The 72,089-nt window shown below is 37.9% G+C and overlaps 4 protein-coding genes and 1 long non-coding RNA gene across 5 annotated transcripts in view; 1 reads left to right on the top strand and 4 right to left on the bottom strand.

The window, feature by feature from the left end:
• LOC107832843 (putative serine/threonine-protein kinase At1g54610) overlaps positions 1–1,347 on the bottom strand; it is a 6,323-nt gene extending 4,976 nt beyond the window's left edge. The window contains exons 1-2 of the mRNA XM_016660738.2: positions 329–1,347; positions 1–222 (exon numbers count right to left, since the gene is read on the bottom strand). The exon at positions 1–222 is cut by the window's left edge and continues 63 nt beyond it. Of these exons, the coding sequence (XP_016516224.1) occupies positions 1–222; positions 329–730 (624 nt within the window). The 5' untranslated portion in view covers positions 731–1,347. The remainder of the gene's footprint in view (positions 223–328) is intronic.
• A 16,151-nt stretch (positions 1,348–17,498) lies between these two features.
• Positions 17,499–21,888, top strand: LOC107769043 (uncharacterized). The gene is made up of 9 exons (XM_016588216.2): positions 17,499–17,722; positions 19,258–19,370; positions 19,643–19,815; positions 20,386–20,479; positions 20,707–20,817; positions 20,906–20,995; positions 21,103–21,188; positions 21,288–21,352; positions 21,432–21,888. The coding sequence occupies exons 1-9, from the start codon at positions 17,521–17,523 to the stop codon at positions 21,539–21,541; spliced, it is 1,044 nt and encodes a 347-aa protein (XP_016443702.1). The 5' UTR covers positions 17,499–17,520; the 3' UTR covers positions 21,542–21,888.
• Positions 21,889–28,180: 6,292 nt separating this feature from the next.
• LOC107769042 (protein LATERAL BRANCHING OXIDOREDUCTASE 1-like) lies at positions 28,181–30,823 on the bottom strand. Its single transcript, XM_016588215.2, has 4 exons — positions 30,331–30,823; positions 29,853–30,100; positions 29,181–29,508; positions 28,181–28,645 (listed from the first exon to the last, which is right to left on the bottom strand). The coding sequence occupies exons 1-4, from the start codon at positions 30,604–30,606 to the stop codon at positions 28,394–28,396; spliced, it is 1,104 nt and encodes a 367-aa protein (XP_016443701.1). The 5' UTR covers positions 30,607–30,823; the 3' UTR covers positions 28,181–28,393.
• Positions 30,824–34,009: 3,186 nt separating this feature from the next.
• LOC142168711 (uncharacterized) lies at positions 34,010–35,523 on the bottom strand. The gene is made up of 3 exons (XR_012698605.1): positions 35,395–35,523; positions 35,211–35,298; positions 34,010–34,145 (listed from the first exon to the last, which is right to left on the bottom strand). It is a non-coding gene; the product is annotated as an uncharacterized LOC142168711 (long non-coding RNA).
• A 242-nt stretch (positions 35,524–35,765) lies between these two features.
• Positions 35,766–45,212, bottom strand: LOC107769041 (cysteine-tryptophan domain-containing zinc finger protein 3). Its single transcript, XM_016588214.2, has 11 exons — positions 44,687–45,212; positions 44,031–44,103; positions 43,798–43,931; positions 43,298–43,690; positions 41,902–43,175; positions 41,297–41,727; positions 39,391–41,204; positions 39,046–39,203; positions 38,415–38,575; positions 36,846–37,000; positions 35,766–36,525 (listed from the first exon to the last, which is right to left on the bottom strand). Exons 1-11 carry the CDS (start codon positions 44,816–44,818, stop codon positions 36,307–36,309), a joined length of 4,944 nt encoding a protein of 1,647 aa, XP_016443700.2. The 5' UTR covers positions 44,819–45,212; the 3' UTR covers positions 35,766–36,306.
• Between the last annotated feature and the right edge of the window lie 26,877 nt (positions 45,213–72,089).

Here is a 72,089-nt window from a genome sequence, read left to right as displayed (position 1 = left end):
ATCAAACACGAGGTACAAACTACAAGACATCCTTGACGTAACCAATCCTCGCAACGTCATAACATTTGGATGATCCAAGCGGCGCAAAATCAAAATCTCTCTTGCCATAAATCTCACACTCTCTGGCTCCAAATTATCAAATCTAACCTTCTTCAGTGCAACAATGTCCCCCGTTAGATTATCTCTAGCTTTATAGACATTGCTATAAGTACCTTGCCCAATCTAAATAGCACAATAAATACAACACAGAAATGACAATGAATGAGATATTAATCAATCTACAAAACAAAAACAAGTAATTCAACCAATGAGGTTAACAATTGCTTGCCTTAGCTAGCTTCTCAAATGCATCCGCCCTGCGCGGAATCCAACCATTGATAGCCTCTCCAGCTACATCAGAAAGCCATGACGGCCATCCAGCCGCCACTTGCTCGCCGTGCACATTCTTAGGTGGGTTGCTTAGCCTCGGATTAGGCTTAGACCTTCTCCTCTCACCCCTATGCCTTGCATTCTCACCCTTCTGATCCCTACCATTCACAACTTCACCAACATCACTACCTCCTCCGCCGCCGCCTACGGCATCCACTTTATTTACAGTACCAACTTTCTCTCTCCTCCCAGATGGGGCAGCCAAATCTCTATCTACCCCATTTTCTCTCCTACTTCCAACTACAACCTGCCCATTAGGTGTCTCAGAAGATGAAATCTCTTTCCCAAATACACAACCCATTTTCCTACAATCTTAACCCTCATATCTCATCACCCTGGACACCCTTTTTCCTCATTCAAACACTTACAAATCCCGCCACACAAAAAAACCCACATGCAATAAGCTCAAAAGATGTAAACTTCACAAGCAGAACAATCAAATGGAGCAAGATTGAGCTTAAAGATTTGAACTTTTGAGCAAAACAATCAAATGGAACAAGTTTGAGCTTAAAGATTTGAACTTTTGAGCAATTCAAGAAAGCAAAAATATAAATCAATCAAGCTATATCAGAAGTAATAGCTTTTCAAGAATGCAAGTCAAAAAAGAAAAAATCTTGAAGTAGAACAAATAAAAATAAGATTAAGGGAAAAGGGGTTGTTAGATAAATGTGTAAAAAGTGGGATACGCTAATTGAAGAACCCTAGCTTTAGTGCCCAAGAAAAGAGAAGCAGTAATGATTTGGAGGTAAGCCCACCATTTATGGCGGTCAAAAATGGAGTTTGTATGTAGCTATAGAGAAAAGGCAAATATGCACAGTAAACTAATGCTAGTAGAGTAGCTTTATTGCACTTCTTTTGTGGGATTGAAGATCCAACATTTATTAAAGTTTCAAAACTATACTCCCACACTTCCACCCTAAGAAACTACTATGCAATAAATATTTCCTTCTTATTATAAGCTATACATTAATTTAAGTATTACACTTTATATTAGATATTTAGTATTATAATTTACTGCAGTGTTTGGAATATACCGATATTACTCCTATTAAATACTTACCACCAAAAGTTAAAATAGATATTACCCCTTCGCTCTTAACCATAAGCCTTATTGTTCTAGGATAATTGTGATATCAGTTGGGATCATATATTCCACTAATTCACATTGTGAGTGTCTGTACATCTGAATTAGTCGGGGCCAAAGCGGGTGTTATATATTGAATACTGCATGAAAAATCAAAATAATATTATTAATCGCTGTTAATAGTTTTGATATTAGAATTTATAATTCCCTTACTGGGGAAATAACTAGAAGCAGAGGAAAAGAAGAGATGAGCTTCAGCTTTTTTTTGGTCTTTGGTGGCTGCAGGTCAAAAAAGCACCTCTCCTTTTCTTTTCCTCCTAAATTGTCTCTTAATTATTTTTCCTTTTATTTGTTGTATAATAATGGGAAAACGTGAAATTGAAAGAAAGAATCTATTTTTTCAGAAAGCGTATATTTGTCAATTGACAGAGAGTTATAACTTAAAAATAATGCTTTGAACAATATAAAGGGAGTAAAATTCATAGAATGTGACTTTCTTTCCTATTTTCCCCTTTAATCTAGAAAGATTATATTTCTTTATTTAATTAGAACTTGTTAATCAATATTTTACAAATAATTTTATTCGGGTTGGTCCGCCAGATATTATATGTATGATGAGATGAGATACTATATGTTTGATCAAACATCATTCTCCAATTTATCTTAATTAATTATTTCTCTATTTACTTATACTTTTTTTCTTTTGATTCTTTTTTTGTTTTGTATTTATTTTTATAACCGTATGTCTAAGAGCTACACTCGATGGAGAAACCTCGAAACGAATACAAATTTTCTGTGTTAAAAATTGGAAGTTGTTTCGATTGCTTTATACTTATTTTATTTATGATTTTTTAGATAACAAAAGATATACAAGAATTATATTGGTCATACTATTATTTTGTTGTAAAGTTAGTATTTTTTTTCTTGCAATGAAAAGTTAGTTTAATAGATGCTTATTAAACTACGCTAAGAAACCTAAAGACGACAAGCATATTCGAACATAATCATTACCATTTTCTTCTTTTATACTTCAATGATAATTGACAAAAATGATTGTTTAGCATGATATGTAGACTGTAATCGAAGTTCCTGTGTATAGCTCCTTAATCAATTTCAATGCCAAAATGTAACTAAGCAAATAAGTATACCTAGAGTAAAGTTTAATTGTACGCATTGATTATCGTGTAAAAAATATTTATTCAATCATATCACTTATAAAATAATTACAAGTAAATTTATATGATAAGTTTAATTTGATAAAATGATAAGCAACACGTTAGCACATATTACACTTCTATTTGATAATATATATATATATATATATATATATATATATATATATATATATATATATATATATATATATATATCATACTCTATTTTATATGACTGTCATTCTAGTTAGAAAGTCAACCGATTATTTTTCAGATGTATTTTTGAATATTTTAAGCATTTCTATTATAAAAACTATATACATTACTTTTAAGCAATTTTGACATGTATGAATTAAATGTGAAAACTAAAAAGAATTTGTCCAAATTAACACTGAAATCTCTTGCCCCTTTCATCATTTTATGGACAGATAGAGTAGAATTTTCGAAATAAACCTCAAGTGCCAGAAAAGTAAAAAGAAAGAAAGGAAAAGGACATTTGAGAAACACGAAGATTATCGTAGAATTAATATTTTGTTCAGGAATGTGTGTACTATGAGAAATAGTCATTTAATAGCCTATTGTTTATTAAAACCGTGTGCTTGATTGCTTGACAGCAATTGTTTTGAGATTTGCTCCACCAAATTTTTAATTAAAAAAAGTAAGTAGTGAATTCTAGAGATCTGATGTTTGGTGAATCTCGTAAAATACTGGTATTAATTCTGAAGATTAAATTTCGTCAAATGGCTGTTAAAATAATTATAAATGCCTTAATAATTTGATCTAATTTTCAGCTTAATGGGACAAAATAAGAAGAAATTACAGAAAATAAAACTCAACTCCACCAAAAAAAACTAAGAACAAATTAAAAGATGTACTTTACCGCCTACCCACCACTTTTTAATTTTTATTAAGAAATTTTACTTTTATCTATTTAGATTGAGCTTAAACCTTTTATATCAGGGTCGTCTCAACTGCAACACAAAGTTTTATCCCAAAAGTAAACTTTTCATTATGAAATGAATGAGCGCTACGCTCATCCCTTGCTTGGTTGTGCCAAATTATTTTTTGGAAAATAGCACCAATTTAGTGCAACTTTTGGCCAAACATGTAACAAACAAATACACGTTGCAGGTATCAACAAGATTTTGAATGTTAGATATATACTTAGATTATATTGCCATCTTTACATTTCCAAAAGTCTGTCTTAGTAAAAAACTATGCGAAAATCATTCAGTTGAATATTAATGTTGCTATTATAATATCAATAGCTTTTCAAATATACTTTTTTTTCCTGTCAATGTTTTATTATTATAAAGAGAATAATAATGTCAAGATACTTGACAACATCATTGGTTTTACGTAATGAAAGAATTTAATTTCATTTGCATAATTAATTAGCTTTAAAGGAGGAAGCATGCGAGGCCTTCCATCATGGAGCTAATTGTTACATGCATAGGTTATTGACGAAGCATGCATTAGTATGTATTATTCTAACCGATACAGTAACTAAATACAGTTAACTTAAATTTATTAAATATCATTCTAATTGTACTTTCATAATCTTTGGCCTCCAAATGGGGACCAATTTTGACTCTAAATATTCTTTTTCAACCAAAATATTGTGGCTAATGAAGAATTGAATGATATTTCAAAGTTAGAGCTATTACTTTGTGACAAAGCAATAAGGTTCACTTGTGACTCCTATGTATTTTTTGCACTTGTGTAATAGCCCAATTCACTAGTGATATTGTCCGTTTTAGCCCTGGCGTGTACGACCAGCATTTCTCTCATGTTTTGTCGACGTGGAATTCGCCTAAGGTGTCATATACATCCCTGGGATTCGCGTGTCAAATACATCCCTTTTTAGGGACTCGGTTTGCCCACCACCTTCTCAAAGATATGGGATTCGCCTAATTAATTTGGTTGATCGTTGAGGTTTACCGACTATCGTTCAAGGTTACAGAATATCTGATAGCATATATGTAATAATCCAACCCACTAGTGATATTGTTTGCTTTGGGTATATGCTTGTACTACTTTAAAACACATTATTAAAGTCTAAATTTTTTTTAATTATATATCCGATGTCTCTCCCATATTTTGTCGATATAGTTCACGTGGGGAATCACAACTTCATTGGATAGATAAATGATGGAGAACAACTTCAATCGCTCCAATTAGTGGCCAGTGATTTGATTTTCTTGTATGCAAATAGTTACTCTTTTTGACAAGTCTCAACTCCTTAGAGGTTGTTTGGTTATTGGGATTAAGATAGTAATCTCGAGATTATGAGATTATATTTATTTCATATTTAATTATGAGTATTAATTAGTGGTGGAATAAATTTGATACCAAAATAATGGGCGATTAGCTATCCACAGAGAAAGTGGAATAACTAATTTCATGAGATATTTCAGCATATGATATATTCTTTGTCTATTACACCTGGTAACCAAACGACCCCTTATATATAGTAGTAGTATAGAGAAAGTGACTTTCATTCATAGCATATTGTGAATTCGACGCTCTTATAATATAGTGATAAATTTCACGCACTCTAATTCGACCTGCACATAGTTAAGATATTAAGTTGGCTGCAAGCCTGCAGTTGCTACTTTGATTTACAATATTAGAGAGGAGTAAAACTTCTCATTAAACCACCTCAAAAAGGGACAAAAAGGAAAATTAAAAAATAAAAAGAAATAAGAAACAAAAAGGGAGGAAAGTGTTGGTTCCATGTTTGATTTGACTTAGATCCCCTATAAAAGTTTACTAGATGCATGCTATAATCGTATCATAATCATAATCATAATAATAATTATTATTATTGTCATTGTTCGTAGGAGGAAGAAGATTAAAAGGGTTGTTAAGGTGGGTAAACTACGTTGACTGCATAATGTTGTGTCTGAGATTAGGTAAAATAACAACAAAAATATTATGAAATAATGCATGATAATTAAACGACATCGAATGATAGTGATAAGTATTGTGAAACGTGTCATTCAAAGATGGTTGTATGAGTTGCTTGGCATATGTATTCTAGGATTGCTAAAATTCCTTGGCATTTAAGCAATAGATAGAAGATTGCACCCAAAAATATGGTACTTTAATTAAAATATCACGGCTTACTTAATTTGCCTTTGAAAAAAAAACATTGGAAAAGAAAAAGGAAACAACTTTCTAGTTAAGAGAACAAGAGTAGTATTTTTTTCTACTCCATCCGTTCACTTTTACTTGTCCATATTAACTTTGTACGCCCCTTAAAAAATTTGGAATGAGTAATTAATGCTAAGGGCAAAATAGAAAAAATAAATTATTTTTCTCTTGATATGCGAAAGTGGACAAGTAAAAATAAAAATCTATTTTTAGAATAGTGGACAAGTAAAAGTGAACGAAGGGAGTACCAACTAGTGTACCTTTCTTGTCCACAAATAAAATACGTCTTACAACAGCATAACAACTATTTTTTGTTCCCTAAGAGTATAATAACTAATTACTTGAAGGGGAAAATGCATAAGTACTCCGCCCTAACCTATAATCGAAATTTTAACTATACACTTTTCCTTTTTGGGGGTCCTATTATCCCCGAACTACTTTTTTTTTTGGTAACTAAATAATTTTATTACCAAGTAATATTTACACATTGATTCTCTTCATAGCTTGATCTAGACATAAGTCCCAAATTCAGCTATCTCTTCCTTTCCCGCTACTCCTATCTATTCTTAACTGACTACATATCTATATGAACAATAGGATAGTAGTACAGTTCTAGTAACCTTCTCTTCAAACGTTACTTCAAATTCCCTCTACAATGTATCTCCTGTGTTAACAGTCGAGTGATTGTTTCAGCATTCCTTTGCCTTTACAGTGTTGTTCAGCCCATTTCAATTCTTGATCGCATGTCATCGCCTGTCTATGAACCCTCTGACATTCCAACACTGCTGTTTAGATTTGTGTTGAAAATGGACATTTAAAGAATAAGTGATCAATAGTTTCTTCTTCTGTGTGACACAGTGGGCAGGTATCATCTTCCACACAGCCCCATCTCCTCAATCTGTCTCTTGTTTGTAGTCTTCTATGTGCAGCCGGGAATAAGATGAATATCCATTTAGGTAGCCCAGTATTGTTGCATATCAACCTTCTCCATGGAACCTTGCTAAACTCTCCTCGCAGCTTTAAGTACATAGCCTTGGTTGGGAATTTTTCTATTCTGAATACCTCTTCTTCTGAGTAACCAACTTCTTCAAAGTATTTCTTGGCTTTAAATATCTTCTAGATCACCCATGATGCTTGCTTTGGCTTAGTTCCCCACACTGAATTATATTTCTTATAGTATACATGAACCCATTGAACCCACATTTTATCTTTCTTCTTGCATAAATTTCATAGTAGCTTGCAGATAGCAGCTTTATTCCATATCCCTATGTCTAACAAGTTCAATCCACCTGTTGCTCTTGGCCAACACAATCCATCCCAGGCTAGAAGTGCTTTCTTTGTGACCTCCACACCTCCCATAGAAACCTTCTACACATGCTTTCAATCAAATGAATCACTTTCTTTGGTAGTAGGAATATCTGAGACCAAAACACTTGAATGGAGAATAGTACACTCTTAAATAAGCTGGACTCTTCCTGCATAAGAGAGGAACTTAGTAGTCCAAGATTGTATTCTCCCTACCATTTTCTCAATAAGAGGCAGACTTTGCACCAGTGATAGCGTTTTAGTACTCAAAGGTACCCCCAGATATCTCACTGGAAGAGTCCCCTTGGAGAATCCTAGCATTTGCAGTATTTCCTGTTGTATGTCATCCTTGACTCCTCCAAAATAGATAGAACTTTTTTTAGCATTGGCAACTAATCCATAAGCTCGTGAGAATTCTTGGAAGCACTGATATAATAGCTGCACAGATATAGTATCACCTCTACAAAATAGTAACAGATCATCAACAAAACTAAGTTGTATTATGTTCAGCTTGGCACACTTAGGTTGATAGTTAAAATTTGGATTCATCTTTACTGTCTTCAAAAGTCTGGTGAACTACTCCAAAACCAATACAAATAGGTACGGAGACAAAGGATCACCCTGCCTCAACCCCTTTTTAGCAGGGGAAGGTGTTGAATGCTGCCCATTGATGATGATGGAATACGAGACACTCCTCACACATCTCATAATCCAGTAAACAAACTTCCCTGGCATTTGCAGACTTCTTAGGACTTGCTCCATATAATCCCATTCAATAGAGTCGTAGGCTTTTTTCATATCCACTTTCAACATGCATCTTGGTGATAAGACTTTCCTACCATATTCTTTAACAAGTTCATGACTCATTATTATGTTGTCATTTATCAATCTTCCAGGCACAAATGCAGACTGACTTTTATCTATTATATCATCCATTATGCCTTGTAGTCTATTAGTTATCACCTTCGAGATGATATTGTAGATGAGAGTGCAGCAAGATATTGGTCTGAATTCAGTATTTCTGGTTGGATTTGTTACCTTAGGAACCAGGGTCACTGTTGTACAATTGATAGGCCGGTACAAGTTATCTCTTGAGAAGAACTCCATCACTGCATATGTTATCTTGTCTCCAACCACATGCCATGCTTTTTTGAAGAAAAGTACATGAACACATCACATCCAGGTGATTTACTATCACTAATACCCAATAGAGACTTGTATATTTCTTCTTTAGATACTGCTTTTACCAACTATAATTGTTGTTGTCTATTCACCAATGGACCATCCTTCATAATCACTGGATTAATAGCAAGTAATCTTCCAGCTGCTGATCCCAATAGTTGTTTGTAGAACCTAAGTACTTCCTCTTCAACCTCTTGTTTTGTTTGTATTACTTCCCCATTGCTCCTTATTAAGTTCTTGATCTTGTTCTGAGAGTATCTACTTGTCATGTTTGCAAATAAGTAGGCAGTGTTAGCATCTCCTAACTTTAACCACTGTACTCTTGACTTTTGTTTCATGATACTTTCTTCCACCCTCAGCTACTTCTCCAGTTGCATCTTTATGTCCTTTAATACTATAATCATATTCTCAAGTTGTCCAGGACTCCTCATTTGTTCCTGCAGCTCACATAATTGTTTCCTACATTGTTTAATCTTGTCTCCTATTGCATTATACTCTGTATCATTTAGCTCTTTCATAGCTTGTTTCACTCTTTTCAATCTTTTCCATACATCTTTTATGGTATTGTCTTCATTACTCCCTTGTCATGCTCCACTAACTAGAGCTAGGAAGTCTTTGTGTTCAGCTAGATGATTTAGAAACTTGAAAGGTTTGGGAAATTTATCTTCATTGTCTTCAAATGACACATTCAAGGGTGAGTGGTCAGATCATCCTGGATCCATTACCCATACCTCAAGATATGGCATTTTCAGCATCCACTCAGCATTGATCAAAGCTCTGTCTATTTTGCTTTACGTGTGCCCATTTGTCCATGTGAAATTTCTTCCATTGGTCCTCATTTCAACCAAAGCAGTATCATCTATGAAACTATTGAAATCTCTCACCTCCAATTCTTATACAGGATTCCCAATTGGCCTATCCTCCCATGACCTGATGGCATTGTAGTCTCCCATGATTAGCCATGGGCCATGTTGCCTAATATTTATATCAGCTAAGTCTCTCCACATGTATCTCCTATCTTCCAATGTATGCAAGCCATAGACTGCAGTAAAATCAAACCTCATATTCATACTTTTAATATGAATTGCAGCATGAATAAATTGAGAAGACTTTCCCAATTCCAAGCATTCTATCTCATTAGCATCCCATAACAACCAAATTCTTCCTCTGCTACTGTGTTCATAGTTGGCTAACCAATCCCACCCTGTAGTGATCTTCCTTATTATTTGAATTCTGCTCCTTTATTTTGTGTTCAAGTAATGCTATTATACTTATTTTATTGCTACTTAAAAACCTCTTAACCTCTTTCTGTCTAGGGATCTTATTCAATCCCTTAATGTTCCATGTAACCAGCTTCATACAGGAATAAATAGGGATTGTGAATACTCTTCTACTCCTGTTTGGCTACTCTGCCTACTTGAACCCTCACCCATTTGCCTTGGAACTGTTAGTTGCAATCCAGATTCTGCTAGTATGTTGAACACATTGATCATGCTAATTGCATTAGCTCATGTTTTCTCCTTGCTTCGAGCTACTGATTTCCCTATTTTTTTTCCAAATATGTTCCTCGTCTCCTCTAGTTATCTTTGTAGGTGGGTTAACAAGATTGCTATTTGCACCAACAACCATTGCTACTTCACTGTTCTTAACAGGTACGTTTGCTTGCTCTACCTTATCATTAAGGCTAGCTTTGGGTTGCCACTCGTGTTTCTGCTTTTGTTGCTTAGGCTTAATCTTCTGAGCTGGTTGTTCTTCTTTTTTGCATCTGTGCCTAACTTGCATACATGTATGACAAAATTCAGGGACCCAGTCATAAGCATTTCTTGCATGAATTCTTTTCCCTTAGGATCTGTCACCTTAATGGCCCTGGGTAGTTCTTTAGTAACATCCATCTCAATTAGCACTCTAGCATAGGTAATTCGATCCAATTGAGTAGTACAAGTGTCTGTATATAAGGGAATCCCTAATCTACTACTTATCCTGCTTAGTGACTTTACTCCCCAACAATTCAGTGGTATTAGAGAACTTTACTCGCATAGGTATGGTTTGCAATACCTCCTTATTAAAATCAAAATTTTCTGACCATACCTTCATGATTATCGGCTTATTATTCAGTATGTGAGGCCCTGAGTACAGAACTTCATCTCTGTCCTCTGTAGAGTTAAATCTTACCGCAAAATAACCATCATTGTGAAAGTAGACTTTTGGATTTGTTGTAAAATTCCACACTGAAACAATAAAACGTTCCATAGCTCCTATTGTTGGGGTTGCTCCAACAACATGCAGGATCAGAGCTTGCTTCCATTTCCTTGTATCTTCTTCCACTTCTTCCTTGCATAATTCAATAATTACTTCTCTATTTTTTATGGTTAGTGCAATAAAACTTAGATTCATTCCTTTCACTGCCAATCTGTTCCCCACAAACAAATTAGCCCACTTCTTCTGGTCTAGCTCTGTACTCGCAGCTGTTAGTTTGTCCTTGCTTTTATCATCCTCTAACCTATCCCCAATTTTCCCTAAATTACCAGTAGTTTCTTCTGAATTGCTCGCAGGCAGATCAATTTTCTCTGAGCTAGGGTTGTCGTTCTTCAACGGATTACCAATATTTGCTTCTGAATTGCTCGCATGCAGATCGATTTTTCCTGAGCTAGGGTTGACGTTTTCCCACTGATTGCCAGTAGTTACCTTTGCACTATCAATCATCGGTAGATGACTCATAGCAGGGGGTGTTTGCATACCTTCCTTTGTGGTTGATAATGGCGGCCACTGTTCCTTTGAAATTTTCTTTGCATCTGTGATCTCCGAACTTTGCGTTCCAGTGATATAAGTGTTGTTCCCAGTTCCTGTATAATCCACAAGCCGAATCGTAGTCGCATTTCTCTTCGGCCTACCCCTCCCCATTGTTGTTCAGCGTATGTTAGCAAAAGCACGCTATCATGCGCTGAGAGAGAAGAGAGAGTAGTTCAGTTTTTTCATTGTCACTTTGATTACTCAAAAAGACATCCTCGAACTACTTTAAAATGGAATAAATTTCTCCTTAAAAGATCATAACCAAGTTTGTATCAAAGTAGTGAAAAACACGCACCTGCCAATTGTAAATTTCATTTTTTTAATTTTCTTATTCTTTTATTTTATTCTTTTTCATTTTCTTTCTTTTTCACCTTCCTTTCTTCTTCATTTCATTCTTTTAGTCGTTTGTCCGACGAAATCAAATACCAGTTTCTCGCCTTTTTTATTTTTAGTTTTCCATGTTCTCCTCTGCTTTATTTTTTTCTTGTTTTATTTTATTTTCTCTTTCTTCTTTACGGGTGGTTTTGCACCGACCAAATCTACGGCGCACCAATAACGGAGCAGCAAATTCGGAGGTGGAGAAAGAGGGAAGGCCATCCGCCGCATGAATCGACCAATGGAGATCTGATTGGGGTGGACAATGAAAACTCTTTTTTTCAAAATCAACCATATATGGTTTGCATCTCAGCAAAATCAGTAAAAACTAAGGTCAAATATTAAGAGGTTTCAGTGAGTTTTTGTGATAAATTGGCCATAGTGGATTTGTGAAGGAGGTGTTGGAAGCATGAAGAGGAGAGAGGTTTTATGGAAGTTCTAGATGATGTTTGTGTTGATGGTATTTCCGGTGGCTGCCGGTAAGCTTTCGCCGGAGGATTTGTTTGTATTCCAAAGAAAGAAAGCAAAAAAATAAAAAAGAAAATTTGACTTTATTAAAAAAGAAAAAAATATTAAAAAGATATATCAGTTTAAGTTATAATGTTAATTAATTATAAGTGCTTGTCCAATCAAAATATGACACGTGACCATGTTAATCATATTTTACTCATGTTTTGCTTTTCACATACCTCAAAGAGAGTGAGCACATTCTCCATGCCACCTCAGCACCTAATGGTGTACTTATTCCATTTTAAAATAGTTCAAGGGGTAATAGGACTCCAGAAAAGTAAATGTGTATAGCTGGAACTTCGGTCATAGGTTGGGGGTACTTACGCATTTTCTCTAATTACTTTTTGTTTGATTACTGATATTGCTCATATTAATTTCGTGCTAAAATACTGAGGATCTTTACTCAAATAGCTGATCCAATTTCGTGTTTAACCACAAATTATACATACAACAATCTATATATTATATATTATCCATCAACTATTTTTAGTTTAAGCGGTTGAGTAATCTGTTAGATTTATTTTTCAATAAGAAAGTGTGAATGAGCTTTGTCATGAATGGTACTATTTGATGTTGTGAGATGTTTAATTGGTTGTATAATAAAAATAATCTCCGTATAATTAATGCAGTTTTCAATTGATACATGAGAAAAAATAAGCACATCTGATGCGATATTCACTTAGAAGTATAATTATATACATATTTTTCCGATGATTTTTTTTTTCAATTCAAGAATAGTGATTTTTATTGTATTTCAAGAAGATCAAGTACTTTTACGTGCATGTTGTACTAACCTAATTTTTAGCAAAAGTAAATTGCATGACAATTTCTGGATAATAGCTAGTAAAATATATTTGGTCAAAAAGCGCTAATCTTAATGACATAGGTAATTATCCTCAATGCACAAAAGGAAGTGGAAGAAAAAGGAAAAGCACTATATTCCAAAAGCACCAAACAAATAAAATACACTTCATTACGTTTTGTTTATACGTGCATGACAAAAAGAAGCATAACAACATAATTATGTTAGTTGTTGCACAATACCAATTCACAAGAAAAAATTGATAGCAAAGGAAGCCAAATAATTGTTGTTTTCAAGTATTCACCAAATACAATTCAGCTTTCACAAGGTTGAACTCTTATCTTCCTAGTCTTCTTGCATAAGTTCTTGGAACCTTACTATGAGTCTATGACTATATATTTGGCAATAATTCATTGGTTCCAATGTATATATTGATTGGGTTTAACTTATATTCATCAATAATATAAAATAAATTAACATGCTTACTTCTTGTCTTATTTTTTAAATTATTAATTTTATTAATTAATTATGAAAAGTTACTTTGAAATAACTTTTTTTTGGGACTTTGAAATAACTTTAAGGTGACATGATAATGCAAAAAAAGTTTGCACTATTATTATTATAAAAAAGTGAAACCCATACTTAATTGAGTTTTATATGTTACTTTGCGAAAAGTTGATGTTAGGTTACTTTGAGGTGGTAGGTTAATGTCAATTCGAATAAATTCGACTACCTATAAGTTGAACCAAATCCATGATTTTAAGTATATGAGTTCTGAATTTTAGAACAAAATAGTTTATGTAATCAGAATAGATTATTTATATATATTAAATAATTTCTTAATATAAATGTAGAATTTGAATTAAAGCTAGTGGATTCTGATGAACTCGTAACTTGTATCCTAAATCTAACCACGGCTCAAACACATGTGTAGCCTAAAGCCAAAGTTTAATGTGAGTCCTAAATTTTTAAAACAAAGTTATGATATATATATTTTTATTTGAAGTCTATTTTTCTATCCTTTTTAGATAAAGTTGTTAATAATTTTTTTTATAATTGATTTCCTCTAATAATTTCTTTTCAATTGATAATATAACCAACCCATTTAATCTATCTTGGGATATTGTTAATCTCATGTAAGATTTTATCAATTATAATTTTGAAAAACATCTTTTCTTTGATGCAACTGTTATAAAAAAAACTCTACTTTTGTATAAGACGTACTAAATATTATTTTTTAAATACCAGTCTACCTCGCCTATAAGAAGAAGGGAATTTTGTCCTTTTTTGCGTGTACAACTATCTGAACCTCTCCATTTTTTTTATTTTTTATTTTTTGTAATTCTTTAATTTGTACTCGTATGGCCATGGAACACAAGTTTCCACTATAATATTATGAGTTGTGATGTAGGTTTGACCAATTGATTTTAATCTTGGGCAGCCCCAACTGAAGCCCTGCCTCCCACGCCCAACAAGTCAACGAAATGTCAATTTTTATGACATTTAAATAACTCATCCATTTGAAATTGAATGTTCATGGTTTTCTTACAAGAAGGAGAAAAGTCAACATACGACTTTAAACGTTCATTTAAACAAAAAGTACTCATATACTATAATTCTTGTAATCTCAATTGAAGTCAAACGGCAGACGTTTCAGTTGAATAGGGTTGCTCTGACGTAGGAGTTAGGACCACATTAGAGATAGAATAACTAATTCTAAAATGTGGGATCATTTTATGGCTAAAAAAGAAATGGGATACTTTGTTAATCCAATTTGCCTTTTGCAAAAACATTTATTAGGTGATTGTTATCTATCTATCCAAGCTTTAGTATATAGAATTATCCAATATATGTGTTGAAACGAGATAGTAGATACTTTATAATATTAATTGAGATGCACGTAAACTGATCCGAACACTACAATTATTTAAAACACGAGAAAATTTCTTCTTTTTCTTTTTTATCCTTGAATTTAGAAAGTAATATAAAACAAAAATTGGTGGTGGTGGTGGTGGGGGGGGGGGTGTGGATTTTATATAATCCGACAGATAGATAATCCAGATGAGTTCTTACATAGAGTGCAGGTCGACACATTAATGAAGAATTAGTAAGTAGACATTGCATCCCCGTATTAACAATTAGACAAGCAATTAAATTGTTCCTTCTCACAAGAGTGAGTTGCTCTAGTGTTAAACACATTCCATTTCCAACCAAGAGATTGTAAGTTCGAGTCACCCCAAGAGCAAAGTGAGGAGTTCTTGGAGGGAGGGAGCCGAGTTTCTATCAGAAACAGTCTCTCTACCCCAGGGTAGGGGTAAGGTCTGCGTACACATTATCCTCCCCAGACCCCATTAATGAGGGTTAAGGTTTGCGTACACATTATCCTTCCCAGACCCCACTAATGAGATTATACTGGGTTGTTGTTGTAATTAAATTGTTCCTTAGCAATCAACTTACGTTGACCGGGTATTTGGGTATTGGTTTAAGCCAAGATTAATAAAAATAAATATGAAAAAATGACACTGTATATCCGCTCTCAAAATAATAGCCAAAATATATATATTTTTTGTATATATATATATATATATATATATATATATATATATATATATACATTTTGTATGTTATAAACAAAAATTATACGAATTTTATACACTTTTTAGGCTACCAAATATAAATAATTTCTGGCACGAGTTAAAAGTGAAAAAAAATCCATTAATATAGGTGTTATTGGATTTCTTGTTTGTACCCATCAATATATTTACTGTCTTCACTGAAATCAAAATCGTTAGTTGAATTGCTAGTTACCTGGCTCAAGTTTGAGTTTTTTTATTTTTATTTTTTTTATCCCTCCCAAATCAGGAGGATAATATGACTCGAACTCAGGACCTAACGGTCGTGTGTGGAGGTGCTTTACCAACTGAGCAAGTCTCACTTGTTCTCAAATTTGAGTTCAAGCCTTAAAATGAAGGGTTCAACAGTTACCCACCTTATATACAATCACTACTATATATAGTGCACAAGTTCTAACTTTCTTAGACTAAAAGGTCATCTCTCAAATTCGAGTAACAGAACGAGTAAGTTGGTTCTCGATAAGCATATTTTAGCAATGAATCGATGCCAATCATTCCAAAACTCCTAAATCAAAATGTGATTGACTGATTGAGTTGGAAAATTAATATGGACTGCTTGAAGCCCAAAGCTTTACACTTGTAACTGGGCATGGGCCCAACTTAATCTCTACACTATGGGCTTATGTAATTTCGAGAAAATTGGTTGGCATAGCCACTTTTAGGTCTTGCTATTGGAGTTTGGCCGCCTTTTCAAATGCATTGGAGGCATAGCCATCGGTCCGACCAAATTGATATTTTTGCCTCCCAACTAAAATACGGAACACAACTCTAGCATGATACCGGAGTTCGAAGCCCCAAAAATAATTCTTGATTTTTGAACCCCTGCTAGTATAAAATCCAAAAACGATCCTTGGAGTTCAAAATAAGATATCTGAAACAAAGTGAAAAGGATTCAAACTATCCAATAATCGTTATTGGGGTTTGAACCTATAAAAATTTAATCCATTAATCATTATTGGGGTCATTGCTGAGTTTTGAACCTATAAAGGTTAAAGGTTTAAACCCAGAAATTGTTGTTGGGTTTGAACCTAAAAGGAGTGTTTCACCCATTGTACCTATTTTAAACTCAAGAATAATATCATGAAGTTAGAACTCCATGATTAATTGGTTATGCCTTGGAGTTCAAAATATGAAAAGTGAGAGTTGCTTCTCTGCAATTCTTACGCAGGGGCGGCCCAATCTTAAAGCAAGTGAAACACTTGCTTTAGGCCCCAAAAATTTAAGGGCCCCAAAATTACTAGTATTCTCTATATATAGTAGTATATTATTTATATAATTATCTTTTATTATTGATAAATTTATTTCTTTATTGTCATATTAATTTTTAATAACTCGATTTCTTCCTCTAATTAATATAACTAAAATAGTTTTCTGTCAATCTTATTTTGCTTTTTTACATAATTATATTTCTCTATTCATTAGTTGGTCACGTAACTATATCTAATAATCTAACTTATTATTTATTTTCCTTACATAAATTATACTCTTTCCGTCCTAATTTATATGAAAGTGTTTGACTGGACATGAATTTTATGAAATAAAGAAAGACTTTTGGAACTTGTAATCTTAAATAAATCATAGAAGTTTTTGGGCTAGAAATCATCTCATTAATGGTAAAAAGAAAAATCTAAAGTTAAATTGTTACCAAATATAGAAAAGGACTTACTAAAAAAAAAGAGTCACTTATGTTTTTTGGGTTCTCCCATTTCAGTTGTGATGCAATCAACGTTAAATTTATTTAATTTTTTATATTTTATAAAACTAAATTTTTATTTTTTTAATTCTACATCCACACTTGTCTAATTTTTTTAAAAATGATGTTCATTAAATTATATATATATATATATATATATATATATATATATATATATATATATATATATATATATATTAAGCTCTGAGTCAAATCAAGGTTTAGAACTCCGATGAGGTTGTGCCGCTCCTATAGTATGCAGTGTTGAAATTTTACTTTTAAAATCACTAATATATACTTTATGTACATGGTTAGAAATAGTGAATATGATTTAATGCTTTCGTATGCAAAATAAATAAATAAATAAAGAAGTTTAAATATCATTTTCCTCTCTTCCATTATCCACAATGGCTACCATAACTGGTGCAACTCCCCGAATTGGAACCCCATGGCGCTTCGCAACTCCAAAGCACCATTTCTTCAACAGTTGTACGAAGCTCTCACTATCTAGTTCAAACCCTAATTTCACTCTTCACAAGCTTTCATCACAACCATTTCCAATGGTGCCCAATTTATTCCGAGCCGACGCTTCCTCTGCCTTTTCCATCGGTATTCTCTCTCACACACATGCGCTCTCGTAGACACACACGCTCCTATGTGCTAAATTTGGTGGATTATGCTTTAGATTTGTAGATTTGCTGATCAAATATGTGAATGTGATTAATTGTTGTAATTGACTCGATTGTGATTTTTTTGTTTAATTAAACCGTTTAACTTAGAGTTATATAGTATTTTTAGCTACGTATCTGTACTATGCACAGTGTTGTTTCTGAATTGTGCTTAAATTTTACAAAAATAGCTTATCAATGTGCGATTCTACTTCAAATTAGGGCTTACTCTATAGACGAAGTGCTCCTTGACTTGCGCGGGATAGGGGGAGGGTGGGCGGTATGCAACCTTCCTCTTGCATTTCTGCAAGTTTTCGAGCCTCAATAGGTTACTGACACGGGCGGAGCCAGCCCGTCGGCTACGGGGTCCGGCCGAACCCAGTAGTTTTGGTCCAAACCTTATATTTGCACAAATTATTAAGTTAGAACCCAGTAACTTAAAAGAGCTAGAATTCTGAATCCATAAGCTTCAAATCCTGGCTCCGCCTCTAGTTACTGTGGGAGCTAGTACCAAAGGATGCGACCTAGTGGTCAACAAAGTTGGAGAGAAATCATGAGGTCTTAGGTTCAAATCCTAGTGGAGACAAAAAATACTAGGTGAGTTCTTTCCATCTGCCTAAGTCTTGGTGAACAGAGTAACCTGATATCTGTGCTGGAGGAAGGTAGAAGGTACTGGTAGATACTAAGGTGTGCGCAAGCTGGTCTGGACACCACCGTATGTCTCAGAAAGAAAAAAGGGTCGCTGAGGTAGCAACTCTACCATTGTGGGAAGGCTCGCAAATTCTACTTTCAAGTATCAACTGAAATTGGGTTATTTGCATATGCACTTGCAATTGTCATTGTATAGCTTGAAGATGCCACAGAGATTATGCTAGTTATGCAGAAATTTGTTGTTTCTCTTGTAGCTGCTGAAATTACTTCTGCAATCATTAGCTGTCAAAAATTGTGACAGCTAATTATATAAAAATGGTTAATTGGATCACATCTGATGGATTATACAAATGATGTATATTATGACTACTTAGTTATGCTGGGGGGAATTTAGTTGATTGTGCCAATTTCCCTATCCAAGTAACTCATGATTTAACTCCCTTAATCCCAATTTGTTGACACACAAGTCAATAGTCCCAGAATGTATGACACCATTTCATTTCTATGCTCCTTATACAACTTAAAAGAATTCAAAACTCATTAAACTATTCAATATTTTGAACTTTGATACATGTTGTCTTTATCAAGCTAACTTTTCAAGCATTGGATCAATATTTTTGTTCACTTCCACTGATATAACATTAAAGTACATCTTAAAGCACCTGCCTAATAAAAAAACTGTCATATTAAATGGGATGGAGGGAGCAGTAGGTGTTGAATTGATGTTTGGATGCACGTGCATAAGTATTTATTCTTTTGATATGCATCTTCATAATGTTCAATTATCTAGTTTCATTGTTTAGTTTTACTTATTGGTTACTAAAGATGCTCCAAGTGAAGAATTGGAGGCTTCCTCTAGAGGGGCCATTGGAGCAAACGACTTGTTAATTGTAGGACCTGGAGTTCTTGGGCGTTTAGTGGCTGAAAGATGGAGAGAGGTACATCCTGAACTGAATAATCATATGATTTCTTTGAGAAGTAGAAACGATCCCTACCTCATAACCTAATTGAAAAGTTACATGCACGTTTATTTCTTGTTTGTTAAATCTGGTTAGTTATGGAAATGTTTGATGTCCATTTTCTCAACTGATATTAGTTTTACGAGTTTCTGCCTTATTAATTGTGACAGACTGGTGGATTTCTTGTACGCATAGTGAAGTGTGCATCGTAATTGAGACTGCTAAGAGTTTTGAACCCTTTAATGTGGCAGGAACACCCAAGCTGCCAGATTTTTGGGCAGACAATGACCACTGATCACCATGATGAACTTATTAAAATGGGAATTAGTCCATCTTCGAGAGAAACCAAGTTTACGTTTAAGTTCCCATATGTTATATTCTGTGCTCCTCCATCCCGGACTGAAGACTACCCTGGTGATATTAGGTAAGCTTGACAGTTCATGCAATAGCTAGCTGCTATCGCCTTTCTGTTGTGGCATTCTTTGATATTTAGTTTAAAATATTTTGTGGCTCGTTAAGCACGGTGGTGTCTCAGTTTTTCGTGAACAACAACATCAAGATGGGAAACTTCTGTTGCTATCTCATTATAGAGAGCACAAATGCCTTTAAACTGTAGTGCCGCAATAAGCAAATACTTGTGCATTTTTAGTAAAACTATTGTTTTGTTGTGAGATAGCCCCTCCTTTTCTACTGCTGTTATGATTGCTGCAAATATCCGGGCTAGTCATTAGCCATAAATGCTTCACCTAGCTGGCAGCTGCATAAGTAGTAGTGTATGTTTTTTTAAAATCATGTGTATGGGTTGATCAGACCACTTTTGTGATTCAGCTCTGCTCTGAGTAGAATTAGTCAGCAGCAAATTCAGGTTTGATGAGTCCAAACATTGTTATTGTTTGTCAGCATTATTTTTCTTCAGATTTTCTGTGCTAAGTTTTGTCATACTGATACTATAATTTGATTTAATTAATTTCTATTTCACACATCAAATGAGCAGGGAGGCTGCGTTAAAATGGAGTGGTGAAGGTTCTTTCCTATTTACCTCGAGTTCTGCACCATATGACTGCTCTGATAATGGATCAGTTGATGAGGTGTAATATCTTACATAAAACACTATATTGCTGGTAACAGTTTCTTATTCTGATTGATTCCTCTTGAAGGGATTTTTAGGATTGTCGATTAAAGACACAGGCTTTGAGAACTGTATTTCCTGAAGGAAGCTACTGAACTTTAACTCATGTAACATAACGACATTAATCATGTTTTCTCCGAGGAGGTCTGAGCTTTCGTTAAACCTTTTGCGTTGTTAAATGTGTAGGATGGTCCCATAGTCCCAATTGGAAGGAGCCCAAGGACTGATATTCTTCTCAAGGCAGAGGAAGTAGTGCTGGAGTTTGGCGGTTGTGTTGTTAGATTGGCTGGCCTTTATATATCCTTAGATATGGATTTCAAAGAGCTAGGGTTCTTTTTGTGTAGCCTTCAGATCTTTATTTTATATTTACCTTAACCACTAACACAAGGAAGACAGAGGTGCACATACATATTGGTTACATAAAGGAACCGTGGATATTCGTCCTGATCACATCCTCAATCTTATCCATTATGAGGTGAGTGGGAATCCATGTTTTGCGTCATGCTTAGTTTAGAAGCTGCACTTTGTTCTTCATGTGTCTACAGTTGTGTCAGTGATTTTTTGGCTTGTCTATTCTTACAGGATGCTGCTTCCTTGTCAGTGACCATCTTGAAGAAGAGACTTCGTGGTCGGATCTTTTTGGGTTGTGACAACCACCCCTTATCCAGGTCATCCAATCTACATAATTATTAATGTTTGTGGATCGAAAGCCGAACACTCTGACCCATGTTGCCTTGAACTGTTGTATTACTTTGTGTTCATATCAGACAGGAAGTAATGGACTTAGTCAATAAAAGTGGGAAGTTTGAGAAGAAATTTGAGGGTTTCACTGGTAACTGACTCTTTTTGAAATCCTTTAGCCACCTGTTAAATTATGTCAAGCCACAACAGTCATTTGTTCTTTCTTTCAGGAACTAGTGGCCCTTTAGGGAAGAAGTTAAACAATTCAAAAACTCGTGCTGAACTAGGATGGGAGCCCAAATATCCAAGCTTCGCTCAGTTCCTTGGAGTTTCAGATTAAGTTGCTGCAAGAGCTCTCATTCTTTCTAATTATTGAAGAAATGCAGGAGAACTAGTTTCACAGTGGTCTTTTATTGCGGCATGTTCTGCATACATACAGTTCAAACGAATGAACTACAGGATCATTGTTTTTGTGCATTTAATTGCACCATGTTACGCAGATATTGCATGTGTAATATATGCCGGGGTTTGGTTTCTGTGTATTGTCTCCACTGTAATTGCTAGGAGAGGATGGTAGTCTTGTCAATTACTACTGAGATGTTTATAATGTTGGATTAAGGTGATGTTCTTGAAATGCTGCTTTTATAGTTGGAAAATCTAATGGTACGAAATGTTTCGGTTTTTGTAGCTTCCTGTGCTATTAGTTTTTCCTCTACGGAGGCTGACCATAATCCATGAACCAGACGGAAAGAAGTGTAACATTGAAAAAGCTCTAGAATGTGAGCCACTTCTTGGTCCTCGTTAATTGTCAAAAGGGGCCAAAACTTGGGACAAAGGGAATATTGTATTTTTTTGGAAGATTCTAAAATAATTGATGCTCACAAAAAGAAAACATAGTTGTTACCTCTTTGTTATTTGTTCCGTAAGGGATTAATTATTATTAGTTGTAGGCTTGTAGCCTTGATATCCGTTGCAAGTAAACGAGTTTTGTTATTTACTTTTGATCCACAGACCTTTGAATTGGGCGCAAATAGCACGGGCTAGCCAGTTTTCGAATTTGTAATTGAAAAATAGTCAGCGTTTGTAAAATCATTGAAAAATAGCTACTATTTTGCTGCAACGCGGAAAGTTTCAGTATAATATACTGGAGATTGGTGTATCTGTGTATGAACTTCCAGCATATTATGTTGCAATTCCAACAAACGGAAAGTTCCAGCATAATATACTGGAGATTGGAGCACCTGTGTATGAACTTTTAGCATATTATGCTGGAACTCCAGTATATTATGTTGGAATATTTTTCGGATTTTGAACAGTGTTTTCGTTCAGATTTATCTTTGCATAAAAAATGGATAAATTTTGATTAGTTTTGAAATTATGACTATTTTTCAATTATCACTTTTAAATCTGGCTATTTTTGAATTTTGTTGATGAACATCTAATAGTGGGCTTGAGGGGAAAAATGCAAACAAAATTTCTTTTTTGAGACAGTAACTTCAATGTTCAGTATTGAATTCCCGTCCTTTCTCTCTTTTTTTTTTGGGTGGGGGTAGGGTGCGTGGGTTGGTGGGTGAGGGGGGTGGGGGAGGGGGTGTTTGGGGAAGGACCTTTTGTCTGTAGTCAAAGAAGCCTTGAAATTTCATTTACGCAGCTTGTGAGTATTCTTCCCTAACCCATATATGACTATGTAGTTAATGTCAAATCCAATTAGTGGAAATAGATGTTTATTTGATGACGAAACTTTACTAACATTTTAGGGGTTTGGATAACATTAGGACATTTTTTTTTTGAAAGAAATAGGTTGTGCAACAAAAATTAAAGCCCGTCTTCTAAATATGGTTAATTAACCAAAGAAAATAAAACGAAAAATAGGTTTAGAGTTAGAATGATTTTGATGGAAGTATGACAACTATTCTACCTCGTGGGGTGCCCATGTGACTCATGAATCTCATCTAGGTCGAGGTTGTAGTCTTCATATTATCGAACAATTAACATTATTTATTCATTTTGTAGTCAATAAATTATATACAAAAGGAATAAAAATTGCCCATTGTTTTATTTAGTCTACACTACCACTAGTATTCGAACTCCTCCTAAAACATCCTAACATCTCTCCGTAGAGTTCTCAGATGCTGATTGCTATAAAAAATATTTATATGATTATCTTATTTTCCAATTACACTAAGCACACTACGATTATGGGAAGATCATTGAAATTTTTTAAAGCTCTCAAAGAATGCTTATATTTTGAAAAAAATAAACATATGACCTTATTAATTCTATATTATACTTGTAATTAATGAAGTAACTAACAAAAAGTATACCGAGATGATTTGATTTGGTTCTTGTAGAAGATATGCAACTCTTGGTTTGTTTGCAGTGATGCATAATTGCATATGTATAGCTAACGTAACAAATAAAAGGAGAGATAGAGAAGTGGAAAAAGGAATTAAAAGCAGTTGAGTAGTAATTAGGACTAAGGAGTAGTAATTAACTGAATACTTCATAAATTATGATATCAGAACAATAACCATTTACAAGGATCATGAGCTACGTACTTCACACAATAGTTTAAGATTTTAGGTAGAATGTTTGAATTCATTTAATATACAACTTCATGTTCTACCTTTGATAAAATCATTCTCACCAGTGGCGGACCCACGTGGTGGCTAGCGGGTTCAACTGAACCCGCTTCACCAAAAAATAATACTGTTGTATATGTATAAATTAGGATTAAAGCTGTGTAAATTTTGTATAAATATTTTATTTGAACCCACTTGACAACTATTATTTTACGACTAAAGTTATGTATTTCTAAGATTGAACCCACTCGCACAAAATTCTGGGTCCGCCACTGATTCTCACTTGTATGTTTTTTTATCCAATCCATGCACGTATTTACATATAAATCTGAAATCGTTTTATTATATATACGTGAGAGGATTATACAATTTCTCAACTTAATGCGGAGCTAGAGTGCGGGGAGCGGGTTCGGCCGAACTTTGCAGTTTTGGTTCGAACTCTATATTTATCTTAAAAATTCTATTAAATATGTAAAAATTATTAATTTAGAGCCCAGTAACTTAAAACGATTAAAATCCTGAACCCCTTGAAATCTTGGCTTCTAGAGGCGGGTCCAACCTTTCATAACAGGTGTAATAACTTCAACTCTCCATATATGTTGTCGAAAATTTTGGTAAAGTATATATTAACCTGAACGTCTCTATCATGTTGTGCATATTATACATTATTATTAATGAAACTGGTCATCATATATATAAGGTAAAAAATTAAAAATGCACCCACTAACTTAAAGATTTTAAATACGTCTCTCTTCTATTGCCGTGCACATTTTTCATGCTAACTTATTGAACCGACCATCATATTATTAGAATTTAAGAAATTACTACAAGTGGTAGTCTTCCTTGGCATACAACAGAAATGGTCATAAATCACCATTGAATAAGTATTAAGTGGAGCAACAGAAAAAAAGCCACAAAAAAAGTTTAAAATAGATAGACGTAAAGAATTTTTTACATATTCAAGTCATATTTACTTGTCGTAACGGGTAACTTTTTATTTTCAAGAATACAAATTTCACGGATTATTTGTAAATATTCTTTGACTGGTTAGATATTATAAACTGACGATGTATATTAGTAAGAAAATAGAATGCAACTTTACAAAAGTGATACATTTACTTGAGTTACGCAACTCATTGTCAAACTTCTATTTGTTCAAAATGATTAATTAGTGAAGGAAGCAAAAACGACGGCTCTCTTCACATACCCAAACATGAAGCAAAGTAAATTCTAACAATTATTGTCTACTTGCCTACCTTTATACCTTAGAATAATTGGTTAATTATTGAACAGTTTTGTACACTTTCTGGCACTTCTCAACTTAAAATAAGCTTGATTTGTTAAGCATGATTATTAGGGGTCCCATTTGCTGAAATCATAAGACACTCTTGAAATTTGGCAATAATTAACTAGTGGTTATTAGAAGAGAATCAATTATATATAGTTAGGTCGAAAGATCCACTCCCCTCTAAATTAGGTCGTGGGGATTCTTTTTTTAAAATAAAAAATTCTTTAGTTGTGACGTACATTTGATCGATCGAAATCTTATTCAATTTTTCCGAAAGATCTTTTCAACCTAATGTCATTAATTTTTAGTTTTTGTTTAAAAAACTGAAAAGCATATTTTGGAATAAGTTTTTAGTTTTTGCAAGAAAAGAAATAGTAATAACATTTGGTTGATACTCCTGAAAAGATATTTGGATTTTGTGTTTTCGAGACAAATGATAATTTCGGTACAAGAGAAAAACTTATAAGAAGCGTATCAACGACAACAACAACCCAGTATAATTTTACCAGTGGGGTCTGGGGAGGATAGTGTATACGCAGACCTTATCACTATCCTGGGTAGAGATGCTGTTTCTGATAGACCCTCGGCTCTCTCCCTTCAAGAACTCCCCACCTTGCTCTTGGGGTGACTCGAACTCACAACCTCTTGGTTAAAAGTGGAGGGTGTTCACTACTAAATCAACACACATCCTAAATATAAAGTTACTTTTGATAAGGAGGATCCCAAAGTGACATTTTGGAGAAAAGAAAAAGAAAAAAAGCATTACAAAATAGTGAAATTGGAGAGTGGAGGTATATTGATGTCATCAAATCAAAGAGTCTAAGGCAAAGTTCCTTTATTGTCAAACATGGGTTCCAACCATTGTGATTTGTGAGGGGGTCCCCTTAAGCCACTCTCTGATGTAATGTTGTCACTTGTCTCTCTCAAAGCAACTCCAATTCTTCCTCATCAGATAGTAGATACAAACAGACGTACGTGGGGGTCCCCAATTAATCAAATTCGGAAAACTAAAAGAGAAGAAAAGGGGATGCCGTTTTACCTACGAAAATTAGTGATAACTTTAGGGGTAGCACAACAACTACAATAACAACATATTAAGTAATGTGTATACATACTTTACTCCTATCTTATGAAGATAAAAAAATTGTTTCTAATAAATTTTCGGCTCAGAAAAGTATAAGCATCACAATAATAAAAAGAAAACAAGACGAGACAACACCGAGAAATCGAGAAAAAAAATGACAGGTAGTAAAAAAAAAACCTAATACCAACTAAATGCGAGAGTACGTACTAATACTATCGGTATGAATAACCTAGACTACCTAATCTGCTATCCTAATTCTCGACCTTCATACCTTCCTATCAAGGGTCATGTCCTCGGTCAGCTGTAGCTGTGCCATATCATGCCTAATCACCTCACCTCAACTCTTCCTCGGCCTACCTCTACCTTTCCTAAGGCCCTGCAATGTCAACCTCTCACACCTCCTTACCAGGGCGTCTGGGCGTCTGTGCTTCTCTTCCTCACATGTCCAAACCATCTAAGTCTTGCTTCCCGCATCTTGTCCTCAATAGTGGCCACACACACCTTGTCCCAAATAATTTCATTCCTAATCATATCTAAGATGGTGTGCTCGAACATCCATCCCAACATCCCCATCTCTGTTACCTTCATTTTCTGGATATGGGAGCTCTTGACTGGCCAACACTCAGCCCCGTACAACATAACCGGTCTGACCACCGCTCTATAAAATATACCTTTAAGTTTTGGTGGTATCTTTTTGTCACACAAAACACCGGAAGCAAAGTCTCCATTTCATCCATTCCGCGCCAATACGATGTGTGATATCTTCGTCAATCTCCCCATCTCCCTGTATAATAGACCCAAGTTACATAAACTTCCCCTCCAACTTTAGGTGATAAATATAGAGGGGGAAATATTAGATCAAATTTCCATTTTTCATAAATTGATCATAAATGATGTGTTGTACAGAAAAAGGAAAAGTTTAAAATCAAACGCGTAAACTTAAATCTTTATTAATCATGAAACATTGAAATCTCTGAGTAACTAACAAAAAAAAAGTTGAATTTAATTTCACTTGATGGATTCTTTTCAAAGTCAAATGTCACATTGAAAAGGGTCAAGGAATATCACGAATATATTTGGGTGTAGATTCCTTCTTCTGAAGATTTTGTTATCTTTGCTGTGGATATGGCAGAGTTTTCCTTTTTTTTCTTTGGGATTTATATTTTAAGAGGGTAGCTAGATATATTCTTGATAAATAGTAACCTTTGTGCATTTAATTCTTAAACTATAATGCAAAAAATTCACTGTTCTCCCTAAATCCTACATATGTGTGTCAACCAAGTTTGCATAGGACAAGTGTGTGTTATATTCTGGTGCATTTTTATATTGAACTTGCAAAAATATTTACATTCAATTGACAAATATCTAATTGCACCACCAATATCATATTTATTATGTCAGATAATAACAGGAAAATGCATGTATAATAACCAGCAGGATAGTGACAGCTTAGCTAATTGCTATAGCCAACTCTTCTTGTTATTATTACTTAAAATTTAGTTTCTAGTTTGAACATAGGATTGACCAAAACCTCAATGACAACTTGCATATTAGTGGGATCTTTAATCTTCCTCCACTAGACATATAGAAAAGTTGGTCCTTTTTTAGTTTTTCCCTTAAACGATGGAAAACCAATGGTTTTGTCTATTGAATTAAGTGATTCTATTGAAAAGCATGGGGTGGTTGCTTGTTTCTCCCTTCCTCTCATAATTGAAATGATTCTTTCCTTATTAAGATTCTTATAGGCAGAATAGTGAAAAGTGTCAATTTCTTCTATTTGAAGCTCCCACTTGACTGTTGAGCGTAGCTCTTTATAGTGTATACTTTATATTGAGCAAATCAATAAAAAAGTGGAGCTCGGTGCACAAAATATTCCGTATTTATAGAGGGTCTTGGGAAAAATAGTACCCAAGTGGTGTGAAATAGACAACATAGTCTAATAACTACTTTACTGTTGATTCAAGTCAACACTACGTCAAATCAACTAGAGAGAAAAAGAAAACAAAAAGAGTCTAAAGGACACAATTTTCAAACATAAGACCCCACTTGGCATATATTAATAGTGAGTAAGTTGTACAAAGAGAACTTTCCATATGAACAGTACAAACTGCCAACAATAGCATCTTCATTGAATTTACAAAGACATTATGTCAATATTCTACATCTCAAGTTAATAGGTGCAAAATCAAGAAACAAATGCAATTTGCCCACCAAAAGAAAAGGGTATCCCTATAGGAATTAGTTGTTATATATTTTGGCAAAATCAAGAGTTTTCTTGCCTTGAAGCTTGTTAGTGACATAGTGCATGCTGTACTCTCCATGATTGTACCTTTTATACTTGCAAGGGTTATTTTCATCAACCAATTCTTGCAATGGTCCTAATTCAATTTCATAACTTGGTGCATAAAATGTCACAATTGATAGTCTGTCCTTTTCTTGGTGAGTCACTGCTCTGTGCTCCACACTCTTGTATCTCCCATTAGTCAAAACCTATTTTGAAAAAAAATAACTTTAGACAAAACCGAACTTGGATGGAACTAAACAAGATTTGGTGAACAGATATAAATATCAAAGGCTTTATTATTAAGAAAATAAAAGGAAAAAAGGTAGCCTGCCAGCCTGGTGCACTAAGCAGCTTAAAATTATACCAATCCGAATCTGATCCGAAATCCGAAATTTTAATAAACACAATCCGAAATCCGATCCAATCCGAAATTGAACGGATCGGTTCGGATTTCGGATATTCGATCCAAATGAACAACCCTAACTAAGCTGCCGCTATGCGCGGGGTCCGGAGAAGGGCCGGACCACAATAATTTATTGTATGCAGCCTTACCTTACATTTCTGCGAGAGGCTGTTTCCACGGCTCAAACCCATGACCTCTTGGTCACATGGAGGCAACTTTACCAGTTATGCCCAGGCTCCCCTTCTCAGTGACTATCATACGTTTAGAAATATCCAATAAACCTATCAACATAATAAAAGGTACTAAAATAATCCAAGAAATGGAAAAAGAATGCATACCTCAATGGTATCACCAATGTTGATAACAAGTGCATTTGGAATTGGTTGGATAGGCACCCAAACATTTTCTTTAAGTATTTGTAGGCCAACTGAGCTGCCTTTACCCTGTTGTAAAACTGTAAGTGCACTTCCATCTGAGTGGGGACTTAGTCCCAAAACAAGATCTGGTCTAGGACATGCTGGATAGTAGTTCATCCTCAATGCTTGTACAGCAACTCCAAACATTTCTTCAAAAATATCCTCATTCAGTCCAAGACTCAGTGCTATATATTTTAGTAAATTCTTGCATAGCTTCCTTATCTCCCTTGAGTATATCTCTACTGTTTCACTGCAAAAAGGGAACAAAAGTTGAGCTCCAAGAACGAGCGATTAATGAAGTGGATTAAATACATGAGAAATCAGGTTCAAATTCTATCAGAAACAAATAACGCAAGGTGCTCTTTCCCTATCTGCCTAAGCTTAGTGACAACGTTACTCGGTACCTGTACCGCGATATGGCGATATAATCAAGGTGGTCCCCACCCAAGTTACAAAAAATGATCTTTTCTTGTTTAAACTAGTACTAGTAGTCAATCTAAGGTGGTCCCCACCCAATTTACAAGTGTTTTGCACTTGCTGATCAAACAGTTATATTTTTTCAACTTGTTTTCTTTAGCTGAAGTTTAGGCTTACCTGAAATCAGCTGGCTTTGTTGGCCAGAGTTTTGGATTTCTAATGAAATGAGGTTCCACACCAAGGGCAAACATGTTACACCAATCAAGCTTTTGATCTTCTGAGAAAACAAAAGCTTGACCATAACCTTGAACTGTTCCAGGAGCCATTGGATATTTCTGTTTCTCCTCTAAAGGTAGCATGAAAAACTCCATAGCTATTTTCTCCATTTTTTCAAGCAAGTCCAAATCAATCCCATGGTTAATCACCTATAACATAATAAACCAAAGTTAGAATCCCATAATCTTTTAGATTAAAAAATGTTGAATGCGGAGAAGTTACAACAACAACAACCCAGTGAAATCCTACAAGTGGGTGGGGTCTGGGGAGGATAGTGTGTACGCAAACCTTACCCCTACTCCGGATGAGTAGAGAGGCTTTCCGATAGACGCTCGACTCAAGAATATGGAAAGAGACAGAATGGGGAAAAGTTAAGTACCTGAAAAAATCCCCACTCTTCACAGGAACTAGAAAGCTTCAAGATTTCATAGTGGAAATCCTGGCTATTTTTGTTGCCTTTCAAGATTTTGGACAAATCAACAACAGGAATGTTGTTAAGGTTACAAGAAGATGGAGTAGTAACTGTGGCAAGTTTTGGCCTTTCTATCATATCTCTTACAAATCTTTCAGGAATAGAAGATGGCTTAGTCTTTTTCAATTCTTGGACATCATCAATGTGACCAACCTTAACAGGAAAACTTGGTACTGGAGCCATTTTCTAGCACAACTTTTGTTTTTGGGAAATGGTACTTTTGTTTGGTGGGGTTGGAAATTTTTTTCTTACAAAACAACTAGTCAAGGTTGTGAAAGTCTCTACTCATTAAATTCAGAAAATGTCAAGTACTTATAGAGGGTAAAGAGTGACAAAAAATGATGCATCTCTGATTTTATTGTGTAGGTCCCTAGCTGATGCACTTTAATAAATTCTCATTCATGCAAGTTCTATAGTCTAGAAATGTAGTAATATATAAACCAATAATTGCTTGCACTTCCATCCAATTACCAACATTCAATATGGATCATAGCATCAGCATCTTGAGTTCTGAGTACAAACAATTCATTCCTAATAGAAGACTTGTTTTTTTTTGTTTCTTTTCTTTCCTTTTTAGCTACTTTTTGTAAATATGTCCTCTCCAAACAATGAAAAGCATATTAGTTTTATTGATTGAAGAAACTCCCCTGTTAAGTTGCATTAAGGGTTAATCAAACAAGAGGGAGGTCATGTGCACAAACCTTCCCCGTTCACACTGAGCCCGAGGAAGATGTAAGCGTCAGTGGTTGATTCTACATATTGATCTAACCTCCCGATCAACAACTTATATCTGTTTATTATGACATGTTCTTTCATGACAGGTAAGCCAACCTCCCACTTATAAGGGGCACTATTAATTTGAATTCGCACTAGATAGACCCGCTAAGGGAGTAAAGTGCTCTACCCAAAGATTTTTCGATGCTTGAACTCAAAATCTTTGACTATGGATAGATTAGATTCTAACCATTATACCAAACCCCTCGATAATTCGCCAAAGAATTGAAAAAGGCACTATGTCAAGACAAATCAGGCTCCAAAAATACCCCCTCAATTTTGATCCTCCACTTCCCTCTATATCACACTCCAACAGAAAAAAGAAATGTGCTTGGCTGCAAACTAGTAGTAAATCTTTTTGGTAGCTGCAACTATTGAAGGACAAAAGGGATTGGAAATTGGAATTGAATGTAATTGTTGGTACAGGTAATAGTACACTATGGCTAGTAAGAGGGACCAGCTTTGATTTTAATTGTGTGGGTCCATAATTTATGCACTTTAATAGATTCAGTCATGCAAGTTCTATAATTGCTTGCATTTCCATCCAATCACCAATTTTCAATATGTAACATAGCATCAGCATCTCAATAAATCAACTCTCTTCCTTTTTCTGCAAGGGTGGGTGAAAGAACATATATAAATTCTTAATTTAATGTGATTTGGCAGAATCAGTCCAAAAACATTATAGGCCACGTTTCTAGTACACCTCCAAAAGCATGTTAGCTTGCGTACCACACATGGTTAATGAAAAACTTTGAATTTCAGTTGATTCCTCTATTAGGTTCAAATTAGAAATATCTTTTAAAAAAATTAAAAATTATTTGAATTCGAGGCAAAACTTATAAAATTCTTCTACTCAAATTTCACAAAATCAAAATTCGGGAGATTGAGGAGTTAGTATTAACTCATGATGAAATAGTTAAAGCGCGCATAAGTAAAGTGGACATCATTCATATCGAATGTAATTGTTTGGTACGGGTAATAGTACTATGGTTGTCTCTAATGAAAAATGAATGGAAATTTGTGGTAGGGGCCATTGCTGTGATTACAAGTTGATGTCTCCCATTTGTGCAGACCAAATCTAGTGAAGTTGTCATCATCTCCCCTTTGTCTTTCCCATCTTCACTGAATAAAAGAGAGCTTTTTAAGCATACCCGTCCATACCCACATTTTGCATTAAACTAATACTAAAAAAAGCGAATATTGAATTGCAATATTATTTTTATTGTCTACTTTTTATTTCATGATTTTTGCGGATTAGAAAGGAAATCTTGGCGCAACGGTAAAAATTACCGTCGTGTGACCGGGAGGACACAGGTTCAAGCCGCAAGAACAACTTCTTGTAGAAATGCAACATAATTCTGCATAGAAAATGTGGTTCAAACCTTCCTCGGGCACTGCTCATAGAAGGAGTTAGTGCACCGTTTGCCGATTAGTTGTTTATCTTCGTTTTTACTTTGATACAGTGTTCGGGTGAGTGGAGGGGGGGCTGGCTTTCAGAAAGGAGAAAGAAAGGTAAAAGGAGAAGAAAAAGGTGACCTCTGACTGAGTGCAACATTGGATTGAAAGATACATTCGACCAAATTGAGTTAACTGAGTTTGTTGCTTTCAACATTTTGATTCACCAGACAACGCGTGATTCTCTTTACATTTTCTTCCACATTTCCCTTTTGTAATTTTTGTCCCAAACTATGGAAAAAGAACAATTCTTGATTTAAAAACATTTTTTTTTTGTTTTTTCCTTTTTCCTTTTTACATTTTTTCCCGTGACTAGAAGAATATCTTGTTTTACTTCTACATATTTTTGTCCACCTTTTGGTGGTAAGGAATTTGGCACTAACTCATACCATGTACATTAAGGACAGCCCGATGCACTAAGCTCCCGCTATGCATGAAGTCGGGAGAAGGGCCGGACCATAAGGGTCATTTATACGCAGCCTTACCCTGTATTTCTGCAAGAGGTTGTTTCCACGGCTCGAACTCGTGACCTCCTAGTCACATGACAACAACTTTACCAGTTACGCCAAGGCTCCCCTTCAACTCATACCATGTACATTAATAACCAAAAGTAAGACATGAAGACAGGATGAAGTACCTTACCTCATTGAGTCCTACATGACTTTGAAGTTCAACAATGGTTCAACCTAGTGGCCGAAAACAAAAAACAGCACTTGGGATTCACTTCATATTATGATTAAGTGCCTTCATGTTTCAGAAGATTTACCTTGGATAAGTTGCCAAATTCCAAGCCCGAGAGACCTGTAGCTTTCCAACACTCTGAAATTCATACTAAGCAGACCAACTAAAAGAAATGCATTGACATGCTTAAGAAAAGAGATTAAAGGAATACAGCCAATCCTTATACTTACAGCCAAAATCCGATATGGAATTACAGATGTTAATTGAATTACAGACGTTTACAATCGTGCGAGTACAAGTACAAAACCAGAACTAAAACCAAGTAGCCCAAGTGTAACATCCAGTTGTGACCCAAACTTGGATCTGTGTGGTGCAGTTTCATAAGGAGAAAGTTACATTTGTCTATGATATGAGATTGATGTAGTAGTTGTTTCTTCAACTCAAGAAGAAAAAGGACTCCCAGGTACACTAAAATAAGCAGATACGCGATGAATTCTCATAGTTGTTTTTTTTCCCTCACTATTCCCCTTCTCAAGCAAGGAGCAGCATAACAAAATCTCCTCATTTATTCCAGCATGATTCAGTTGGCATGTGCCAGTCACACAACTATAGTGAGACATCTCCGCGTTTAAGACACATCAGAAAAGTTGATAAGAATCCTTCTCAAAATTTGAGATTCTGCATCAGGCCATTTTCAGTAAGCCCAACCAAGCTCTCATGCAAAGAAAGCTGCCTTTACTGGGGACTTGTTCCGCACATATAAATTTAGCTGGTAGAACATTCTCCATCACTCGTTACGTAGTACATACCTGTGGCAGTAAATCATCACTTTTTGTCCACCTCACCGTATCTCTCACTGCCTTAACCACTGTAATATGACGACTACATCAACAGGACGCCAACACAACATAAACAGTCTCACCAATCATCCTACTACTATTACAATATCTACTCAATATTACTTCAGGCCACAAAGAACTCACTTCAGAACTAAATCATCAAAACCATTTCATAAGCAAAACCATGTATATAGTCGTTCAGTTTTCCAGTGCGGAGACCCCCCTTTACAAGGTAAATATTTGGGGTTATAACTTTTGCCATCCCAATTAACTCTGGAGCTTCCCTATCTTTCATCCACATAACTAGGAGTTACAACAAGGACATGATAGAAGTAAGCAATTTGAGAGACTAGAGTTGATCGGAGCGATCCCCCCACCCCCCACCCCGAGGGACAAATATCTTCATCCAAGATGCGGATTCCTTTTCACATGCCTACAGGGAAACTGTTTAGCAGTTGCATAATTGTATATCAGCACTTGAGCAGAAAATGCTTGTATCAGCACTTTGAGCAGAAAATGACTAAGAAACCATCAACCCAATCAGAGGAAGTTATCAGTTGTAAGCATCAAAATGCTCTCATTTTTTCCTGGAAACTAAAGGTTCAAAAGGAAAAGCAAACTAGATCAAATCCAAAAATGAAAGCTACTCCCTGAGGAAAGATTGCTATATTATGAAACTAGCATCCATAACCTTCTATTCTCAAATGTTTCAACAAGCCAATTCTGATCTGTTTTAATTTTGTTGCATCAAGTAATAATTGGACTAGAAACAAGAGTTATTCAGCTCAGTATACATCTTGATATACCACTATCAAGTCAGAAATGTAGCTTTAGGCACCAGAATAAAACAATAATGCATTTGGGGTCAGCCTAATTCCTTCTCAAAGATAATTCATTTGGGGTCAGTCATTAAATAAGCAAACTTTTGCTGGCACGCAACACAGATTCAATTATTTATTTGTCATCTAAGCAGGCTAGAAACTTGAAATAAAATATCTAGTGAAAAGAGCAAAGAACCACAGATGATAGCCTTACCTGTCATGTCTTTCCGGAACACAGACAGGGAGCAACCAGGATTTGACTGTGTCTCAGGAGAAACACATTTTCCAATTTGTTTACTGCACTAAACAGTTTTGATGTTCCCCGCAATAAGATCAGCTGAAAACTCACACAGGAAACATGGAAGGAAACAAAGGCAAGGTAATATGGTGCAACTTACAGCAAGACTTCAAGTTCTTCTGCAGCACTTTCTAAGATCAGCAGATTTAAACGATACCAGCTGTCCAAAAAATATAACCCGCACACCCAACCTTCTCGGCTCATTTAGTAAAGAGAGCAAAAGCCGATTAGATGTTGAAGACTGTAGGCGTGCGGACATAAGTGATGAACTCCATGTTATATATTCCTTTCTTTTACCACAAAATTGCAATTCTATAGCAATCTCTTTTCTTTTTCTCCTCACTCTTTTTTCTTTTTTTCTTTTTTGGCAGAACTCCTTAGTAATCTTCTAAGTACATAATATAAATTTGTGAGACAGAATCAGTCGCTTATTTTCACCAGATAAAAAACTTAAAAGAGAAGGAGAAAAAAGAATTAATGACGGATAATATAGTAAGTCCACTAAATTCCTCCACCAAAATTGTGCCTTGTGTTCAATTATAAAAAAATGAAGTTGTATACGGCAACCCAAGGATCCAAGTACTCTAATAAAGGATGAATCATTGGGACTACATTGGAACTCGTTTCTCCTTAGATATGTTACCTAATGCTCTCAATATTCATACTCCTATGTTTGACTATTCCCAACAGAAAGAACCTAATATTCAAAACTGGATCTTAAGAGAATTCCGAGTCTTATCCTTGAAGATTGAAACTTTATACACCTCGTACCCAACCTGTAAATTTTAAGGTTGAGCATGCTATGCCCTTATCATATACCAAAAAGTTGAATTCTCAAAAATTCATGAAATAGCAAATCAATCCCACTTTGTACACATGTACAGGAATATAACACACTTAACAGCATGCCTCTTCACCAAATTGCACTGCAGGTCCTCAGTTCCTTCTCATATCCAAGAGCCTGCTTGTGAATGGAGAAAACAAGCAAAACCACATAATATACAGGGTTGATTTAGCCTCTGCTGCCACCAAAACCATTATGGTTAATTGCCTCAATAGCTTGCCGCACCAAACGTATTAGCTCCTCTACATCCTGGAAACTGAAGTCAATAACCCGTTTAACGGAAATAACAGCGTCTTTATTCTCTGCCTCTCCAAGATTTGCAGTGGCAGCTGCAAAAGCATTCTGTGCTTTTTTAGAAGCCTCCATTGCAGAATTTACATCCTTTGTCTGCAAAATTGTACATCTTTTTAATTGCTTACCCTACAGAAATGGGCCAGCTAACACAGAAATAACACAAGAATTTAAACTATATGAAACTGATGGAACCTAAGCGCATCATTCCTCCCCCCCCCCCCAAGAAAAAAGAATAAGGAAGTAAAGTTCATTTTCATAGTTTTCCTCCAAAAACGAAGGAAGAAATCCCTCGACTCCTCCAGTATCCTGTAGTCATTTGACGTATAATAAAGGGAATAAAAACGCTGTAAATATCCAACAAAAGTGTGAACTAGTCCCAATATGTCTGAATCATAAACGAGTCAACAACTTACAAAGTCAAGCAGACGAACGAAACTAGGACGATTTCGAGGAGCAATAACATGATTTCCAGCATGAGAACCACTGCCTCTTGATAAAGCAGTCTTCTCTGCCACTGTCTGATTGTTTGTGTTATCAACATCAGATGCTGAAGATGAAGGAGATTCACCTGAATAAAAGCATGTGCTAAACATGATGCAACTACATAATATCGAGATTATCTGAACCAGAATCACATTACAAACAACATAGGCAAAAACATATCCAAATTCAAGTGGGAAATTCACACAAATGAAATTCACCTTAATAACATGTATGCACTAAACATGATGCAACAACTACATATATCGAGAATTTATGGACCAGAATCACATTATAAGCACATAGATGCTAAAACAACAACAACAACAACAACAACAAAAAACCCAGTGTAATCCCACAAGTGGGGAGATGCTAAAACATTTCTCGCAAGTGGGAAATTCATGTGAAGCTATGGTCTTCCATTAAAACAAAGCTAGACCACTATAAACCATGATGGCAAGATTCATAGATATGTCAATCGATATTCTATTCATACAATTATAACATTGTTAGATTTTAATTTTCCCGTCAAATTTTTTTCAGCTCCCGGGGCATTTTCTCCTATCTCTTTTTTTTTTTTGTTTTAATTTTCCTGCTGCGTCTAAGTTGTGTCTAATCATTCGTTGCATATCAGTTCTTTAATCACAATAAAGCCCACTGGCAAGCACGGACAAACTCATAACTGAAATTGGGTAAAACCCAGCCGCTCATGCTTGACGACTTTATTGTAGACTGAGTTATATCAATCAAAATTAAAGATGAAATTTCTTCTTAAAGTTTCAAAGATTCATTCCCCACTTCCCTCCCAACACCTCTGAGATGTCTCACTCACACATTTATGCATAGTGCAGCTGCATGAATCAAGACTGTTTTTTTTAACCGAGAAATCTACTATTTCCAGCTTCAAAACTTGGTGATGATGGGGCCTGCCCCTCTATCTTTCTGCACATAAATATCAAACTTGGTCACCAACTATGATAACTCATGAGGTGTGTCTACCACACCTCTCGAGATGTACTACCTCTGCTGCTAAACCAAAGCTGGGGGAATGTTTGAGTCAAGACTATTATATTTAGGATGTCTTATTTTCCCCACTTTGGGATTTTTTTAATATTTTTTTATTTTTATTTTTAGAAAGGTAACAGTCCACTTTAGAATTGTTTATCGCTGAAAAAAATTGGTTTTTGGTTCGGATAACTCTTGTGGCCAAGTTGATGCAAAATGCACATCTATTTTATTTCTCGGGGTGGGTTATCTTTTTAACCACATCTCAGTTAAGCAAAATCCTTTTCAACTTAGAATCACGCTCCGTCTATGCTTAATGGTGTCTCTTTGAATGTGGATATAAAACAACAAAAGGAAAAAGAAAGAAAACTACCAAGAGTAGTATCATGTTCCTGAGGTTTCGTTATACGGTTATGCTAACAACACACAGGTGGAAAGTTTGATGGCATTAAGACAAGAAACTCTTACGTCCAGTACTTCATGACAAAAAGACAGACCTTGAGGAGGAACTTGCAAACTTGCTTGCAGATCATGCCAAATTCTACTCGAACTCATATTTTTGCAGAATACCACCCTCATGTACGCAACCTCCATACACTTATAGGCCAAAGCAGCAGTGGCAACTTCATCACGTTTCTCATATTCATGTGCACAAGTTCTGCAACATTATAAATATCCATTACAAAGCAGATAAAAGAGCAGTCATCGAACAAGAAGTTATGAGATAGTTGTAACTAACATCAGACTTGCTTAACCTGTATGGAAAAGTTTACACAGAATATTCAACTTTGTCTGCACTAAACCAGGTTCTATGCAGAAATGAGTCATACCAAACTCTAAACTAGCGGATATTCAGCAGCCTTTAAAGGAAAAGAATTAATTAAATAAACAATAGTTTCACTTTACAAATTATTTAACAGTAATTTCTGCTGAGCAACAACTTGGCAAGGCAGAGGTTCTTTATAAAACGACACGGCCTTGAGCAAAACAGTAAACCAAAAGACAAACCTATCAGTTACAGTTTTGAGGAGCTGCAAGTTCGGAAATTTTCCCCATAGAGAAAAGGTTAAATAAGTGCTTACAAAATGGTATATCTATCGGTATTGTAAAGTTTGAAGTTACACATACTCGCAAAGTTTGGCTGTGTTACTATAGATTTGTATTTGATTCATCTCCCCGTGTTTGCTACTTTCCCCATTTGAGCTTTCTAAAAGTGAAGCACCCTGAAGAAACTTCAATGCCGCTTGAAAATAAGCTTGATTATATTCAGCATGAAATCCAGAGTTCTGCAAATAGCTTGAATAATTAGGAAAACTAATACATGCACTGCACAAGGAGAAGGGATCATGATTTCTTCAGCAGAAACTCAACTAGATAAAGCAGAGGCAGAGAAAAAATTAACTTTGGGAAATAGACCAGTAACAAGTTCTAATTGAGATAACAATATAAGATGAAAAGAGATATTAGCATAACCTTAAGACGATCAGCACAATCTCTAAGGTTTTCAGCTTCTTTCAGGACAGCAGAAGCAGTCTGACTTGAGGGTTCCCGTTTTGTAAGGGTGAGAGCACTGGATTCCAAATGCCCCATGCTGTTGTGACTCACAGTTTGACAAACACCAGTGCCAGGATCTTTTAGCGTAGTTGACACTCTGGCACATACATCTTTAGAACTTCCTTTCTGGGAACCTGAAGCAGGTTTGCTGGTAACAACTGACGTGCCTTGTTTATCTTCAGCATGTGCACCAACTTGAGACCTTAAGTCCCTGGATTCTGACTGAGCTGATCTACCATTTGTTGCATTTCGAGCATCAATTTCCTGATGAGGTTTTTGTTTCGTAAGAACTTTTCCTTCCATGTTACATACACTATTCAATTTTGTATTTGATCCAACACCATCATGCTTTAATCGGTGCTCTCTCTTGCTATCACTACAATGTGTGGGATCTTTCTTGCTAACAATCTGATTGTTTTTGAAAGATTTAGTACTGGATTCGAGATAATTGTGTTCAACCTTTGAATTCAGGACTTCCTGGTTGCCCAGTAGATCAGAGATATTCCCTTCTATCCTTTGAGTATTAAAACCAGCATTCACATCTTTTTCCTTAAATTGCAATGGAGAATCTTTGGCAGATTTATGTTCATTAAGCATAGAAACGTGTTTCTTGCTCACTCTACCCTTGCCATCGAAGCTGTATGCAGCATGCTTCTCAGTCATGTAGGGGCTACATTCCTCCAGAACATCAGCATGACTATTGTCCATATGGCTATTTCCAAACTCAGATGAATGTCTAACACGAGATTCATTTTTTTCCCTGGGACCGGTACCCCGAGAATCTAGCACCGAATTTTCACAAGCCTCCGGATGAGGAACACCAGATCTTTTCCCCTTTATTGAGGTCCTAGATTTATCACTCTCAAAATCGCCATCCCTATCCAAATATTTTCTTGGACTTCCAACTGTTGGGTAATTATCTAATTTAGCATCATCTTTCCCTGAACCCTCCGTTCTTGCAGGTGAAGCCTTACTAGTGATGAACGTCCTCATGGGGGATGAGGAAACGGACCCTACTGGTGAACCTTTCACTTGGTGTTTCGCTCTACTTTTCCGGGAGTCAGAAACTTTTGAAGAGCTTGAAGTGGCAGCTGTTGATAACTGTTCAGATCCCAAATCCCTTTTCAATGAATCAATATCTTCCATCGTCAATCGAGACTGAACCTTCACTCTATACTTCTTTGTCTGACGTTCTCTCTCTACACTCCAATCTATAGGAGAATCCCTGGTTCCTGGTAGAACAATTCTGGTAACTGTACCTCTCGTTCTTGATTTTTCTTTACCCTTGCTAGCACTGGACTCCTTATTTTCAGTCTGAAACACCTTGGATTTCTTCTGTTTTCTGACTCCACTCTCACCGCAAACCGCTCTCACAAAAGCATTGGCATCACTGTCACCCAAATGATTACCATTACTTTGCGAAGTCATCAGATAGTCTTCATCCCTCAATTTTCTTTTCTTTATAGAAATTTCCCTTCCATTATGAGTTTTTATATTAATTGAGTCATTATCCCTTGAATCCTGGACTCGGTTGCCATGCTTCTTTTCCAAAATTTGTAACCTTTCTGCCAGCCCAGGCTTTGTCTCCTTCAAATTACCACGTTCATGGTAGTCCTGGATACCTGTCCCTACTTCCCTAATTGCCACAAAAGCTTGGTCACTTTTTATTTTTATCTTTTTCAGATCCCTGTGATCGGACTCCCTTTTGAATTTCTTTTTTGGCTTTTCATCACCTACAAATATGTTATAATAGGAAGAAAGTTAAATATCTATATACAGGTATGACAGGAAGGAAGAAATGCCAGCCTGAAGATGAATACTATACCATTAGCCATGTGCTCCTTCCGTTTACTCAGATTTTTGCCAAGGACATCAGACGACTTAACTGGAATCTGCACAATGGATTTGCTAATTATATTCGATTCACCAACATGTTGGTTCACATTCTTCAAACTTCTGCATTTGGCCGGCTCATGTTGCATGTTCAAGTTTGTGGTAACTGGACCATGATTGCTACTTGTGTTTGGTGTTTCTCTTAATTTGTGTTTCTTCTTTCCTCCATTAGCCACATAATCGAAACCCACATTCTGACTGCTGCCACCGAGCCCATGCATATCAGCTGAAATTACTCCAGCCGTATCTCTACCAGCATGATTTTGAAGGCTATTTAAGTTCTCAGGAAGAGGCATTTGGTACAACGCATGGAGTGCTCTTGTTGTCTCTTCCTCACTAATGTCACAATGGTTCATTCCAGGCCTACAGAAATTAATTTTGATTTTGTTATCAACAAAATATAGCACTGCAGAAACTATCTACAGAGATGGATAACCAGGCAGAGTATCGGAGCATGTGTAAACCGATATAAGAGAGCTAAGACTTTGTATAAGCCACAAAAAGAGAGTTACGATTTTAAAACTGCAGAAAACTTACAGCCAGTTCAACATGCTGCACATCCACCTGTCAGGCAGGTGCTCGGGTTTTGTACCATATGGCAAAAGGCGCCACTTCTGACATTTATCACAGGCGACCCAATCTTCTTCTATAACGACAGGAGCAACTGGTGGCTCAGTCCCAGAAGTCAGTTCCTTAGCACCCATGGCTGAAGGATCCTTCATAGGAGTCGCAGATGCCACATGACTATCAACTTTATTGCTTGGAACGTGTCTTGATTTAGCAGAAGATGAATGCTGTTTTATACGTGCCTCCAGTTTAGATTTCTTCAACTTATCACCAGGAGGTCTCTCCAGAGAATCCAGTTGATTCGTGGTTTTCTCCAGCTGTGCGTCAAATAAATGAGCCATCCGGACATCCTTCTTAGAACTCTTCTTGTTCTTGAGAGTAGCAGAAACCCCTCTTACCTCTGCCACATCTGCAGCTGGCTTCAGACCAAGTTGACGTTCTGTTAATTTCTTTTTGCCTTCAGATGATTGTTTCTCTGCGCGAGGCATCCTTGATTGGTCAGGTTTATGGCTTGCAGCTTTCATAACAGCTTTCTTTCTCAGAGATACAGCCCCACTAGAGTCCCTCTCACTCTCGGAAATATCAGAATCAGCTCCAAATGAAGGAACGGATCTGCCGCATTTGCTCCTGCCACCTTCCTTGCTATCAAAAGAAGCATTTTTCTGAAAGCGTTTTAGCTGGAGTTCCACTGAATTACTTCTTACTTCCCGGTGATCATATTTGTCACCGACTACGTCAGATGAAGATTCAAACGAGTCATCCTTATCCAAGTCACTACCAAACAATTGATCTTTAAGTCTATTGATCTCCCTTTTCTTCATCGGAATTTCCTTCACCGAGTCATGTATAGCTCCAGGTGCCCTACCAGCACCTTTCACTGATTCATGAGTATCAGGCACGACTCCCTGATTCAAGTCATTTGAGAGGCAATGCGTGTTTTCCAGGCTCTCAATGCCCAAGTTTTTCTCAAAAAAGGAGATCGTGTCATTTCTGACCCCTGAATTCTGTTCCTCAGCATATTCACTCTTACCAACTAATTTAGTTTTCTTCCCTATCAAGACATCCCCATCCTCTATCCTGGAAGTTGAACTATTGCCAGACATGACAGATTGAGGTTTGGTATCCTTTGCAGCAGCCACAGGCTCATTCCCCGTGAAAAGTTTATCATTTCTTGACAAAGTCAATAACTTCTCATGGAGAGGTGAAAGCAGCAGGCCTCCAGCAACTGGGAAAGAAGTCATAGTCTGTTCCAACAGACAGGAATAAATAAAGGGAAGGAAGCGAAAAATTAACAAAGCACCAGATACTATTCTCTTTTTGGCTGTGTGGTAAAAGGGAATTTTTAAGTAATAGAAAACTGGCTTACCTGAAGGATGCTGGCTGGAGAATCACAGGGAATTCCTTCAAACTTGGACAACATCTCACCACTTTCAGTAGGACTATTTTCCATTGACGAAGAGGGAGAAATAAGCCCAAGACTAGTGTGTAAAGCAGTACTCTTCTGGGCTGTCTTATCAGAACCAACTCTAATCCGAAGTTTGAATTTTCTCTGATCAGTTGGTTTAAGTGACTTGTTCATAGAAACTTCATGTTTTACAGGGAACTTATTAGATTCTTGAGCAGAAAAGCATGGTCTGGCGGAATCATACCCACAAGGAACCCTTGAATCATGCAAGGTATGACCACTGCGAGAACCAGCTGTACTATTCCTCTGAGTTGAGGGAGGATCAGACACAGCTGAAGAGTTCTGAGGAGGCCCCTGGACAGAAATGCAATCACCACACAATTTAAACCAAATATTCCCAGGTTGATAAAAGGTAAACAATATGGCATTCAACTAAAACAAAAGATAAACTTTTGACAGACCTCGGAAACAAAATGGTTCGGCGATCGTGGTGTCCCTTGATTTTGAGATCTCTGTGGAGATCTTGGCTGAGATAGAATTGAAGGGGAGCGCTGATAAGTCGGTAAGAACGAACCATACCCGCCAAATTTTGCCCCTGCCAAAAGTAAAAGAAATTTAATCAGCCCATCTACATGGAGAAAGAGATACACAACTGTTGTCTATGATCAATGGGACTGATTAACAGCCAACTTACCCAAATTCTCAGCAGAAACACCTCCTTCAAAATCTTTCTGAAAATGACCCAAAACACTTTGAAGTTTCTCATCCTTTGACACAGAAAACCATCAGTTATACTTTCATTGTTTTATAAAATCAATGGCAATAACCATTCATAATGTAGCATACACTTTAACCACAGTATTGCAGAAAGTGGGGAAAGGCAGTCTTAAAGAGAATCTCTTTTTCTCTTACTTTTCTTATTGTTACCCTTCACTATTAGCAGAAATGATCCCAAATTTCACCAGAGTAACTTGAAAGCAAGATTTCTAGCACAATGTCCCAGTAGTATTCATTTTTTCCAGTTCAGTTCCCAAACCCAAAAAGTTCTCTTTTTTTTGTCCTACCATAATTATTTTCCTGATTTCAGTACATTCTTTACAGAATCACAAAACCATCTATGATGAATTTTGAATTAGTAAAGCGTAATCTTTTACCCAGAACATTGATAATCAACCAAGAACTTAACTACCAAAAACAAACTGCAACTATATTAAGCATTTCATGAACTGATTCTCAAAACTCAAAGTTCTTCTCTTTCACTTTAATTCATCATAAAGAACACATAATCAAGAATGTTTAGATTTTGAAAATTGAGTTCAACATATAGCAGAGAAAAAAAAGAACTCTTACAATGTAAGAGAGGGCTATGTCCGGGTCAATGCTTGAATTATCATCATCATCCTTGTTGTAATAACATGCTTCCCCTTCCTCAAGCTCATGTTCCTCCATCATTTGAGCCCTATTACTATTTCCCCAACTCATAAATAAAACCTAACCTCAAATTTCCCAAACTTTTAACCCCAAAACCCTAACCCTAGCCCTAATTTGCCACCTATCCTAAAATCCAACATATCACTCACAATTCAAAAATCCAACTTCGACCCATTAAAATACTCACAAAACCCACAAAAACCCAGAAAGGAATTGCACTGTAACCTCTCCAACCTTCAAAATCAAAAACTACCATTGAACCTTCCTGATCATCTATGTATCTCACCTGTATATTTCAAGTAATTTTATCAAAAAATTCAACCAGCAATATACTTTAAAATTAATTTTAAATAAACCCCAAAAGATGAGTGTTGAAGAATCAATGTGTTGAAAAACCCAGCGATCGAATGGATTTTCGAATATGATGTTCCGTTCTTCTGTTGTTGATGTGTATAACCAGAGGGGCATACACAAAGAAAGAAAGAAAGGTTTTTTTCTTTTTTCTTTTTTCTTTTATTTTAGTTTCTTTTTAGGTCCCTTTTCTTTAATTCATCCGTCTTAATTGCACTATTTTTCTAATTTTGGTATTTTTTTTACTCCTAGTTATTTTCTGACCAAGTAGTGAAATTTCATAAATTATAAATTATAAAAATGTGGGGGAAAGAAACTGCAGTGGCGCGTTGAAATGAACTATGTGAGTGCAAAATCCAGCAAGAGTGCTGCTGCTGCTGCTACAACAACAACAACAACAACAACAACAAGTGATATACAACGATTTACGGACGAACAAAACACTCTTCCGAAAGACCCTCTACTTAAAGAAGCCGAACAAAAGAATAGGAATTTTGGCCCCAAAAGAATATATGTTTGCTAGCTTACAACTTGTTTGGACGGTTGTTACATATTGTATTATATCGTATTGTTACTTTAAATATAATATTTATTTTGATTGTTATTTAAATTTATCGTAGCGTATCATTAAATTTGTCATTGCTTTGTCTTTTTCTCCCGTATCATTAAATTTGTCATTGCTTTGTCTTTTTCTCTTATATTGCCCTTCATTATTATTAAATTAACCTAATTTTTTCTTTGCACTACCTTTTTATATAATAATTCTACATCATATAATATTTTTTCTTTGTAATATTATAAGTTTATTCTTCATATTGTTGATGCGTGATATCATAAATCAATGGCAAACGATATACTCTATCCAAATATTGCATTAATCAAACGATACAATACAATATTATACAATACGATACAATACGTAACAACCATCCAAACAAGTTGTTAATGACATGAATTTAATTTATTCACAATAAAGGAGACCATTTCAATGGGAAAATATGTTTTATTATAAATATTATTTATTTTTAAAACAAAAAAATCGAGTTTTTTTGTTCTATTAGACCAAACTTAAAAGGACCTTACTTCTACGTCAGGGTAGATTTGAAGTGACAAATTTAGCTCATGAATATAACTGGCGCAATTTGTTCAAATATAGAGAGTTGTATAGAACATATATTCATTGACGGTTTAATTTGAATACAACTCAATGTTATTCATTTGGATCAATTTGGACTACCAGTATTTTTAAATTGACTCGTAAGAAAATGTGTCATGACATGAAAACTAAAATTTTAGGATATGACTTATAAAATATAGTCATGATAAAGGAAAATTTGATTTTATTAATTTTTCTTCGTATATTAAATTATAAATAAAAAAATACAATAACAACAACAACAAATCCAGTGTAATCCTACAGGTAGAGTCTGAGAAAAGTAATATGTACGCATATATTACCCCTACCTTGTGAAGGTAGAGAAGTTGTTTTCGATAGACACTCGGCGCAAAGAACAATGAAAATAAAGTAACAAACAGTGACAAGTGAGGCTTGCTCAGTTGGTAAAAGCACTTCCACCCACGACCGTTAGGTCCTGGGTTCGATTCACGCTGGAGGGGAAGTGTGAAAATACTATAGATCCTCCTAATTTGGAAGGAGTTTTAAAAAGAAAAGAAAAAAGTAACAAACAGTAGCAGCAACAACGCAATAGGAACAAATGGCACAACATGTAGTAATAAAGAACTAAGAATAACAAAAATACAAAAATAGTACCAGTGCTACTAGTAAGACTAATAGCATGTTTGGCTAAGTTGGAGTTTTAATCAGCTTATTTTGAGAAGTATTTTTTTCAAAAGTGCTTTTGAGAAAAGTACTTTTGGAGAGAAGCACGCTGAAAAGCACTTTTGAGCAATAATTTGTGTTTGGCCAAGCTTTTCAGAAAGTGCTTTTAAGTATCAAATTACGAATAAGGACATGAATAGATTTACTTAATAGTTAATATTATAAGTAAATAAATAATCTTAAAAATTTGTTATTACATGCAATAATTAATTTTTTTTATTTTATTTAAGTAAAATATGAAAATAAAATTTAAAAGTACTTAATTCTTTTAATATAAGTTAAATATATTAAAAATTATTCAACAAATATAAAAGCATTCAACCCTAAAGTCACTATATATTAGAAAGCTATCCTAAAAAGAATAAGAAATATGTATACATTAATATCCTAAGTATTAGGTTTAACGGTTATTTTGGTATATATTATATTTTGTTAAGAGTATTTTTGGTAAGAAAAAAAGTCAAAACTGCTTCTGCTTCTGCTTTTAGAAAGAAGCTATTTTTTTTCTGCTTCTCTGAAACTGCTTCTCCTTCTTCTCAAAAGCACTTTTTTCCTCAAAAAAGCTTGGCCAAACAACTCAAGTTAGGGAAAAAAAGTGCTTTTAAGAAAGAAAAAAAACACTTTTGGTCTCTTGAGAAGCTTGGCCAAACAGACTATAAGAGACACTCACGGCTACATGTCAACCTTTCACTCTAATTCTCGATCTCCATCCTTTTCTATTGATGGTCATGTCCTTGGTAAGTTGGAGCAATAACATGTCATGCCTGATCACCTCATCCCAATACTTCTTTGGCCTACCCCTACCCTTCCTTAAACCCGCCATGGTCAACCTCCCACACTTCCTGACTGGGGCATTTATGTTTCTTATTTGCACGAGTCCGAACTATCTCAGCCTCGATTCCCGCAATTTGTCCTCCACCAAGGCAACACCCACCTTGTCCCTAATAACTTCGTTCCTAATCTTGTCTTTTCTGGTATGCCCAAACATCCAGCTCGATATCTTCATTACAACTACCTTCATCTTCTGGACGTGGGGCTTCTTGACGGGCCAAACAAATGGAAAAATGATTTAGAGTTTAGCGCATTTGCTATGAATATTTTTTAACCTAAATCGGTCTACTATCTTATTTTAATCCAACCAAACCTTCATATTTATCATGGATTTTTACCTTCCTATACTACATATGAAACTTTATTACCCTCTCTAATCAAGTTTTAACTTAATTACATGTGCATATATAATTTACCAGTTATATACAATTAATATTAAAGAGTATCCCTTTATACTAAGAATTGATTATGGATTTATTTATTTTCCTGCTCTCTCTCTCCGCCTCTCTCTCTCTCTCTTTCTTTCTCTCTCTCTCTCTCTCTCTCTCTCTCTCTCTCTCTCCATCCTTTTCTGTTCTTTTCCCAATTTTCTTCCTTCGTTTTTCTCTGCTTTTTGTCCTCTCCTTTTTTCATCAATTTCCTATCATGTTGCACGATTGGTGTTCGAATTGAAATTGCCAATCAATAAATTTTGAAGGTGTTTGATTCTCTACTATTGACAGCCACTAAAATGCTTCAAAGCATTGAATTCGAATTTGGATTTTCAAAAACTATTGTTTGGTTGGATTGGGTGTTTGTTGCAAATAATTGAGAATATTCTTTGGAGTTTATATCTCAATTTTGAGGGTGTTTGGTGAAAGATTAGACTTGATTTTGGCTGAATTTCTAATTGAAATGCGAAGAAGAAGAAGAACACATGACATACAATATACTTACGAAATTGTATTAAAGTTGTTTATAAATTATATTTAAGTTGTATTCTATTGTAATTATATATTTTTTTATTTGAATGTTGTATGAAAGTTGAAAATAGTTGTATAGTGTCTGAATTGTTGTATGAAATTTTTATTTTCGTTATAAATACTATCTTTTTACATAAAGTTGTTGATGTGTATCAAATTATTTTAAGAGAGAAAGTTTTGATTGGAATTTCAGAGAGTAAGAAGAACACACAACTTACAAAATATATACAAATCATAAAGGCTCAAAAATGAAAAATGAGATAAAACCCTTGTTTATATGGTACCACATCTGATCTCCCAATGTGCTGACCGCATATCCCACGTTCTGCGGTCGCAATCCAAATTGTGCGGACGCACTTCAGCAGCTCTGCACTATTAGGCTTCAGTAAATTAACCATAACTTTCTCTACAAATATCCAAATGATTAATGATTATACCTTTCTCGAAACTAGACTCAGAGGGCTACAACTTTTATTTTTGAATCATCTCCAAATCCCTTATAAATTAAAAGATATAAGCTTCCAAAGTTGGACCATCGAACTTGCAGAATCTCCTTTTTGCGGCCGCACATCCGCACTCCAAAATGTGCCCTCCACACTTCAGCTGTTCCAGAACATCATTAGAGTGTCGAAATGCCCAAACTTGTTCAAAACTCACCCGAAACTCACCCAAGCTACTCGGGACCCCGTTCAAATATACCAACCAGTCCCGTAACATAACGCAGACCTACTTGAGGTCTCAAATCACGTCAAACAACGTCGAAACTACAATTCGCACCTCGATTCGGACTTATGAGTTTATGAAATTTTTAATTCTATAACTCACGCCGAAACATATCAATTCAATCCGGAATAATCTCAAATTTTGCAGGTAAGTCCCAAATGACATAACGGAGCTATTCCAACTCTCGGAATCTCAATCCGAGTCTGATATCGATAAAGTCAAATTCACGGTCAAACTTTGGAAATCTTTAACCTTTAGATTTCCAGTTTTCGTTAAATGGCGATAAGATAGGGACCTCCGAATTCGATTACGGGAATACGACCAAGTCCCAAATTACGATACGGACCTATCAAAACTGTCAAAATATTGATCCGGATCCGTTTGCTCAAAACGTTGACCGAAGTCAACTCAGTTGAGTTTTAAAGCTCTACTTCACATTTTAATCATTTTTTCACATAAAAACTTTTCGGAAAGATTTATGGGCTGCGCACTCAAGTAGAGGAATACTGAAAGGTGCTATTTGAGGTTTTAGAACTCAGAAATAATCATTAAATTTAAAGATGACCTATCGGGTCATCATATTCTCCACCTAAAAAACAAACGTTCATCCTAAAACGGAATTAGAAAATTACCTGGGCTGGTGAAAAGGTGTGGATATCTACTCCGCATGTCCGACTCCGACTCCCAGGTAGCTGCCTCAATCGACTTACCTCTCCATTGCACCCAAACTGAAAGATAACTCTTAGACCTCAATTGTCGGACTTGCCGGGCTAGAATAGCTACCGGCTCCTCCCCATAAATCAAATCCTTGTCCAATTGGACTGAGCTGAAATATAATACATGGGACGAATCACTATGGTATTTCCAGAGCATGGATATATGGAACACCGGATGAACTACTGATAAACTAGGTGGTAGTGCAAGCCTGTAGGCTACTTCACCCACCCTTTCAAGAATTTCAAAGGGTCTGATATACCTAGGGCTCAACTTCCCCTTCTTTCCGAATCTCATTACACCTTTCATAGGTGAAACCCGGAGCAATACTCTTTATCTTTCCATGAATGTAACATCACGAACTTTACGGTTGGCATAACTTTTTTTCCTAGACTGAGCTGTGCTAACCTTGACCTTATCCAAGGCATCCTGTACCAAATAAGTACCCAACAACCGAGCCTCTCCCGATTCAAACCATCCAACTGGAGAAGGACATTATCTCCCGTATAATGCTTCATATGGAGCCATTTGAATGCTCGACTGGTAGCTGTTATTATATGCAAACTCCGCAAGTGGCAAGAACTGATCCCAAGAACCTACAAAGTCTATAACACAAGCGCGAAGCATATCTTCCAATATCTGAATAGTACGCTCTGATTGTCTGTTTATGGATGAAATGTTGTACTCAACTCAACCAACGTGCCTAACTCACATTGTACAGCCCTCCAGAAGTGCGATGTGAACTGCGTACCTCGATCAGAAATGATAGACACGGGTACACCGTGAAGGCAGACAATCTCGCGGATGTAAATCTCAGCTAACCGCTTTGAAGAATAATTAACTGCTACTGGAATGAAATGTGCTGACTTGGTCACCTTGTCCACAATGACCCATAATGCGTCAAACTTTCTCTGAGTCCGTTGGAGTTCAACAACAAAATCCATAGTTATACGCTCCCACTTGCACTCAGGAATTTCTAACTTCTGAAGCAAACCACAAGGTCTTTGATGCTCGTACTTGACTTGCTGACAATTTAAACACCGAGCTACATATGCAACTATATCCTTTTTCATTCTCATCCACTAATAATGTTGCCGCAAATCTTGATACATTTTGACGGCACCTGGATGAATAGAATACCGGGAACGGTGGGCTTCTTCAAGAATTAATTCACGAAGACCATCCACATCAGGCACACAAATATGACCCTACATCCGTAGAACTCTATCTTCCCCCACAACAACTTGCTTGGCACCACTGTGCCGAACCGTGTCTTTAAGGACAAGCAAATGGGGATCATCATATTGTCGCTCTCTGATGCGCTCATATAAAGAAGACTGAGCGACTGTGCAAGCTAGAACCTGACTGTGCTCTGAAACATCTAACCTCACGAACTGATTGGCCAAAGTTTGAACATCTGCATCTAACGGCATCTCACTAACCAGAATATATGTAAGGCTGCCCATACTCACAGCCTTTCTACTCAAAGCATCGACCACCACATTAGCCTTTCCGGGGTGATACAAAATGGTCACATCATAGTCTTTCAACAACTCCAACCATTTTCTCTGCCTCAAATTGAGATCTTTTTATTTGAATAGATACTGTAAGTTAAGATGATCAGTAAATACTTCACACAAGACACCGTAAAGGTAATACCTCCAAATCTTCAGCGCATGAACAATGGCTGCCAATTCTATGTCATGAACATGATAATTCTTCTCGTGAACTTTCAATTGTCGTGATGCGTATGCAATCATCCTGCCATCTTGCATTAATAATGCACCAAGCCCAATGCGAGATGCATCATAATATACTATATAAAATTCTAAAACTGTGGGCAATACCAATACTGGCATCGTAGTCAAAGCAGTCTTGAGCTTCTGAAAGCTCAACTCACACTCGTCTAACCATCTGAATTGTAATGACCCAACCGGTCATTTTGACTTTTAGAAACATGTTCCCCTAAATAAAACTCCCCCTATGTGCTTTTAGTTGGTTCAGGATTTGGAAGTGTTCGTATTGAAATCGGAACACTTAATTCTGTAATTTGGATTTAAAAGGCCAAGTTTGACTTCAGTCAATATTTTGAGAAAACGACCGTGAAATCGGGATTTGACGGTTCCAATAGGTTTGTATGATGGACAAGAGTGGGTTGCTCTAGTGGTAAACACCCTCCACTTCTAACCAAGAGGTTGTGAGTTCGAGTCACCCCAAGATCAAGGTGGGGAGTTCTTGGATGGAGGAAGCCGAGGGTCTATCAGAAACAACCTCTCTACCCTAGGGTAGGGGTAAGGTCTGCGTACACACTACCCTCCCCAGACCCCACTAGTGGGATTATACTGGGTTGTTGTTGTTGTAATAGTTTTGTATGATAATTTTGGACTTAGATGTATGTTCGAATCGGGTTTTGGATAACCCGGGAGCGTCTTGCCGCTTAATAGTGAAAATTAAATATTTGAAGGTTTAATGTTCTTTAAATTTGGTTTGGAGTAAGTTTTGGAGTAATTGAAGTCCGTTTGGAATTCTGACCTGAGAATAGCTCCGTATGGTGATTTAAGACTTGCACGCAAAATTTGGTGTCATTCCGAGTAGTATAAGTATATTTTGGCGCGTTCGGAGTAAGTTTGAAGAATTTGAAATTTCTAAGTTGAATCAATTTGGTTTGGGGTGTGATTCTTAGTTTTGATATTATTTTATATGTTCCGAGGGTTCGGGCGAGTCCGTTTTATGATTTCAAACTTGTTGGTATATTCGGGCGGGGCCCCGGGACCTCGGGGGTTAACCATACGAGGCTCGGATCAATTTTGGAAGTTGGAGCAGCAGCTGAAGCTTCCAGCTTCTGCTGCAATCGCATCTGCGAGCGCGCAGGTGCGATGCTTTTGCGCAGAAGCGGACAAGCAGGAGCCGTCCTCAGGCCGCAGATGTGAAGCTTGGCCAGGAGAGGGAAACTCGCACCTGTGAGGCTTTTTCCGCAGGTGCGGCTAGCCCTCCGCAGGTGCGAAATTACTGCTGGGCAGAACGTTTTAAATGGGTGAGGCTCAACCATTTTAGCCCGTAATTCCTTTATTTTTGGGAGATTTTGGAGCTTTTCAGAGGGGATTTCAACTAGCAACTTGAAGGTAAGCTAATTCTACACACTTCGAGTTAAATACATAGATTATAACCTGTAAATTGTGGAAATCAAGGGTTTAGGTGAAAAACATATATTTGTATAAAAATGAGATTTTAACCACCAAAATGGTTATGCAATTGGATGGAAATTGTATATTTGAGTTCTTAAGATTATGAGTAACGTTTTTCTCTAAAAAATTTCGGAATCCGGGCACGTGGGCCCGGGGTGAATTTTAGGAATTTTACCATTTTGGATAGGGTAATTTATTTAACAGTCTAATTTCGAATTATTGACCATGTATTAATTATTTTATATAACGTTTGGATAGTTTCGGATTTTCCGGCACTGAATTGGGATTTTTACACGACATTGTGATCGGGAAGTGGAATTTTAGACAAGGGAAGTCTTTTGTCTAACCTTGTAAGAGGGAATTTACCCCATATGTGATTTTAATTAATAATTGTTGTTAATTGTGGGAGCTACGTACGCACGAGGTGACGAGAGTCCGTACGTAGCTACTAGTTATGCTATATCCGGGTAATTTTAGGACTCAAATCATGAATTACTTGTGATAATTGCATCTTTTATTTAATTAAACTACTGGAATTATATCGTGAATTGTTAGAAAAAATAGTAAAAGACTAAAGTTTCATATACTTGAATTTTTGTATAAATTATTTGACTGTTAATAGAAATTGTACATCATGATATGTTAGCCATATAATAATGACTTCTCATTCCGGAGGTTCATAAGAAAATGTCCTCCTTTTTCGTGGAGCGGGCCGAACGCCTCGACAGTATAGATACATCTATGGATCGTGCCGCACATCCCTCGGTAGTGTACACAACACTCTGGATCGGGCCGTACGACCTCGGCAGAAATCATGCCTAATAATAGTAATTACATGATACCTTGATATTTTAATTGCAGCTTGTAAAGCTAATTGATAAATTACAAATTATTAAAATTTAAGGAATTCATTATTTCTGCTTGTTAAGAGAATTATTGTTGTTCACCTAAAAAGCATATTTAATTAAATATTTCTATTGTAATATTATTGACCCATAGTGAGTGTCAAAGTCAACCTCTCATCACTACTTCTTCGTGATTAGACTTGATACTTACTGGGTACACGTTAGTTACGTACTCATGCTATGCTTGCTGCACTTTTTGTGCAGGACCTGAGGCATGTGCGACAGGTGGTCCTACCGGAGCATACCCCAGATACCCTGAGACTTAGTGGTGAGCTGCTTCTTGAATCGTTCTGCAGCCCTTGAGTCTCTCTCTCTCTCTTGTATTTTGTATTCTATCTATTTCATATTCGGACAGTGGTTAAAAGTTTGTATAATCTACTAGATGCGCATACACTTGTGACACCAGGTTTTGGCACACACTAGTAGAACTTTTGGATTTAATTATTTTTCTTGGTTTTTAATTTACCAGATCTTTTCATATTGTCTTAATTCTTGCAAGTAAGAAGAGTTTAATTACTCGGTTAATTTTTAAAGAATCGAATATGTGTTTAAATCACTAGTTGGCTTGCCTAGTTGTGATGTTGGGTGCCATCATGACCTATTGGTGAAATTGGGTCGTGACAACACGGTATCAGAGCACTAGGTTCACATAGGTCTCACAAGTTATGAGTATGCCTAATAGAGTCTTGAGGATCGGTATAGAGATGTCTGTACTTATTTTCGAGAGGCTATATGGTATTAGGAAACTACCTTTCTTCATCTCCCATCGTGCAATTTATGTAGTACTAAATATCTTTCTCTTATTCTCTCACAGATGGTGAGAACGCGCTCTAATGAGGTTCCAGACCAGGGAAGAGCTACTCCCCTGTTGTTAGTGGCCAAGGCAGAGGCCGAGGGAGGGCTCCAGCCCGTGGTAGGGGACGAGGACGTCCCAGAATTGTTCCAGTTATGCCACCAGTGGGTACAGCTGAGGATCCTATTATTGAGGAGCAGGGTGAGGTGCATGTCCCAGAGCCATCCCCTGTAGATTTCATGACAGCACCGGGCTTTCAGGAGGTCATGGGCCGTATGCTGCGGTTCATGGACACTATGACCCAGGCTGGTTTATTTCCAGCAGACCCAACCACATCTCAGGCAGGAGGGGGAGCACAGACCCCTACCGCACAGGCTCATGGGCAGACAACTGCTATATACTAGACCCAGGGTACACAACCCGTGGGTGGAGCCCAGCTAGTGGCAGCAGCTACACCTGAGCCCAGACCAGCTGCGACTGCCGAACCGCAGAAGCTATTGGACAGATGGACTAGACTACATCCTCCTGTCTTTGGGGGTGAGCGACATGAGGATCCCCAGGACTTCATTGAGTGGTGCAGGGAAAGACTGCACAACATGAGGATATTGGAGTCTCACGGGGTAGACTTTGCTACTTTTCAGCTGGAAGGCAGAGCCCGTAGATGGTGGAAGTCTTATCTTCTTGGCAGACCAGCAGATTCTCCTCCCATGACTTGGGACAGGTTCACCCGTATTTTCCTGGACATGTATATTCTGCTCTCCCAGAGGGAAGAGTTGCGGTTCCAGTTTGAGCAGCTCTAGTAGGGTCAGATGTTAGTGACCGATCATAAGGCGAGGTTCTCTTAGTTATCTTGCCATGCACTTATGATACTCCCTACTGAGGCGGAGAGAGTACAGAGTTTTGTTGCGGGTTTATATACTGACATTCAGGCCACTATGGCCCGAGAGGTTGAGATGAGGACTTCTTATGAGTTAGTTATACAAATAGCCCGAAGAATTGAAGGTGTGCGTCAGCGTAGCCGAGAGCAGGTTATGAGGGATAAATGGTTTAAATATTCTGGAGAGTGCAGAGGTGCTCCATCTTGGGGTAGAGGCCAGTCCAGCAGGCCCCCATATCCAACACCACAGCCTCATCGTGGTGCCCCAGTGCGACCTTATTTCAGCGATATGCCAGAGAGTTCTTATCGCCCACCAGCTATTCAGGGTTCTTCTAGTGGGTATTCAGGTCACCAGGGCCAGACTTCTAGTCAGCAGCCCATCGCACCGAGAAGTTGTTACGAGTGCCGGGATTTCAGTCACATGCGGAGATTCTGCCCCAGGCTTTGGGGTAGACCAGTGCAGTAGGGTCATCAACTTATGATTACCGCACCAGTTGCTTCACCAGCCATCCGACCACTAATAGGTGGAGGGGAGGTGGGTAGGGATCGTCCTAGAGGTGGATGCCAACCAATTGGCTCTCCAGCTCGGTTCTATCCTTTTCCGTCCAGACCAGATGCAGATGCCTCAGATGCCGTGATTACATATATTATTTCTGTTTGTGGCAAAGATGCCTCCGTATTATTTGATCCAGGATCTACGTATTCATATGTGTCATCTCTATTTGCTCATTTCCTGGGTGTTTCTCGAGAGTCCTTGATCACTACTATTTATATGTCCACTCCTGTGGGCGATTCTGTTGCTGTGGATCAGATTTATCGGTCACGTGTTGTTACATTCTATAGTTATGAAACTAGGGCAGATCTTCTGCTGCTTGATATGATCGACTTTGAGATCATCCTGGCCATGGACTGGCTATCCCCATATCATGTCGTCCTAAATTGCTATGCTAAGACTGTTACTTTGGCAATGCCGGAATTTCCTAGGTTTGAGTGGAAGGGTTTGTCTGTCAGCGAATCTAATCAGGTTATTTCCTTTCTAAAAGCTCGTCACTTGGTCGAGAAGGGTTGTTTGGCTTATCTTGCCTATGTTCGGGATACTACTGCAGAGACTCCGACTATTGATTCAGTGCCTGTAGTTTGGGAGCTCTCTGATGTATTTCCTTCAGATCATTCTAGGCATGCCACCGGATCATGATATTGATTTATGTATTGACTTGGCTCCAGATACCCAGCCTATATCTATCCCACTGTATCACATGGCTCCAAAAGAATTAAAGGAATTGAAAGAACAACTTGAGGAGTTACTAGCTAAAGGGTTCATCAGACCGAGTGTATCACCTTGGGGTGCACTGGTATTATTTGTGAAGAAAAAGGATGTAACTATGTGAATGTGTATTGACTATCGTCAACTGAACAAAATCACCATTAAGAACAAGTACTCGTTGCTACGTATTGATGATCTATTTGACCAGTTGTAGGGTGCTAGGGTATTTTCAAAGATCGATTTGAGGTTGGGATACCATCAGATGAAGATTTGGGATTCGGATGTTCCAACGACTGCTTTCCGGACTAGATACAGTCATTATGATTTTCTGGTGATGTCTTTCGGGTTAACTAACGCCTCGACAATATTTATGGATTTTATGAACAAGGTATTCATGCCATATATTAATTTGTTTGTCATTGTCTTCATTGATGACATTTTGATTTACTCGCATAGTAAGAAAGAGCACGAGCAGCATATGAGAGTGGTGCTTCAGACGTTGCGGGGACAAAAGCTATATGCTAAGTTCTCCAAATGTGAGTTTTGGCTAGATTCTGTAGCATTTTTGGGGCATATTGTATCAGGCGAGGGCATTAAAGTTGATCCCAAAAAGATCGAGGCAATTCATAATTGGCATCATCCCACTTCGCCGATTGAGATTAGGAGTTTCCTAGGTTTAACAGGTTATTATCATCGATTCGTGGAGGGATTTTCATCTATTGCAGCACCTTTGACCCAATTAACCCAGAAGGGTGCTCCGTTCCGATGGTCCGATGATTGTGAGGTGAGCTTTTAGAAGCTCAAGACAGCATTGACAACCACATCAGTGTTAGTATTGACTTTCGATTCGGGGATGTATACAGTGTATTATGATGCTTCACGCGTTGGTTTGGGTTGTGTATTAATGCAGGAGGGGCGAGTTATTGCATATGCCTCACGTCAGCTGAAACCTCACGAGAAAAATTACCCGGCACATGATCTGGAGTTAGCTACAATTGTTCACGCTCTTAAGATTTGGAGGCATTATCTTTATGGGGTGTCTTGTGAAGTTTACACTGATCATCGCAGTTTACAACATTTGTTCAAGCAGAGGGACCTAAATTTGAGCCAAGCGCAGATGGCTTGAGTTACTAAAAGATTATGATATTACTATCCTGTATCATCCGGGCAAAGCGAATGTGGTTGCAGATGCCTTGAGTAGAAAGGCAGAGAGTATGGGTAGCTTGGCCTCTATTTCAGCAGAGGAGAGGCCATTAGCTTTGGATATTCAATCCTTGGCTAACAGACTTGTGAGGTTGGATATTTCAGAGCCCAGCCGAGTTCTTGCATATTTTGTGGCCCAGTCTTCACTATTTGAGCAGATCAAGGCTCGCCAGTATGATGATCAACACTTATTGGTTCTTTGAGAAACTGTACTACGGGTTGGTGCCAAGGAAGTTACTATTGGCGCGGATGGTGTTCTACGACTCCAGGATCATCTATGTGTTCCTAATGTGGATGGACTGAGGAAAAGGATTTTAGAGGAGGCACATAGTTCTCGGGTATTCTATTCATCCAGGTGCTACGAAGATGTATCGTGACATGAGGCAGCATTATTGGTGGCGGCGAATGAAAAAGGACATAGTTGAGTATGTAGCTAGATGTTTAAATTGCCAGCAAGTTAAATATGAGCACCAGAGGCCAGGTGGTCTATTTCAGCAAATTACTATACCGGAATGGAAATGGGAACGGATTACTATGGACTTTGTAGTTGGGTTGCCGCGGACCTTGCAGAAGTTTGATGCAGTTTGGGTCATTGTCGACAGGTTGATCAAGTCGGCACACTTTATTCCGATTGTAACTGCGTATACTTCGGAGAGGTTGGCCCAGATTTATATTCAGGAGATAGTTCGGTTGCACGGTGTGCCAATTTCCATCATATCAGATAGAGGCCCTCAGTTTACTTCACATTTCTGGAGGACAGTACAGAGTGAATTGGGGACCCGTGTAGAGCTTAGCACAGCCTTTCATCCGCACACCGACGAGCAGTCGGAGCGAACAGTTCAGATTTTGGAGGATATACTCAGGGCATGTGTGATTGACTTTGGAGGTCAGTTGGATCATTTCTTGCCTTTGGCCGAGTTTGCTTATAACAACAGTTACCAATCCAGCATCGAAATGGCTCCATTTGAGGCTTTATATGGTCGGCGATGTCATTCGCCCATCGGATGGTTTGAGACCGGTGAGGCTAAGTTATATGGTACTGATTTGGTGAAGGATGCCTTGGAAAAGGTAAAGTTGATTCAAGAGCGACTTCGCACAGCACAGTCCGGACAGAAGAGTTATGCGGACCAGAAAGCACGTGATTTATCATTTATGGTGGGTGAAAAAGTTCTCTTAAAGGTTTCGCTGATGAAGGGAATCATGAGATTTAGGAAAAAGGGCAAGTTGATCCCAAGGTTTATAGGACCATTTGAGGTGTTGAGACGAGTTGGGGAGGTTGCTTATGAGCTTGCTTTGCCTCCCAGTCTATCGGGGGTTCATCCGGTTTTCCATGTATCTATGCTTCGGAAGTATCATGCCGACCTATCATATGTGTTAGACTTCAGCACAGTTCAGCTAGATAAAAGCTTGGTTTATGAAGAGGAGCTAGTTGCCATTGTTGATAAATAGGTTCGCACGTTGAGGTCCAAGAAGATTACTGTGGTAAAAGCCCAGTAGAGGGGCCAACCAGTCGAGGAAGCAACTTGGGAGGCCGAGGAGGACATGCGGAGCAAATATCCACACTTATTCTGCACTTCAGGTATAATTCTAAACTCGTTCGAGGACGAACGTTTGTTTAAGAGGTGGAGAATGTAATGACCCAAGCGGTCATTTTGACTTTTAGAATCCCGTTCCCCTAAATAAAACTCCCCGTATGTGCTTTTATTAATTTATGACTTGCGGGGATGGTTGGTTCGGGATTTGGAAGTGTTCGGGTTGAAATCGGAACACTTATTTCTTTAATTTGGCTTTAAAAGGCCAAGTTTGACTTCGGTCAATATTTTGAGAAAATGACCCCGGAATCGGGATTTGACGGTTCCAATAGGTTCGTATGATGATTTTGGACTTGTTCGTATGTTCGAATCGGGTTTTGGACAACCCGGGAGTGTTTCAGCGCTTAATAGTGAAAATCAACTATTTGAAGGTTTAATGTTCTTTAAATTTAGTTTGGAGTAGGTTTTGGAGTAATTGAAGTTTGTTTGTAATTCTGAGCTTGAGTATAGCTCTGTATGGTGATTTAAGACTTGCACGCAAAAATTGGTGTCATTCCGAGTAGTATAAGTATATTTCGGCGCGTTCGAAGTAAGTTTGAAGAATTTGAAATTTATAAGTTGAATCAATTTGGTTTGGGGTGTGATTCTTGGTTTTGATGTTGTTTTATATGTTCTGAGGGTTCGGGCGAGTCTGTTTTATGATTTCAAACTTGTTGATATATTTGGGCGGGGCCCCGGGGGCCTCGGGGGTTAACTGGACGAGGCTCAGATCAATTTTGGAAGTTGGAGCAGCAGCTGAACCTTCTAGCTTCTGCTGCAATCGCACCTGCGCTTGGACCGCCACAGGTGCGAGCTCACAGAAGCGAGCCCCAAGCCGCAGATGCGAGAAAAGGGGGAGGCAGGCACGAGCCGCAGAAGCGACGTTTTTGGGCGCACTCGCGAGAGCGCAAGTGCGATGCTTTGGCGCAGAAGCGGACGCACAGGAGCGGTCCTCAGGCCGCAGATGCGAAGCTTGGCCAGCCAAGGGAAACTCGCACCTGTGAGGCTTTTTTCGTTGGGGCTGCTAGCCCTCCGCAGGTGCAAACTGCTGGGCAGAACGTTTTAAATGGGCGAGGCTCAACCATTTTAGCCCGTAATTCCTCCATTTTTGGGTGATTTTGGAGCTTTTGAGAGGGGATTTCAACTAGCAACTTGAAGGTAAGCTAATTCTATACACTTTGAGTTAAATACATAGATTATGGGTAGATTATAACCTGTAAATTATGGAAATCAAGGGTTTAGGGGAAAAACGTAGATTTGTATAAAAATTAGATTTTAACCACGAAAATGGTTATGAAATTGGATGAAAATTGTATATTTGAGTTCTTGAGATTATGGGTAACGTTTTCCTCCGAAAATTTTCGGAATCCGGGCAACTGGGCCCGGGGTGAATTTTAGGAATTTTACCATTTTTATATACTTGAAGTTTTGTATAAATTATTTGACTGTTAATAGAAATTTTACATCCTGATATGTTAGCCATATAATAATGACTTCTCATTCCGGAGGTTCATAAGAAAATGTCCTCCTTTCTTATGGAGCGGGCCGAACGCCTCGGCAGTATAGATGCATCTATGGATCGTGCCGCACATCCCTCGGCAGTGTACACGATACTCTGGATCGGGTCGTACGACCTCGACAGAAATCATGCCTAATAATAATAATTACACAATATCTTGATATTTTAATTGCAGCTTGTAAAGCTAATTGATAAATTAAAAATTATTGAAATTTAAGGAATTAATTATTTCTGCTTGTTAAGAAAATTATTGATGTTCACCTAAAAATGTTGTTTAGTTAAATATTTCTATTGTAATATTATTGACCCATAGTGAGTTTTAAAGTTGACCTCTCGTCACTACTTCTTTGAAATTAGACTTGATACTTACTGGGTACACATTGTTTACGTACTCATGCTACGCTTGCTGTACTTTTAGTGCAGGACCTGAGGCATGTGCGACAGGTGGTCCTACCAGAGCATACCCCAGATACCCTGAAACTTAGTGGTGAGCTGCTTCTTGAGTCGTTCTGCAGCCCTTGAGTCTCTCTCTTGTATTTTGTATTCTATCTATTCCATATTCGGACAATGGTTAAAAGTTTATATAATCTACTAGATGCTCATACACTTGTGACACCAGGTCTTGGCACACAGTAGTAGAATTTTTGGATTTAATTAATTTTCTTGGTTTTTAATTTACCAGATCTTTTTATATTGTCTTAATTCTTGCAAGTAAGAAGAGTTTAATTACTCGATTAATTTTTAAAGAATCGAATGTGTTTGAATCATTAGTTGGCTTGCCTAGCTGTGATATTGGGCGCCATCACGACTTATAGGTGAAATTGGGTCGTGACATGAATGGGGCACCCTTTTGGTTCAATTTAGTCAATGAAGATGTTATAGATGAAAACCCCTCCACAAACCGGCGATAATAACCTGCCAAACCCAGGAAACTCCGGATCTATGTAGCTGAAGTAGGTCTAGGACAATTCAGAACTGCCTCAATCTTCATAGGATCCACTTTTATTCCTTCTGCCGATACAACATGACCCAAAAAGGCTACTAAGTCTAACCAAAATTCACATTGGCACCCTGAAGCTGATCAAATAAGTCATCAATTCTTGGCAACAGATACTTGTTCTTGATAGTAGCCTTGTTCAACTGCTGATAATTTATACACATTCGCATTGAACCATCTTTCTTCTTTACAAATAACACTGGTGCACCCCAGGGCGATACGCTAGGTCTAATGAATCCCTGGTCAAGTAAGTCTTGTAGCTGCTCCTTCAATTCCTTTAGCTCCGACGGAGCCATACGGTATGGTGGAATAGAAATGGGTTGGGTGCCTGGAGCCGAATCGATACAGAAGTCAATATCTCTGTCGGGTGGCATCCCTGGCAAATCTATAGGAAATATATCTGAAAACTCACAGACAACTGGAACTGAATCCATGTAAGGAAGTTCCTCGCTCGGATCGCGAATATAGGCTAAATAAGCTAGACACCCCTTCTCGACCATACGCCGAGCCTTCACATAAGAGACAATCTTGCTGGTGGAATGTCCAGGAGTCCCTTTCCACTCTATTCGAGGTAACCCTGGAATGGCTAAGGTCATCATTTTGGCATGACAATCCAGTATAGCATGATAGGGTGACAGCCAATCCATACCCAAGATGACATTAAAATCTACCATATCGAGCAGTAGAAAATCCACACTAGTCTCAAAACTCCATATAGTAACCACATACGAATGATAGACATGATTTACCACAATAGAATCTCTCACTGGTGTGGACACACACAGAGAAGCAATCAGAGAACCACGAGGCCCAACCAGATATGTAGCAAAATAGAAAGACACATAGGAATAAGTAGATCCTAGATCAAATAGAACTGAAGCATCTCTATGGCAAACTGGAACAATACCTGTGATAACGGCATCAGATGATTCGGCCTCAGGCCTAGTTGGAAAAGCATAAAATCGGGGCTGGGCCCCACCACTCGGAGCTGAATCTCTGAGACGTCCCCTAACTGGCTGGCCTTTACCTCTAACAACCTGACCTCCACCTCTAGTTGTCTGACCCCTACCCCTAGCTGGCTGGGCGAGCGCTAGAGCAATCGGTGCCGGTATGATGGCACGAGAATCCTGCTGAGATCTGTTGCTCGACAACCTAGGGCAATACCTCCTGATGTGACCAATATTCCCACACTCATAACTCCCATCCTGTTGTTACGGTTGCTGAACCTGAAGCTGAACTGAACGGGCTGGATAACTGCTATAGTGACTCTGGAGTGGTGGTGCACTGATAGGAGCTGGATGTGCACTAAATGTCGGCTGCCCAGAGTAAGGCATAATAGGACCATGACTCCCTGAAGCACCGTAAGATACCTGAAGTGCTGAATAAAATGGCCTGGAAGGATGACCCATACCATAAGTACCCCTGCCTCCAGATGAGGCGCCTCTAAAATTACTGGAATGACAGGGCCTCTTATCTGACACTGGCCCTCTCTCCCGAGCATGAACTAACTCGATCCACCTAGCAATATTCACAGCTGTATGGAAGGAAATATCAATCCCTACCTCCTTGTCCACCTGAAGCCTGGCAGTATAAGTAAGTCCATCGATGAATCTCCTTATCCTCCCCTTTTCAGTAGGAAGCAAGACGATGGCATAACGTGCTAAGTCCACAAATCGGGTCTCATACTGGGTAATAGTCATACTACCCTGCTGGAGATGCTCAAACCGCCTATGGTATTCCTCTCTCAATGTAATAGGAATAAACTTCTCCAAACATAGCTGTGAGATCTGGTCTCAAGTAAGTGCAGGTGACCCAGCTGGTCTGGTCAACATATAATCTCTCCACCGCCTCTTGGCAGAACCCGTCATCTAAAATACAGCAAAATCGACCTTGTTGCTTTCAACTATTTCCATATTCTGCAGCACCTCATGGCAGCGGTCAAGATAATCCTGTGGGTCCTTAGAAGGTATACCATTGAAGTGAACTGGAAAGATCTTAGTAAACTTGTTCAATCTTAATAAGGCCTCAGAAGACATGGTGGGCCTATCACCGGCATGTGCCGCAACAACTGGCTGAATTACCTCAACTGACGGGACTGCTGGAGCCTGATTCTAGGAAGCCATCTGCTTTGGAGCGGGAGTAGTAGGAGTTTGTGCTCCTCCCCCAGCCTGTGAGATGGTTGGTGTCACTGGAAATGTAACATTTTGGGCCATGCCCTCTATAAGGATCATCAAACGGACTAGAGCGTCCTGAAGCACTGGAGTAGCTATGAATCCTTCCGGGACCTGAACTGGTCCAACATGCACAACCTGAGCTGGAACCTCCGCTCCCAAATCCACCTGAGGTTCTACAACAGGTGTTGTTGCTCGAGCTCTAGACTGAGCTCTACCTCTGCCTCTACCTCGGCCTCTGGTGTGACCTTAGCCTCCGCCTCTACCCCTGGTCATAGTTGCCACCGGGGGCTCTGGTCCCTATCCGTCGGTAGAGCTATTACATGTTCTCGCCATATGCAAGAGAGTAAGAATAGAATGGTTCAATCATAGATGATAGAATAAAATTGCACGATAGAATAAGAAAGAAGTGATATTGTTCCTAAACTTCATAGCTTTTGGAAGATAAGTACAGACGTCTCTGTACCGATCCTTCAGACTCTACTAAGCTTGCTCGTGAGACCTATGTAACCTAGTGCTCTGATACCAACTTGTCACGACCAAAAATTCCCAACTTCGGGACCGTGATGGCGTCTAACATTTCACTTGCTAGGCAAGCCAATGTTAGAATAATTTAAACTATTTTTTCAATTCCTTTTAATTAAACAGTAATGAATCCAATGACTGGAATAATATCTGAATTTAAATGTGCAAACCAAAAATAATACGATGTCTAAATATCATCCCAGAACTGGAGTCACAAGTGCACGAGCTTAAGGGTCTGAATAAAATAAAATTGTCTTAAAGGAAGCACACAGCTAAGATAAAGACTTCAGAGCTGCAAACGTCATGTAGCTATACTTCAAGTAGGGTCTGATGGAACTCTCCAAAATGCTGCGGAACCCATGTCGGATCCATCAAAAATACACTACTTTTGAAGGATCCAACATGCACCTGACGACAGTTTTGGAGAGTCCGAGCAACATAGAGCTATATCATCATACCTTTTATTGCATTGAGAAAAATAATGTTGTTAAGATCCTGCACATAGAAGAGATGATCTGATGAACACTAGTTAGTAATGCATCACAAGATTAATAGAATTACTTTTGCGTAATGTCACATGCAACTATTAAATGGTAAAACAACTTTTTTTGCTTCTCTGTTTCATTTGATATCTTATAACCACAGTGAATCAAGACATTCTTGTTTTTTTGGTTTTTTTTTTTTTGGCTTTTTCTTGGTTTTTCGTTTCCCAAAAAAATAAAGAAATCATACCAAACAAACAACCACATTTTTTTGTTGAATTGTTTTCTTTTCTTTGGGTGAGGCGGGTAAGGAAACCCAACAGATCTTCAACATACCAAGTCAATCTTTCACAAGAACAAGCTAAAACTACAATAACAGCTATGCCTCAATCCCATGCAAGTTCGGATCGGCTATATGAATCCTCATGGGTCATGTCTGAATATCTGCATCTAACGGCATCTCACCAACCAGAATATATGTAAGGCTGCCCATACTCACAGCCTTTCTACTCAAAGTATCGGCCACCACATTAGCCTTTCCGGGGTGATACAAAATGGTCATATCATAATCTTTCAACAACTCCAACCATTTTCTCTGCCTCAAATTGAGATCTTTTTATTAGAATAGATACTATAAGCTAAGATGATCAGTAAATACTTCACACAAGACACCGTAAAGGTAATACCTCCAAATCTTCAGCACATGAACAATGGCTACCAATTCTAAGTCATGAACATGATAATTCTTCTCGTGAACTTTCAATTGTCGTGATGCGTATGCAATCACCCTGCCATCTTGCATTAATACTGCACCAAGCCCAATGCGAGATGCATCACAATATACCGTATAAAATTCTGAACCTGTGGGAAATACCAATACTGGCGCCGTAGTCAAAGCAATCTTGAGCTTCTGAAAGCTCAACTCACACTCGTCTAACCATCTGAATTGTAATGACCTAACCGGTCATTTTGACTTTTAGAAACCCGTTCCCCTAAATAAAACTCCCCGTATGTGTTTTTAGTTGGTTCGGGATTTGGAAGTGTTCGTGTTGAAATCGGAACACTTAATTCTTTAATTTGGATTTAAAAGGCCAAGTTTGACTTCAGTCAATATTTTGAGAAAACGACCCTGTAATCGGGATTTGACGGTTCCAATAGGTTTGTATGATGGACAAGAGTGGGTTGCTCTAGTGGTAAGCACCCTCCACTTCTAACCAAGAGGTTGTGAGTTCGAGTCACCCCAAGATCAAGGCGGGGAGTTCTTGGAGGGAGGAAGCCGAGGGTCTATCAGAAACAGCCTCTCTACCCTAGGGTAGGGGTAATGTCTGCAAACACACTACCCTCCCCAGACCCCACTAGTAGGATTATACTGGGTTGTTATTGTAATAGGTTTGTATGATAATTTTGGACTTGGATGTATGTTCACATCGGGTTTTGGACAACCCGGGAGTGTTTCACCGCTTAATAGTGAAAATTAAATATTTGAAGGTTTAATGTTCTTTAAATTTGATTTGGAGTAAGTTTTGGAGTAATTAAAGTCCGTTTGGAATTCTGAGCCTGAGAATAGCTCCGTATGGTAATTTAAGACTTGCACGCAAAATTTGATGTCATTCCGAGTATTATAAGTATATTTTGGCGTGTTCGGAGTATGTTTGAAGAATTTGAAATTTCTAAGTTGAATCAATTTGGTTTGGGGTGTGATTCTTAGTTTTGATGTTGTTTTATATGTTCCGAGGGTTCGGGCGAATTCGTTTTATGATTTCAAACTTGTTGGTATATTCGGGCGGGGCCCCGGGGACCTCGGGGGTTAACCGGACGAGGCTCGGATCAATTTTGAAAGTTGGAGCAGCAGCTGAAGCTTCCAGCTTCTGCTGCAATCGCATCTGCGAGCGCACAGGTGAGATGCTTTGGCGCAGAAGCGGACACGCAGGAGCGGTCCTCAGGCCGCAGATGCGAAGCTTGGCCAGGCGAGGGAAACTCGCACCTGTGAGGCTTTTTCCGCAGGTGCGGCTAGCCCTCCGCAGGTGCGAAATTACTGCTGGGCAGAACATTTTAAATGGGCGAGGCTCAACTATTTTAGCCCGTAATTCCTCTAGTTTTGGGATATTTTGGAGCTTTTGAGAGGGGATTTCAACTAGCAACTTGAAGGTAAGCTAATTCTACACACTTCGAGTTAAATACATAGATTGTGGGTAGATTATAACCTGTAAATTGTGGAAATCAAGGGTTTAGGTAAAAAACCTATATTTGTATAAAAATGAGATTTTAACCACCAAAATGGTTATGCAATTGGATGGAAATTGTATATTTGAGTTCTTGGATTATGAGTAACGTTTTTCTCTAAACAATTCCGGAATCCGGGCACGTGGGCCCGGGGTGAATTTTAGGAATTTTACTATTTTGGATAAGGTAATTTATTTAACAGTCTAATTTCGAATTATTGACCATGTATTAATTATTTTATATAACGTTTGGATAGTTTCGGATTTTTCGGCACTGAATTGGGATTTTTACACGACATTGTGATCGGGAAGTGGACTTTGAGACAAGGTAAGTCTTTTGTCTAACCTTGTAAGAGGGAATTTACCCCATAGGTGATTTTAATTAATAATTGTTGTTAATTGTGGGAGCTACGTACGCACAAGGTGACGAGAGTCCGTGCATAGCTACTAGTTATGCTATATCCGGGTAGTTTTAGGACTCAAATCATGAATTACTAGTGATAATTGCATCTTTTATTTAATTAAACTACTGGAATTATATTGTGAATTGTTAGACGAAATAGTATAAGACTAAAGTTTCATATACTTGAATTTTTGTATAAATTATTTGACTGTTAATAGAAATTGTACATCCTGATATGTTAGCCATATAATAATGACTTCTCATTCCGGAGGTTCATAAGAAAATGTCCTCCTTTTTCGTGGAGCGGACCGAACACCTCGGCAGTATAGATGCATCTATGGATCGTGCCGCACATCCCTCGGCAGTGTACACAACACACTGGATCGGGCCGTACGACCTCGATAGAAATCGTGCCTAATAATAATAATTACATGATACCTTGATATTTTAATTGCAGCTTGTAAATCTAATTGATAAATTGCAAATTATTAAAATTTAAGGAATTCATTATTTCTGCTTGTTAAGAAAATTATTGTTGGTCACCTAAAAATCATGTTTAATTAAATATTTCTATTGTAATATTATTGACCCATAGTGAGTGTCAAAGTCGACCTCTCGTCACTACTTCTTCGTGATTAGACTTGATACTTACTGGGTACACGTTATTTACGTACTCATGCTATGCTTGCTGCACTTTTTGTGCAGGACCTGCGGCAGGTGCGACATGTGGTCCTACCGGAGCATACCCCAGATACCCTGAAACTTAGTGGTGAGCTGCTTCTTGAATCGTTCTGCAGCCCTTGAGTCTCTCTATCTTGTATTTTGTATTTTGTCTATTTCATATTCGGACAATGGTTAAAAGTTTGTATAATCTACTAGATGCTCATACACTTGTGACACCAGGTTTTGGCACACACTAGTAGAATTTTTGGATTTAATTATTTTTCTTGGTTTTTAATTTATGAGATCTTTTCATATTGTCTTAATTCTTACAAGTAAGAAGAGTTTAATTACTCGGTTAATTTTTAAAGAATCGAATATGTGTTTAAATCACTAGTTGGCTTGCCTAGCTGTGATGTTGGGTGCCATCATGATTAGGCTTACCTAGTCGTAAAGACTAGGTGCCATCACGACACCTTATGGAGGGTTAATTTGGGTCGTGACAAGTTGGTATTAGAGCACTAGGTTCATAAGAGTCGCGAGTCACAAGCCGGTTTATTAGAGTCTCGCAGATCGGTATGGAGACATCCGTACTTATATTCGGGAGGCTATGTAATTGTTAAGAACAATCATATTTGTTTGATTTCCTTGTCGTGCGAGTTATTGACATAAAAAATTCTAAGATTCTATTCTATTCTTTCTCACAGATGGTGAGGACCCGTACTGGGAGGACTGACGATCAGGCACCTGAGCACTCTGTCAGAGCTGCCAGAGGCTGGGGTCGGGGTAGATGACGACCACGCGGTGCAGCCCGAGCACCTGCGAGAGCTGCGTCAGAGGAGCCCCCAGCAGCTCCAGCTGGAGGGCCAGCACCGGAGATCCCTATTGCTACTCCAGCCCTCCAGGAGACTTTAACTCAGTTCTTGAGCATGTTCAGCACTCTGGCTCAGGCTGGACTATTTCCGATAGCTCCCGCTACGTCTCAGGCCGGGGGAGGGGCACAGACTCCCGCATCCCGCACTCCTGAGCAGAGGGTCCAGGTTGATCAGGACCTAGAGTATATTCCTATGCCCCCAGTGGCTCCGGTTCAGCATGAGATCAGGGTAGCTGCTTCTGAGGCAGAGCAACTCAGATTTGAGAGGTACAAGAAGTACCACCCACCTACTTTCAGCGGACTAGCTTCAGATGATGCTCTGGGTTTTCTTGAGGAGTGTCATCGTATTCTCCGCACTATGGGCATTGTGGAACGAGTGGGGTTTCTTTCACCGCTTTCCAGCTGAGGGGAGCAGCATATCAGTGGTGGCGTGCCTATGAGCTGAGTAGTCCGGACGAGGCAGCCTCACTCACTTGGACTCAGTTTTTAGAGATGTTCTTGCGTGAGTATGTTCCTCAGAGCCTCAGGGATGCTTGGCGCGTGGAGTTTGAGCAGTTGTGTCAGGGTGCTATGACTGTGTCGGAGTATGCAGTCCGTTTCAGTGAGTTAGCTCGCCATGCACCGGCTCTGGTTGCTACAGTCAGAGAGAGGGTTTGTCGCTTTATTGAGGGACTCCACCCCAGTATTCGGACCAGTATGGCCAGGGAGTTGGAGATGTATATCACTTATCAGCAGGCAGTGAGAATTGCCAGGAAGGTGGAGGGCATTTTTGCCCAGGACAGAGAGGAGAGAGAGGCCAAGAGGTCTCGAGAGACTGGTCATTATTCAGGAGCTCGTGCACCAACAGCACGCTATGGTAGGGGTTTTGTGAGTCGCCCTATTCATTTAGCTCTTCCAGCAGCCACCGGGGTTCCAGCTCCTCCTAGACCTCAGGAGCCCTATTATGCACCGCCAGTGTCCAGTATGCATCCTACTCGAGGTGCTATTACCGGCCAGTCCAGCAGGCCAGGTCCAAGTCAGTCTCAGCCGTTGCACCTTCCGAGAGGTTGTTTTGAGTGTGGTGATACTCGTCACCTGGTTAGAGATTGCCCCAGAATCTGGAGGGGTGCACCTCCGTAGACTTATCATCCTCCACGTGCTCCACTAGGTTCTCCGGCCATTCTTTCAGCAACAGCTACCACCCCACCTCCTCAGCCAGCTCGAAGTGGAGGTCGGGGAGGTTGAGATCGCCCTAGAGGGGGAGCCTAGGCCAGGTACTATGCCCTTCCAGTCCGATCAGAGGCCGTTACTTCAGATTCAGTCATCACAGGTATCGTCCCTGTCTGTCATAGGGATGCACCAGTATTATTTGACCCATACTCTACGTACTCATATGTGTCTTCTTATTTTGCTCCACACTTGGGGATATCTTGGGATTCTTTGAGTTCCCCTGTTTATGTATCTACTCCCGTGGGAGATTCTCTCATTGTGGACTGCGTATATCGGTCGTATTTGATTGCTCTTAGTAGTTTTGAGACCAGAGCCAATTTGTTATTACTCAGCATGGTAGATTTTGATGTTATCTTGGGCATGGACTGGTTGTCGCCCCATTATGCTATTCTTGATTGTCACGCTAAGACCGTGATGCTTGCTATGCCAGGTTTGCCGAGATTAGAGTGGAGAGGTACCTTAGAGTATACTCCCCGCAGGGTCATTTCATTTCTTAAGGCTCAGCGAATGGTTGAGAAGGGGTGTGATGCGTATTTGGCCTATGTGAGAGATGTCAGTATTGATACCCCTACAGTCGAGTCCATTCCAGTAGTGAGGGGCTTTCTAGATGTGTTTCGAGCTGATCTTCCGGGTATGCCGCCCGATAGAGATATTGATTTTGGCATTGATTTGTTGCTGGGCACTCAGCCCATTTCTATTCCTCCCTACCGTATGGATCCTCCTGAGTTGAAGGAGTTGAAGGAGCAGTTGCAGGAGTTTCTTGATAAGGGCTTCATCAGGCCCAGTGTATCACCTTGGGGTGCTCCGGTCTTATTTGTGAAGAAGAAGGATGGTTCTATGCATATGTGTATTGATTATCGGCAGTTGAACAAGGTTACAATGAAGAACAAGTATCCTTTTCCTCGTATTGATGATCTATTTGATCAGTTACAGGGTGCCATGGTGTTTTCCAAGATTGACTTGCATTCTGGCTATCATCAGTTGATGATTCGGGAGCCGGATATCCCGAAGACTGCTTTCAGGACCAGATATGGTCACTAT

The sequence above is a fragment of the Nicotiana tabacum genome, chromosome 14 (assembly GCF_000715075.1).
Source record: "Nicotiana tabacum cultivar K326 chromosome 14, ASM71507v2, whole genome shotgun sequence".
Taxonomy (NCBI): domain Eukaryota; kingdom Viridiplantae; phylum Streptophyta; class Magnoliopsida; order Solanales; family Solanaceae; genus Nicotiana; species Nicotiana tabacum.
This window is presented reverse-complemented; position numbering and strand designations above follow the sequence as displayed.

Bases quoted from the DNA above. Each gene is read 5' to 3' on its own strand.
- LOC107769043 (XM_016588216.2), top strand. From the start codon at position 17,521: ATGGCTACCATAACTGGTGCAACTCCCCGAATTGGAACCCCATGGCGC. The intron at 20,480-20,706 runs GTGTAATATCTT...TTAAATGTGTAG, and splicing joins ATAATGGATCAGTTGATGAG to GATGGTCCCATAGTCCCAAT. The intron at 20,818-20,905 runs ATATCCTTAGAT...AACCACTAACAC, and splicing joins TTAGATTGGCTGGCCTTTAT to AAGGAAGACAGAGGTGCACA.
- LOC107769042 (XM_016588215.2), bottom strand. From the start codon at position 30,606: ATGGCTCCAGTACCAAGTTTTCCTGTTAAGGTTGGTCACATTGATGAT. The intron at 30,101-30,330 runs GTACTTAACTTT...ATTATGTTATAG, and splicing joins AAGAGTGGGGATTTTTTCAG to GTGATTAACCATGGGATTGA. The intron at 29,509-29,852 runs GTAAGCCTAAAC...CCCTTTTTGCAG, and splicing joins ACAAAGCCAGCTGATTTCAG to TGAAACAGTAGAGATATACT.
- LOC107769041 (XM_016588214.2), bottom strand. From the start codon at position 44,818: ATGAGTTGGGGAAATAGTAATAGGGCTCAAATGATGGAGGAACATGAG. The intron at 41,728-41,901 runs GTAAGTTTTCTG...TAATTTCTGTAG, and splicing joins TGCAGCATGTTGAACTGGCT to GCCTGGAATGAACCATTGTG. The intron at 36,526-36,845 runs GTAAGTTGTTGA...ACAATTTTGCAG, and splicing joins TCGTTCGTCTGCTTGACTTT to ACAAAGGATGTAAATTCTGC.